This window comes from Cetorhinus maximus, unplaced genomic scaffold, assembly GCF_964194155.1.
Source record: "Cetorhinus maximus unplaced genomic scaffold, sCetMax3.hap1.1 HAP1_SCAFFOLD_1921, whole genome shotgun sequence".
Lineage (NCBI taxonomy): Eukaryota > Metazoa > Chordata > Chondrichthyes > Lamniformes > Cetorhinidae > Cetorhinus > Cetorhinus maximus.
In genome coordinates, this window is record NW_027597861.1 from 1 (window position 1) to 62,966 (window position 62,966).

Consider the following 62,966-nt stretch of genomic DNA (forward strand, 5'->3'; position numbering starts at 1 on the left):
GGAGGGAGGGGAGGAGAAGGAGGGAGAGAGGGGAGGAGAGGGAGGGGAGGAGAAGGGGGAGGGGGTGTGGAGCAGGTGAAGCTGGATAGAAGGCCAGTACTAAGTGGAGGTAAAGAAGAGATTGCCAGAGATGTCATGGAGGTGCTAGTGGTGGCATTAAGGTCACATCAGAATGTGATAAAGGCAGGACAAGAGTAAGCACACTGGAAAGAACAAGTGACAGATGGCCCAGGTGGGGGGGGAGGGGACAGTGGTGGGGGAAAAAGGATTGAAAATAGGGTAAAACAATGAATTAAATAAAAGTGGATTTAAAAAAAACTATTTCCTGCACCTCCACCCTCACTTTCCTCTTCCTCCCAGAACCACAATAGGGTCCCTTGACTTCACTTTTCACCCCACATGCCTCTGCATTCGAAGGATCATCCTCCACCATTTCTGCCAACTCCAGCATGATATCACCACCAAACACCACCTCCCCCTGTTGGCATTCTGTAGGGACCATTCCCTCTGGGTCACCCTAGTCCACTCCTCCATCACCCCCCAAACAGCTCATCTCCCCCCCATGGCACTGACCCATGCAATTGCAGATGGTGCAACACCTGCCCCTTTACCTATTCCCTCACCATCCAAGGCCTCCACCTATCACTGGCCTTCTATCCAGCTTCACCTGTTCCAACCCCTCCCCCCTTAAACAGTATAAATTTCATTACATTTTTACTTCTCTTTAGCTCTGAAGAAGAGTCCTTAAAGGACTCAATGTTAACTCTTTTTCTCTCCTAAGATGCTTTTAGACTTGGTGAGATTTTCCAGCATTTTCTGTTTTGTTTCAGGGCACCAATCAATGTATTTAAAAGGCCAATTAACTCAAATTTTACAGGGCATTTTGGATTTTATGAATAGCACATCGAACTATGGTGTTTCAGAAAGCTGCCTGCTGAAACAAGGAAGTGGGGAAGAAAGTACTGGCTCTCAAATGGGAGAGCCAGCATGCTCTCAAACAGTTACCAGAATTCAATAAAAAGAAGATCCCAGGAGTGTGGGGCATGTGGCCAGGGTATCATGGGGGTAGTGGCAGTTTCCCCAAGGAGAGGACTGAGGTTCAGGTGTGGGGAGGGTGGAGGGAGAATCCTGGTAGAAAGCCAAGAAATCGGAGACCGTCCACCAAGGGCCTCATGACCATACCCACTTGAGGAACATATGAATTAGGAGCAGGCCATGAGGCCCCTCGAGCCTCCTCTGTTATTCAATATGATCATGGCTGATTTAATTATAACCTCAACTCCACATTCCTGCCTACCCCCAATATCATCCCCTTGCTTAACAAGGATCTACCTCTGCCTTAAAAAATATTCAAAGACTCTACTTCCACTGCCTAATTTGAGGATAGAATTCCAAAGACTCATTATCCTTTAAGAAGAAAATTCTTCTCATGCCTGTCTTAAATGTGCAATACATTTTTAAACAGTGACCCCTAGTTCTAGATTCTCCCACAAGGGGAAACATCCGTTACATTTCCACCCTGTCAAGACCCCTCAGGATCTAATGTTTCAATCAAATTGCCTCTATTCTTAATTCCAGCAGATACAACCCTAACCTGTTCAATCTTTCTTCATAAGGCAACCCTCCCATTCCAGGTATTAGTCTAGTAAACCTTCTGCTTCCAATGCCTTTACATCTTGCCTTAAATAAGGAGACCAATACTGTACACAGTACTCCAGATATGGTCTCACCAATGCCCTGTATGACTAAAGCATAGCCTCTCTACTTTTGTATTCAATTACCCTCATAATGAACAACATTCTATTAGCTTTCCTAATTATTTGCTATATCTGCACACTAGCCTTTTGAGATTCATGCACTAGGACACCCAGATCCCTCTGAATCTCAGAGCTCTGCAATCTCTCACCATTTAGATAATGTTTCTTTTTTATTCTTCCTGCCAAAATGGACAATTTCATATTTTGCCATGTTATACTCCATTTGCCAGAACTTTGCCCACTCACTTAACCAATCTATATCTTTTTAGCCGCCTTATGTCCTCTTCACAACTTACTTTCCTACCTAACTTTTTGTCATCAGCAAACTTAGCAACCATACCTTCAGTCCCTTCATCTAAGTCAGTTATATAAATTGTAAAAAGTTGAGGCCCCAAACACTGAATCCCTGTGGCACATCACTTGTTACATCCGCCAATCAGAAAATGACCCATTTATGCCTACTGTGTCCTATTAGCTAGCCAATCTTCTAACTATGCCAATATGTTACCCCCTACACCATGAGCTTTTATTTTCCGCAATAACCTTTAATGTGGCGCCTTATCAAATGCCTTCTAGAAATCTAAGTACAGTACATCCACTGGTTCCCCTTTATCCACAGCACATATATTACTTCTTCAAAGAACTCCAATAAATTGGTTAAACATGATTTGCCTTTAACAAAACCATGTTGACTTTGCCTGATTGACTTGAATTTTTCTAAGTGCCCTGCTATAATGTCCCTATGACAGATGTTAAGCTAACTGGCCTATAGTTTCCTGCTTTGTCTCCCTCCCTTTTTGAATAAAAGAGTTAAATTTGCTATTTTCCAATCTAATGGAACCTTCCCCAAATCTAGCGAATTTTGGAAAATTAAAACCAATGCATTAACTATCTCACTAGCCACTTCTTTTAAGGCCCAAGGATGAAGTCTACCAGGACTCAGGGACTTGTCAGCCCACAGTTCTAACAATTTGCTCAGTACCACTTCCCTAGTGATGGTAATTTTCTTGAGTTCCTCCATCCCTTCCATTTTCCGATTTCCAGCTATTTCTGGAATGTTACTTTTATCCTCTATAGTGAAGACCGATGCAAAAGTACCCGTTCAATTCATCTGCCATCTCCTTATTTTCCATTATTAATTCCCCAGAATCACATTCTATGGGACCAATGCTCATTTTGTTAACTTTTTAAAATATCCATAAGAACTAATATTATCTGTCTTTATATTTCTAGCTAGCTTTCTCAAGAAGGAGGAGGAGGGGCAGTTCAGAGGGGGAGAGGTTTAGGCATATCACCAACCTCATACCTAGCAAGAGGAATAGCCTCCAGGTTGGCACAGTGTGGGAGGGTGCAGAGGGGAGCACCAATAGCCATGAGTGCAGAAGAGTCTTTCCCCAAGAGAAAGTCTACTGCTTGAGGCTGAACTTTTTCAAAACGTTCAAGTGGTAGTATCAACAAAGACTGCAGCTCTCTCGGAGTCTGTCACTGATCCCTGTGCCAAGGATGAACTGAAACCCATGGGTGTACACCCAGTGGCACTGAAGATCACCAGGGCTCTCAACATCAATGCATCCAGCTCTTTCCAGGGAGCCACTTGGGACATGTGTAGGGTCTCCAGCCCATCAGTCCAAAGGGGAAATGAGGTATGCCATACTCATGTTGGCAGACCAAATGAGGTCACTACTGTACTTGTGACAATGGATCCAGATTCTGGGGGTGACTTTATGGCTGTTGGCCTCCTCTGCAATCTCTGTCCAGGCTTCCTTGGTCAGGCAGGACCCTCTCCACGTGTCCCCAGGGAAGAGGACCTCCTGCCTTGCCCTTTCAGCCTTGGGAGAAGGCATCGCTGAAACATGGGCCACCTGGGGTCATCCGTCTGCCATTATTGGTGTTCCCTTCCAGTGAGCTCCTTGGTTGCTTTGAGTCCTCTTGAGGAGAGTAGTAGCAATATGTCTCAAAGCAGCAGGAACAGATGGGAGTCCTTTGCTCAGGCAGTAATGAATGCAGGACCGGCAGCCCTCTAAATATGGCACCAGCACCTGTTGCAGCCTCAGTTTATACTAACACTTTACTGTCCGCGTTGCCGATTTGGGCCCAATATTGTACAACCCCCATGCCTCATGGTTTAATTGGATGACCCCGTGCCAGGCATTACTTAATTGGCCAGCCACCATGAAATTGCATGGGGCCAGCCACCTTACGTACAAACGGAAACGGCACTCACTTCTGGTGGCTGCTGCCATGACCTGCGCCATGATGATAAAATTCATCCCTACACTTCAAAAATATTTAATTGCCTAAAAAGCGTTTTGGGACATTCTGAGGTCATGAAAGGTGCCACATAGATGCAAGTCTTTCTTCCCTTCAACTTACATTTAAATTTGCCATCAGAAGATTCACTGATATGGAGAAACAAGGGCTTTTCTATCATTGGGCACATCAATAAAAGGGGAAAGGGAAAAGCAATATGTTATATTTTGTTCTAGGCTAATGAATTATGTACTCAAGTTACCAATAAACTTCAAACCTAGTTAATGAGCTTTTCCTGTCAGCCAATAATAGAGTGAAAATCAGACTTGCTTGAATTTAATCCGCTCTTGGCATAACTGGGAGAATTTGCTTGAAGTCCCCTGAGAGAATCAAGGGAATGCCTCCCATAATTTTCTTTGAAATCTTGAAGTCCATTGTGGAAAGCCTTAACTTTTCTTGTGTGACATTGTGCATTCATCCCAGACAATAACTTTTTCATCTCTTACCACGTTGGCCTTTGTTGAACCTTTCTCAATATTGTGTCTTGGTATCTCCGCATTTTGTATGTTAAGTGGTAATTGAAGACAGTGAGCTGCCCTACCTCCAGGCAAGGGTGTAGATGTAATTCCTGCAGCTACTGCTAGAGCATTATGTTCGTGATCAAATTCTGGCTATGATTAAAGAAATGATGAAAGTTTTTCCTGCACCATCAGGATCATCTATGAAGATCATACTGCTGTTATTATCATTAATAACCTCCATAATCCTGTATACAGCTGCCTGACTCAGTAAGCTTTGCCTTGTTCTCCTGAACAAACTCTGCAAGTTTTTCTCTGTTACAATTAATTTATCTGAGGAGTTCTCAAACGCTACTGGTTGGGGTGGTTATATGTCAATCCTCTATCATGCTCCTTGGTCTAAGGTATCATCCTACCAAGTTTGGTTGAGATTGGCCCAAGGACCTCAGAGGAATTCACAAATAGACAGATTCGTCCCGAGTATGACATTTTGGAACCCAGATGGCAATAATCTGCTCGGAAACCATTTCTAACTGGCTTGGTAATCCTTTATCTGAGAATGATTACATCTCCAGCTCTCTACCTGATCTGCCCCTCAACTGAAACAAGCATTCTTCCCTGTGGATTCATACTGAGAGGCAAGCCTTCAGCAAAGTGTTACTTAAGTGATTTGGTTATTGTGTTGTCAGCAATTAAGTTCCCCAATTGGCACTGAAGTCAACTCTTTTAACCCATGACAGTGTCAAATTCTTGTAATTTTTTCATACTGGGCTCTCTGGCACATAAGGCCAACACTGGGTTCAGGCTCAGGATATAACCTGCACATCAAATACTATAAAAGAAAAACATGTAATTAATTGTTTCACTGACCATTTGGGATGCCAACAACTCAGATGACATTGTACAAATAATCTCTGTGGAAACAACATAACATTACTCAGAGGAGCTCAATGCACAAGCCACTTGCAGAGGACTGTTAATTATGGAAGGGTTAAAAACTAACTGAGGCAGATTCACAAAACACCTTTGTCCAATGTTGGTAATCCCTGCTCGGCACTTGTGTAAGAGAGACACAGCATTCGCTGTCTGAGAGCAGTGTGAGATATGAAGAGACAGAATGTCAGGAGCAGCCCAAGGACACCTTGCTGACAAACGTCCCGGGCACTGAGAGCTGAGGTTTGTCTGCGGCAGCTCCGCACATTCCAGCCTGACAACATGAGCTGTGTTCTTCTGCAGCTTGCTGCCCTACATTTAGCTCATGCTCCCACATTCACTTCTTCCATTACTTACACTGTGCTGCAGACAGAACTAGGTTTGTATAACACATGCAGGGGCTAATCTTTCCAATATGATGCCAGTGACAGAGTTTAGCCATTTATCCGAATGCCCTGTTATGCTACTGTTTTAGTATAATGTGATGCAGCTTCTATATTGACATACAAAAAACCAGCAGGATAATTTGGGAAGAATTTCGCATTGTATTTTGGCAAATTGTGTGAGGCCATATCAAGCAGACCCTCTCAGCTTGTGATGGTTTTTCACCAGTTACAGTGCAACTACTGAAAAAGTTTGAAAAGATCCAAAGGGGGATTTTTCTCGCCCTGTCCTCGTGCAGGACAGGAGGAAACACAGTTTGCTGGTCTTGGGCAGGCCTGTAAGAAGCCATTTACAGAGAATGAAAAGAGCACTGGGATGATCCAGACCTAAAAATAGATCCATCCTGAAACTCTTTTTTTTAAAAGAGGTATTTTCACGTTAGGAATTGTTAAGCCCAGTGTTGCTGTCTCTATCAATGTTGTAAAAGGGTGATAATTAGATGACTTAATTTATGTATGTCTAAATGAATAAAATCTTAACATTTCCCCACTTATAGTTGTCTTGTTGAATATGGCAAAGATATTGCAGTCAATTTCCACACAGCAAGATCCCACAAACAGCGATGTGATAAATGACCAATCAATTTTCTGAGGTGTTCTTTGTTGAGGGTGAAATGTTTGCATCACAAGATCAATTCTACTCTTCTTTGAACAGTGCCTTGTGACCACTGAGGGCAGGCTTGGTTTACAGTCTCATCCTAAAGATGGCACTTCTGAATATTTCGGCACTCCAGTACTACAATGAAGTGTCAGCCGAAGGTACTGCAACTAGAAGATGACATGCTATAAATCCCCAAAAAGCAGGGAGATAGCAGGAACACTGAACATTCCAAAATGTTTCAAAAAGAGGCAATTACTCTAAAGGATTGCATGGTCCCAAGTATGACATGGCTGCTCAAGAAAGGGGAAAGGGATTAGCTAAGAAATGTTGGTCTGTTAGCCTTCGCTCCATTACAAGAAAACTGATTGCTTTTCCATAAGTGGCTATTGAGCCAGGGACATTAACATCATTGAAAAGGTAATTCGGTAAGTATTTAGAGGGTTAAGTTATGCATACTGCATAAAGTTGCTTTGTATTTCCTTGAGTACAAAAGATCTGTGCGAGGTGTTTAAAATGTTGAAATGATTTAATGCGGTAAATATGGAGAAACTCTTTCCTCTGGTGGAAGGATCAAGAGCAAAGGGGCATAATCTTAAAATTATCAGAGCAGTCAGAAGTGAGCTCCGCAGAAGCGCTTTTTCCACACAATGGGTGATGGAAATCTGGAACTGTCTTTCCAAAAAACTGAATAATGGGTCAAAGAAGCTTTCCAGACAAAGATAGTTTTTTTTATTAGATACGGGGGATATGAAGCAAAGTCAGATAAATAGAGTTGAAGAACAGATCAGCCATAATTTGAATGGCAGAACAGGCTAAAACAGCTAAATAACCTACTCCTGTTTTTAACATTCCTATCTAAAGAAATTTGTAAATGAACACAGGGAAAGAAGGCACAGAAGTAGAATTAGACAGTTCCACTTGAAGAGCTGGCACTGGCACAGTGGGCTGAATGGCCACTTTCTGCAGTGTAATTTCAATGATTCTGTTGATTTGATACAGAAAACAAATCAAATACAACACAGCAGAAATTTGTTACAACAAAGCCCTGAGTTTCATTACATAAAAGAATTTACTTTGCCCACAGAGAAGGGTGCGCCTTGTCCACAGGTCAAGCATTGCAGTAACTGATCTATGATAGTGCAACAGAGCCAGGAACAAGGGGAAGAAAAGGCACAGGTCCCTGTTAGTGTAATCTGAGTCAAAGGTACAGGCTGAATGAGCCTATTTACATGGCATCGCTAGGCACTGATTTAAGTAGCTGCAGAGACACACAAATGCCTGTGCGGTTTGCAAAAACAATGGCATGTGTGTGTTCACATGAAGCAGCACAAAGCCACGTGTAATTGTACACAAATACTGGTTGGGATGCTGTGTTGTGCAGCGATGGCAGCACAACAAGCAAAGGAGACATTTCTCTGACTACAGGATTAGCTTCTTTGGCACACTGGTGGATGTGGCTTCAGACTCGGCCTTTTCTATATGTCAATTTCCCAATTCGAACCAATCTCTCCCTGCCCCGCTCCGCATTCAGAGACAGGTTCTGAAGACTCGCCAAGAGATTTTGACTGATTTGCCAAGTTAAGTGGGAAGGATGTGGGCAAGACAAGGAGTAGCCTTGCAGCTCAAGTTCACAATCATTCTTTAAGTTGATGGGAACTAACATTCATTGAAAGTTTCTATGATTCTGAGTAACTAATCCCTCTATTATAATGTACATAGGCCAGAGCATAAATGGACCTTAGTTTAAAATGAAACATATTTGAAGGTCAGATTTACATTTTTAGAAATTGCACTGAATAAAATCAGACAAATCCAAATTTAGGAAGTCATTGAGAACTATGAGCAAATCCCCCCCCTAGATAAAGAAGAAATAGATCAGAAGAGTGGCTGTGTTCATCCATTCTTAGTAACCAGACATGGAACAGAAAAAAATAAAGCAGACTCTAGAATTCTGAAGCAAAACAGAAAATTCTGAATGAGTCAGTATCTGTGTAGTGAATGGACCAATTGCCATTTGATGTGTGGATCCTTCACCAGAACTGAAAAGCACTACGGATGAACAGCATTTAAAAAGGAAAATGCACATACACACAAAGTGTAAAGTGCTTAAGTGAAAATCAGATAATTAAAGTATGGAAAGGAAAATAGTAGCAGCAGTAGTAGTAGGCCATTCAGCCCTTGAACCTGTTCCACCATTCATTACGTCATCATGGTGATGTGCATCTTAATGCCATTTACCCACCTTGGGTCTTTAACCCTTAATATCCTTTGCCGAACAAAAATCTATCAATCTCAGTTTGAAATTTTTAATGGACTATCAGCCTCAATAGCTTTTTGGGGGGAGAGTGTTCCAGATTTCCTCTAACCATTGTGTGAAATCCTGTTTCCTGATATCACCCCTGATTACCTAGCTCTAATTATAAGGTTATGCCCCCTTGTTCTGGAATCCCCCACCAAAGAAAATAGTTTCTACCCACCCGTCAACTCCTTTAATTATTCTAAACATTTCAATTAAACACCCTTAACCTTCTGTGCTGAAGGAATTACAAGCTTAGTCTATGCAACCTGTCCTTATAATTTGAACCTTTTAGCCCTGGTATTCTGGAGAATCTGCATTGCACCCCCTCCATGGCAAAAGTATCCTTCCAGAGATAAGATGCCCAGAACTGAACATAGCATTTCAGATATGGTTCACCGAGATTTAATTAGCTCTAACATAACCTCTATTTTTATTGTATTTTATTAGTGTCACCAGTGGCTCAGTTAGTTGTACTGAGTCAGAAGCATGTGAATCAAGCCCCGCCCTAGGACTTAATCTAGACTTACAGTACTGAGGGGGTGCTGCATTGTCGGAGGTGCGGGCTTTCAGATGATGCGTTAAACTGAGGCACTGTCTACCTTCTCAGGTAGATGCAAAAGATCTCATGGCACTATTTTGAAGAAGAGCAGGGGGAGTTAGGAAGTCCGATGGTTATGACAGGTGCTATATAAATGCAAGCTTTTCTTTCATTCAAGGCACCTTGAGATAAATGCCAACATTCAATAAATGAATTTTAAATTATTTTGAGTACATGTACAGGAATTAATAAAAGTTAGTCGAATTGGGCCACCAAATTCCTCTGCTGCTCCACAGTTCTGAGTTTCTCATCATTTTAGATTTCTGAAACTCCCCTCCTATGTTGTAAAAATTCGACCAATACCCTGTAACAAAAGTATTTTTCTGTATAAAAATCAGTTATAAAATTAAACATATATGTTTACTATTTTTGTTTTACTGAATGTTGTCGGTGCTGAGCAACAATTCTGGTCTGTCAACATATGGAGGTATCTTCAGCTAGCATGCAAGGCATGGCCAGTTTTCATTCCAGCTCAGTATTTGAAGCTGAATTTTCAGCAATGACATCAAAGAAAACAGAAGTAGGTTGCATTAAATGGGAGCAGCATTTCTAGTGCTTCCACACAGGAGAAGCAGTGCTGTATTCATCAGAGCATTCACATTGCGCACCTTCACCGTCTCCGGTAGCCGGGAGCCTTCGCCGTCTCCGGTAGCCAGGAATCTTGTTTGTCCTTCGTGGTACAAATCACCATGTTCTTCATCTGGGGTGTTTGGTTGAGTTCTGGTGGGTACATGGGTGACTGCAAAGACCAATTTGTGCCTAGAAGGTTCTGCTGCAAATAAGACAGGATATAACAGATGATTGAGTTTTGGACAAGTTGTTTTCTTTTTTATTCTTTCAGCGTCACTGGCTAGACCAGTATTTATTGCCCGTCCCTAATTGCCTTTGAGAAGGTGCTGGTGAGCTGCCTTCAACCGCTGCAGTCCATGTGATGTAGGTACATCCACAGTGCTGTTAGCAAGGGAGTTCCAGGATTTTGACCCAGCAACAGTGAAGGAACGGCGATATATTTCCAAGTCAGGATGGTGTGTGTCTTTGAAGAGAACTTCCAAGTGGTGGTATTCCAATGCGTTGCTGCCCTTGTCCTTTTAGGTGGTAGAGTTTGTGGATTTGGAAGGTGCTGTCGAAGGAGCCTTGGTGAGTTGCTGCAGTGCATCTCGTAGACAGTACGCACTGCTGCTACTGTTCGTCAGTGGTGGAGGAAGTAAATTTTTAAGGTGGTGGATGTGGTGCCATCAAGCAGACTGCTTTGCCTAGATGGTGTTGAGCTTCTTGAGTGTTGTTGGAACTGCACTCATCCAGGCATGTGGACAGTATTCCACCACATTCTTAAATTGTGCCCTTTGGATGGTGTACAGGCTTTGGGAAGTCAGGAGGTGAGTTACTTGCCTCAGAATTCCTGGCCTCTGACCTGCTCTTGTAGTCACTGTATTTATATGACTGGTCCAGTTCAGTTTCTGGTCAATGGTAACCCCTAAGATGTTGATTGTGAGGGATTCAGCGAGGGTAATGCCATTGAATGTCAAGGGGAGATGCTTAGATTATCTCTTGTTGGAAATGGTCAATGTCTGGCACTCATGTAGCATGATTGTTACTTGCCACTTATCATCCCAAGCCTGATGCTGTCCAGATCTTGCTGCATATGGCATGGACTAATTCTGTATCTGAGAAGTCATAAATGATACTAAACACTGTGCAATCATCAGTGAACATCCCCACTTCTGACCATATGATAGAGGGAAGGTCACTGATGAAGCAACTGAAGATGGTTGGACCTAGCACACAACCCTGAGGAACTCCTGTAGCAATGCCTTGGGACTGAAATGATTGGCCTCCAACAACAACAACCAACTTCCTTTCTGCTAGGTATGATTCAAACCAGTGGAGACATTACCCCTTGATTCCCATTGACTTGAATTTTGCCAGGCCCCCTTGATGCTACGCACAGTCAAATGTTGCCTACATGTCATGGACAGTCACTCTCACCTCCCCGACTGGCTCAGGATTTCCTTTTCTTGCATTTTCTCTGTCACTGATGTGTATTTGGTTTTGATGGGGACCACACCATTTTCTATTTGATTGCACAGGGTGCAGCAAACCTGGGTAAGCTTCTCCCAGGACTTGAAGTCAATATCAAAATTCCTAGTATAGCCTTCAGAGGGTCGTTGTAGTGCTTACTTTGACACCCATGAGAACACATTCCAGACTCGAGCTCTCCTTAGAAGATTCGCTTTAGTAAGCGAGTGTCAGGCATTCTGGCTACGTGACCAGCTCACCTCAGTTGTGACTGTCTCAATAATGTGTGGGTGCTTGGCATGCCAGCTCAGGTGAGCACCTCAGTGTCTGGTATTTTGTCTGCCATCTGATCTTCAGAAGCTTCTGCAGGCAGCTCAAGTGAAAATGGTTGAGCTTCTTGGTATGGCGCTGGTAGACAGTCCAAGTCATGCATGCATGGAGCAGAGTGGGCAGGACTATTGCTCTGTAGACTTTCAGTTTGGTAGGCAGACTCACACCTCTCCATGCCCAGGCTGATGTTCGAAGTCTGCGAAGGCTGCACTTGCTTTGACAATTCTTGCATGTTCTTGTTTTCACTATAGACAGCTCAAAAGAGTGTGCTGCCGAGGTAAGTGAGTTTATCCATTGTTGACAGGTTCTGGTCATGAATTGAAACCTTGTACTCGATAGAGCTTTCTTGGAGCAGGCTGGTACATTACTTTAGTTTTCTACATACTGATTGTAAGGTCAAAGTTGTTGCATGCGAGTGCAATTACTGTGTGTAGTTTTGACCACCTTACTTAAGGACATACCTGCAATGGAAGGAGTTCAGAAAACGTTGACTAGACTGATTCCTGGGATGAAGGGGTTGCTTTATGAGGAAAGGTTGAGCAGATTGGGCCTATATTCATCAGAGTTTAGAAGAATTAGAGGTGATCTTATTGAAACAAAAGATCCTTATATAATTCTTGACAGGGTAGATGCTGAGATGATGTTTCCTGTCCTGGGGGAATCTAGAACTGGTGGGCACTGTTTCAAAACAAGGGGTCTCTGACTTAAGATGGAGATGAGGAGGAATTTCTTCTCTGAGGGTCATGAGTGTTTGTAATTCCCTTCTCCAGCAAGCAGTGGAGGCTGGGTCATTGAATATATTCAAGCCTGAGTTAGACAGATTTTTGATTGACAAAGGAATCACGGTTTATGGGGGACAGGCAAGAAAATGGAATCAAGGCCACAACAGTCAGCAATGATCTTACTGAATGGCAGAGCAGGCTCGAGGGGCCGAATGCCCTACTCTTGCTCCTATTTCTTATGTTCTTATTTTGAACAACTCCATGCCAGATTACATGTCCAATTCTGATCCAACAGCTTGTACAGTCATTGGCAAACAGGAAATCGCCAAGCATGTCCTTGGGGACCTAAGCCTTTGCCTGGCGTCGTCTCAGATTGAGCAGCTTCCTGTCCATGTGCTATCTGATTTCAATGCCAGGATCACCATCATGGAAGACATTGGAAAGCATGACAGAGAAAAGCATACTAAGAGGGTTGGTGCTAGCACACAGCCTGTCTAACTCTGTTAGTGACTGTGAATGGGTCAGAAGACTCAACATCATCCAGGACACCTGCGAGCATGCCATCATGGAACTATCAAACCATCGTGATAAATTTCTCAGGGCAGCTGAATTTCTCCATTACCTTCCAAAGACCCTCACAGCTGACTGACTGTGTCAAAGGACTTGGTGCAGTCAACAAAACTAGTGTCGTGGTCCATGTTCTGTCCTTGGCATTTTTCCTGAAGCTGTCTAACTGCAAACACCATACCAGTGGTTCTGCAATCTTTTCTGAAATTGCACTGACTATCTGGTAACCGATCCTGGTCGAGGTGTTGCACAAAGCGGTTCAGAAGGATTCTGGTGAAGATTTTGCCGGCCATGGAGAGAAACAAGATTCCTCTAGGATTGTTGCAAGATTGGTGAGTTCCTTTCATTTATACAGGTGGACAATGGAGGCATTTTGTATTCTTGCAGGATGGTTCATAAAATCATAGTATAGCATAGAAGGAGGCCATTGGGCCCACTGATTTGAACTGGCTCTTTCAAAGAGCAATCCAGTTAAGCCCACTGCATGGCTTTTGCCCCCACATCGTTGCAAATTTTAATCCTTTTTTATCCAATTCCCTTTTGAAATCTACTATTGAAACTGTTTCCATCATTCTATCAGGCATTATGAAGCTACCTGTCATCTAACACCAGCTGGAACACCATGAACTGCAGGCCCCCGTATGGCAGCTGTCTTCAAACAGCTTCACAGATTCAGTGAACCAACACTCTTACCAACCCTTCAGCACAAGAGCAGGTCTGAAACAACAATCCAACATTTCTCTGCTCTTGCTTGTTTCCCTTCTTTCCATTGGCCTGAATCTTCAGCTCGGTGAGCGGGGGCGGGGCCCGCTCGCCGAGACATAAAATGACGGGCAGGCGTCCCGACGTCACCGTGCATCATTTAGATTTTCAGTTCGGCGGGCGCGCAGCCAAGTTGGCTGCGAGCACGCCGAACTGTCAAAGGCGCCATTTAAATATCAATTAAACTAATAAACTGAGCTGCCCGTCCAACCTTGAGGTTGGCGGGCAGGCGAAGAGCCCAGGCAGCCTTCCCATTTATCATGGAACCTCATCCAGGACGAGATGAGGTTTCGTGAAGGGTTTATAAATTAAATTTTTTTTCATTAATGTTCATTAACATGTGCCAGCTTATGTGACCCTGTCACGAGGGGACATGTCTTAAAATTTTTTCTTTTCCTTTATTAAAATTTTTAAAACTTAAACTAATCTCCCTGAGGCACCTCTGCGCTCTTTTGCACGCACACCTTAATTGGCCTGTCCACATAACATGGCGGTGCAGACATGATCCGGGGCGCCGATTGGGTCCGCGCCCGCCCACCCCTGCACAACCCCCCCTGACAGGGGGAAAATTCTCCCCATAGTTACACAAATGATCAGTGTTTTCTCAGCAACTGACTCTGTGGGCTCTTCTTGCAATGAGTAGGTTTCAAGGGGCTCCACCGAGCTGGACATTCTCAGTGTCTTATAAATGGCTTAAATTTTCCATTCTTTTGTCTCGTTATCTCTCCTATTGTGTCACGCTAATCTCTGCATCACTTCTCCTTGGTGAGGAAATTGCAGATTCTATAGATACAGTACCAATCTCAACATGACCCTAATCTCCTAATTATGTGCCTATGCAACATACAGCAAAACACAATCACAGGCTATGCTGGTGTCATGTTGACTAAGTACCAGGAACCCCGTCAGTTTCGATTTCTAGAAAGTTCTGGTGTGAATACAGGAGCTGCATGATGAATCGCTGCAGTAAATTAAACCACTTACTAAATACAGCAAATTGATGACCCCACATTCACTGTGGTGTGCAGAGAAGGAGTTTTTACATCAAGATAACACTAAGCTATCTCGTCGCTGTCAACAGCATGAAGCAGCACCATCTGCTGGAAACTCCAACTCTATTTCAAAATCATACTCGAAGCTAAATGCTATTCCAAGGTACAGTAGCTAATTCATCTTGTGTTACATGATTCAAGGCATAAAATGTGGCAACAAACCTGAAATACATCAGTAGCTCCCTTAATTAATTCGGATTGTAGGACAAATCAGTAAGCCTGCCCCAATAGAAGCATTAGCTCCAAGTTCAGGTTAAACAAATGACCCGTGACAAGTAAATAAAAAGGGCCAGTGAATAAAGAACAGAATGACTTTCACAAGCAAGATAGACAAACTCTTCTGCCCATAGCACTAAGCCAGCTCTCATCCTCATCTGGAAAGTAAATCATATAACAATCATAGTGCACCCGTACAATCACACGTGAAATTGAAACTTCTTAATCTTGTGCTCCCTACCACTTCTTCTTGGTACTCCCCTGACATCCACAGCAGGGGTGCAGGCAGCCTGCTGACCAGCTTGCCCCGTTGTCTTGGATGACCTTGGCGGGATGACCTGGTGACTCGAGGCCTGGAAGGCCCCAGCTTACTTCGACTGTCCAGCTGCAGGGCAGCTGTTCCCTCTGCAGTTGAAAAGGACTGTAATAATTATAGTTCTGATAAACATAGGACTGTAGCTTTAAGAATAATCCTGTGTTGTAAGATTACATGATCTGTGTAAACCAAAGGGTTAACAGAGCGGGGAACCTCTAGGAGAGAGTTCTTCTTTAGTTTGATGCATCCATGTAGTTGCTGCTGCTGTCTTGTAAATAAAATTAAATGTGTCCACCCAGAAAAGTTGCCCGGAAGATCAACTGTATAACAAACTGGCGACGAGGATAAATCAGATCCGGTGCTGTACCTCACCCAGCGATTGTTAGTATCTAAGATAATTAAAAAGAAAGGAATACATACTCATCCGAGATGCCACAGTTTGGCAGAATCAATCCCTTTGAACCAGTGACAGACAACTGGTCTCAATATGTAGACATCTTGTGTTCTTCTTTCAAGCCAATGAAATCATGGGTGAAGAAAAGAGAATGATTCTCCTGAGTATTTGTGGGACCAAGACCTACAGTTTAATTCAAAGCTTGACGGCCCCCAGTGCCCTAGATTCAAAGGCTTTCAGTGAATTAGTAGACTTCGTTAAGGGACATTTTCAACCCAAGCCCTCAGTCACAATGCAGAGGTTCAGGTTCAATTCATGGAATAGAGCCCCAGGGGATACCATTACTACGTATGTGGCGAAATTAAAACAACTACCGGAATATCATGATTTCGGTGAAACCCTGAATGACATGTTCAGGGTTCGTTTGGTATGTGGTGTGCAGGAGGATGCTATTCAGCAAAGATTGCTGGCTGAAGAGAATCTTGATTTTAAGAAAACGTTAGAAATAGCGCTTATAATGGAAAGCACTGTAAGGGCTACAAGCGATTCAAGGGGCGCAAAATGGCGCAGTCCTCCTAGTTGGGTGGGAACATTCAGCCAAAAGCGGTGCGAAAAGCCGGGACTCCGCCGCGAAGTAGGAAACAGCCTCCGCTAACCGAAAATTTAGAGGAAACAGCTTAGCAGCTAAGTCGAAAACTAATTTTTATCAACGTGGAAACGATTATTCTCCTAACGATTGGCAATTTAAAAAGGTAGAGTGTTATTTTTGTCACAGAAGCGGACACATATTAAAACATTGCAAAGTGAGATTAAAACAGGCTTCCAGGCAACAATCGAAGTCCAATGAAGTCTATAGCGTGGTTGAGCCAGAAACAACCAATTCTGACATTTATCAATTATTCAACATGAAAGTTGGGAAGCCAGATCCAATTATTGTCACATTGCAAGTGAATGGTAAGCCATTAAAAATGTAAGTAGACTGGGTGCTTCTACCACTGTAATAGCAGAACACACTTTCAGATATTTAAATAAATGTGATCAACAATTAAATTTGGAACAAACATCTGCCAAGTTGAAAATATACACAGGCAAAGAAATCCAGGTAAAAGGTATCACCAGAGTAACTGTCCATTATAGACACCAAACGGCACAACTACCTGTGATGGTATTGGAAGGTGGTGGACCAAGCCTTCTAGGTCGAAGTTGGTTGAGGGAAATTAACCTTGATTGGCCTGTGAGATTTCAAAAGGAAGTTGGAAGTGTTCCTGAGTTGAAAAAGGAACAAGGCAAGGTACTTCAGAAAGAGCATGGAGAGTCCAAGGACCACAACTGGATGAAAAAGGAGTGTGTAGCCATTCAACAACCTGAAGAAATGAAGACTATCTTAAAAAATGGCATAGAAGAACAGCAGAAGAATCCCAAGGAGACTCTGCTGAATGACAGAACTCCAGAGGAAGCGAGTGAGCTTCGCAAAGAAAAACAAAACCTTTTGAAAGACCTTCACACACTACCAGGATCCCTCAGGACAAAGTTTGTACCTGTGAAAAATTACAAAAAGAAACAGGGAGAATTTAACATCACTCTGAATAAACTGAAGAACCAGTTGGCAGAGAAGATGCAGCAATTTTCAAGGTTCAAGAAGGAGGCCAACAGATGCAAGAAGGAGACAGGAGAGCTGAAGAATCAGCTGAATGAAACTAAAAAGGCCTTAGAAACAACAGTCATAGAACTTTCCAAGATGCGAGTAGGTAATGAAATCATGGGTAGCTCAACTACCAAACTAAGACAGGTTGAGATTTCACCTGAGAGAAGTCTAGCCGACAATGAAGTCAAAGAGGCGGCCGAGACTAAACTCTGTGGTAGAAAGATGAAGACAAAAAGCAAGAAGGTTCTGAAAAGACAATAAAAGGTGAGAATGACAAAGTTTACAGGTGAATCATTGGAAACTAAAATTTATCATTTCCTATTTAACTACAGGACAACCCCCCACACTACAACAGGAGCAACACCTGCAGAGTTACTGATGAGGCGCCATCTTCAAACAAGACTGAGCCTGATACTTCCCAATTTGGAGGGGAAGGTGGAGAAAAGTCAAGTGAACCAAAAAGCAACTCAAGATTTGCATAGTTGGAGAAGCAGTATAAGTAAAGAACTTTGGCGGACGACCGAAGTGGTTACCTGGTAAAGTAAGCTCTGTGGCCAGACCATTGTCGTACCACGTGGAAGTGGAGGGCCAGATCAGCCATAAGCATGTGGATCATTTAAGAAAAAGGGATATACCTCAACAAAATGATGTCCCACCTGTAACCATGGCTGAACCAGTGGTTCCTGTTGAAGTTGCTCAACCAAGGATAGACATGCCCGATGTCTCTGTCGGAGTGGAAGACACTGAACTGTGTCTAATAAGGTACCTGATGTTAATGCGGTTCCAGAGAATGTGTTTCCTACAAAAGAATCTGAAGTTGTGGAAGCTGCGACGTTCCACACGGATCAGAAAACCACCTGAAAGACTGAACTTGTAATTTCATGACCTGTGTAAATATTGTAATGTCATGAGATAAATATACTGGTAAATACAAAATGTACAGAAAAGTTAAAGGGGGAGGAATGTAGTAATTATAGCTGTGATAAACATAGGACTGTAGCTTTAAGAATAATCCTGTGTTGTAAGATCACATGATCTGTGTAAACCAACGTGTTAGCAGAGCAGGGAACTCTAGGAGGGAGTTCTTTAGTTAAAGAGTTTGATGCACACATGTAGTTGCTGCTGCAGTCTTGTAAATAAAGTTAAATGTGTCCACCCAAAAAAGTTGCCTGGAAAATCAACTCAACAACTGGACGAAGCTAAAGGATTCACAGGCAAGAGGGATTCATAAGGGCCGGACACCCTCAGAGTCCTGAGTAGAAGTTCCAGGGGTGTCCAACAGCTGCTTCTCCTCCCTTTGGGTGCCTTTGTACCCCTGACTGACTCTGAGGAGAAGGAGCACCTGGAGGGAGGTCGAGGTGTCCCGTTCCTTCTCGCGTAGCCACAGCGAAAGCTCACCCATGGCTATAGTGATGGAGTGCGGGCAGAAACTGGACATTCTGCTGGACCGAGTTCTACATGGCATCCACCACCATGGAGACCTCCATGTGTGCACAAGTCAGAACTACTTAATCAGCTAGCAGGCTGACGGACTCCTCCGCCTCATGTGCCGCTCTGTTGAGGGCCTCCGACACCTCTGCCTGATGTTCCCCAGCCTCTTGCAGCTTCCCCAGCATCTCATTGATAGTCCATCCCAGAGACCCATCATCCAATTTGGACATCGCAGATGCCCCTTCCCAGCAGTCCTCCAAGTGCTGGTGAGCTTGGTTGACCCTGCTTCCTCCTGCTTCAGACACATGTCCATGTGGTGACCACTAGTATGCGAGACCTGGCCTGAACTACATCTAGTACCCATCAAGGTGTGTGTCTCTGCGCTGGTGGAGGGCGCAGGTGACTGCTGTGACGCCTCAACAGGTGCACTTTCTTCCTCCTTCCAATGTCCTGGGTCGTCTGTGGGCTGGATGAACCGCTAGATAGAGTCTCCTCTTGTTCCCTTGCCTTCTTCCTGCTGGCCCCTGTAAGTGAGAGAGGAGAGAACGAGTGACTGTATAGCTGCCTCCGCCAAGGAGGAACACATGACCCTTAGGTTTCTATGTGACATGCTTGGATCCTTATTGGACGGAGGCCACCCGCCGACCTCACCATTACCACAGGCTCGATTCGGTTCCTCCGCAGCCATCTGGGCTGCCCACTCTTCAAAGTCACTGAGGCTCTTAATGTCAGGCCAGCCCCATCCAGTCTTCTCTCTCGCTCTCCCATTGTGCCTCAATTTTAACTACGCAAAGAGAAAATATGGGGTTGAAGGCAATTGGGTTTCATGTATCTTTCTCATGTTTCCAATCTTACAAATAACCCACTGGATTGTGTGCCCTGTGCTTGATTCACTGCAGGTTGTCCACAAGGGTTCTGGGGCAGCACCACCCTTGAGTGGTGAGCCCATGCAGATAGAAGGGTAGGGCTCACAGAGGCATGTCATTAGCATTGGTTTCAGGTGCCCTCATCGCCTAAATCCCTTCCTCCCCACCCGAACCCCCGCCCCAGACAGCATCTGAGCTGTGTGTGTGGAAGGGTCAGGGACCCACAGCGGCCTTTCCACCTGCAGACTAGATGGACTACAGTGAGGCTATGAGCAATTATCACCATATAATGTTGAGTAGCTCTTTTATGCATGGGCTGCACAGATGGTGCCCTTGCCACTGAGGCCCATGTCCCCTCTACCATTCATTGAAGTGAATGTGAGCAGTTGAGGGTTCACTTACCCTGGCAGAGCAGTTGAGGTCATTCATTCGTTTGGGGCTTTGCAGGGCAGTCCTCTGGTGCAGGCCCTGGGCACTGACCTCCTTGGAGACTTCCTCCCATGCTGGGTTGGTGACTGGCTTAGCCTCCTCTTTCCATCCTCTGAGTACAGGATGACCCTCCTGGCCTCCACCGCATTGAGAAGGGCTTCCAAGGAAGCAACACTGAATCTGGGGGCCTGAGGTCCCTGTGATCAGCAGGCCATCTCCTCCATCAAAGGTGGGTAAGTGATTTCAGGGCGCCTTTTAAATATGGCGCCCAGATAAGAGGGCGTGCTATCCAGTCCGCCCTGCTGTGAAAAAAGTCAGGAAACCTCTGACTGCACAATCAATGAGACCAGCCTCACGTGATATGGCGCGAATTCCCACCGGCCTCTGCAGCGGGAAACACTCCCAGTTTCTGCTCCCGCCACGGGACTTACTCCTGGACTGGAAAATTCTGCTCTATAATTTACATTAAGAAATGTAAATGTATGTTCTCTGACCATAATTGGCTTCAGGTTGCAATTTTAAATGATGTCTTTGTCTTGATTTCTGGGATAAGCTGTTTTGAAACATCTGAATCTCCAATCACTTGAGCTGTATACTTTTGGTGCCATCATTGCAAGTGATGCTAATTTATTGGAGACTACAACATGCCTTAAAATTCCTTATCTGAGACCCACTGATCTGGTTTGCACTCACCCAGAGCATTGAGACCACACCTGGTCAAAGTTGTGAATGACATTCTGTGACTGCAATCATGGCTCTCTGTCACTGCTCATCCTTCAATTCTCAACTATTCCACTTCATTCAAGGTTTCTCCTCTGCAATCAATCACCATTCATAGCCATTAAAATACAGGCACCATGTCATCTTCAGTAGTTTTTTTCACTTCACCATGATACTCTCATCCATAAGCATAGGACATCTTCCACCAGCCAAATACTACTTATCTAACTAGTGCATCAATCTAAAGGCACTACGCTCTCTAATAGTCTGTTCATCATCAACACCTGAATGAGCCAAAATTTTCACCAGCAAAATGCAGAAAAAAACAAAGTTACCTTCATTGGTTCCCGCCTGCAATTTATACCTTAGGCTTAATTTCAATGTCAATCTCACCAACTGCCACTTCAAGTTGAACAAGATGCAGAACATTTCTTAGCTGTTTCATCCAAAAAAACATTCCTCACCCCATCTGCTTCCCACTCACATGTACTGTTACTTAAACTGTGTTTGTCTATCTCTAAATATCGTCTGTTTCCACTCTCCCACTCCCACAGAACCATTAGTCTATGTCTTCATTACACAGAAAAGTAAGTACTCCATAGGTCTTTTAGCTAATGTCACTGTCACAATGCTTCATAAACCTAAACTCTTCTAAAATACTACATCGCATGTTTTCACCTGCACAGGGCCCAAGCATCTCATCGCCCCATCTTCCTCAATCCCCATTGGCTCTACATGCCCAGCAAGATGGCTTCAAAATTTTCATCAATGCTTTCAAATACCCTGTCTTCTTCCCACTCAATTCTACTCCTGCTTATGACCTTGCACCAACTCTTTGCTACTCTTAAAATGGAACTTCTTCCTGTCCCTTTCTCCCACTACTCATCAATGAGAATTGATTGGCACCATGCTCCTGCTTTTTGGACTTCTTGTTAAGCTCCCCACACCTTGCCCTTACTTCCTTTCCACGCAAAGAATGTGTCAGATGCCTGGTCTTTAATTTTGCTTATCGTCACCCATATTATCACTCTCCAATTTGTTTCCTCTCCCAGCAGCTAGTTTTTTCCTCCTTACTGTTGTTTACTTTATGTGAGAAGTGCTATAGAGATGAAAGTTAGTGAAATGTTGATTTATGTGGGTAGCTAGCCGAGTTATCTTTTATTGCTGAATCACCAAAGTAATCTTGCACCAGAATTCCAATTTGTGCTGTTTCAGGCCTCGCGAGGTGCCCCGAGCAACTACCTCAAGCAGCAATGAAGAAACTGTTGTTCACAACAGATCTACACAACTGAGGGAAATTAATATCCAGATATTGTGACACTTGAGAAGGAATGGGCAGAATATTAACTGCCAAGGGAAGCTGGGCAAGGGTGTGGGTGCAGGATTAAATCTCCAAAAAGTGGTGTTGGGTTGGGAATCCTCCCGTCCACTCCTGGTTTTAACTCAGGTGGGTTTGCAGGTGGGCAGGGAAACCCCTTACAGCTACTGAGAAATTTATTAAAATATGCAAACAGGTAATTAATTTTGAATTTAACCTTTCATTCTGGCTTTAACATCCAACACATGGGTTCCCCAAGCTCTCTGAATCTCACCAGGGTCACCAGGGCAAGAGCACAGCAGGGAGTGATTCTTTAATGAAACTGGGAAGACTTCAAATAGCAAAATTGAAGGCATGCAGTCATGCCAATGAGAGGCTACTGCCCACAGCACTTCTTCTGAGAGTCTGCTCTTGATGCTTGACAGGTGACTTCCCATTTCTTGGAAGTCAGTTCACCTGTTTTGAATTTCACTCACATTGATCTGCGCTACCTTGTGTTAGCCTTCACTGTGGCATGCAAGCAGTTTGGAAACAGTCTATGCAGCTCCACCTTGCACCTCTGACGAGGAACAAGAGCAGCAACACCAACAGCAGCATCCGCTGCCTTCTCCTCAACAACATGCTGCTCCGCATGTCAGAGGAGGTGGACACAGAGATCACCAATACAGGGTCCATAGACAGAGAATCTGACATGTGTGAGCACCTGTGCCTCAGGGGGCTCAGGCTTTCACGACAGGTCATTGCTGACATCTGTTAACTTAACTGGAAATAAACTTAATTGGACATACTGTGGCTACAAGAGCATGTCAGAGGGTAGGAAGCCTGCGGCGAGTAACTCATCTCCTGACCCCCCAAAGGCCGTCAACCAGCCACAAAGCACAAGTCAGGAGTGTGATGGAATGATCTCCACTTGACTGGATGAGTGCAGCTCCAACAACTCTTGAGAAGCCCAAGACAATCCAGAACAAAGCAGACCGATTGACACCCATCCATCACCTCAGTTTACCGCTGAGCTTGAAATTGTTAAGCCACTCACCTCCCGTCTCCTTGTACTTCTGCTGTACTGTCTCCAGGTTCAGGAGACCACATTCCTGTTGCTGACTTCCTCAGTTGCTTCCATCCATATCCGCCTGGTCAAACAGGCCGGTCCTCTTCCTCTTGTCCTTGGCAAACATCACCTCACTTCAGTCCCTCAGATCCCACAGCAGGACCTCCAAGTAAGTCCTAGACCTGGCAGGCTTAGGAGGGGTACAGTCTTCCCAGGTCTCCTTTCCATTCCTGTGGCTTCAGCAGCCATGTACAGTTCAGCCACTCCAAGTAGAAATCCTTCCACAGATTCAGTGCATCATCCAGCCCACCACCAAATGCTTGGGAAGTTTGGAAGCAGAATGCCAAACAGCCATGGCAAAGCCCTATTCAACTGACAACAGGTTTGCAACCCGCTACTGGCCACCCCGTTACATATGCTTTCTTGTATTAATGTAACAATATGTTTGTTCTTCAAAGGAAGACAGGCCTATAACTGGACAGTAGTTCTGAGGTCTTTGGTTCCCTGTTCATTTCTTCTTTGGGATGAAGGAAAGGAGTCTCTGGACGGTCGCTGCCACATATCAGGAACTTGGTTTAATTATTCTGGGAAAATGTTGCTAAGATTGTAGGCCCTTATCTCTTCAGAATGGTTTAAGCATTAGTTTAAGTATTATATATATGAACTATTATACTGCTGGTTTAACTATTATATTCAGAATGGTTAAAGTCAGACTTGTCCAACCTGTGGCCCGCAGGCCACTATACAGCCCACCAGGCCTTTCGATCTGGCCAGCAGACTCCATGTTTAAAATGACAAGTCGGTAAATTTGACGATTCTGCGAGTTTCTGCTCCTCCAATCACAGGCTGTTTTTGTCCCGCGTTTGCTAGTGAGCCTTTCAGCAGCAAAGATGGCAGAAAACCAGTCTCTGGAGGAGCAGCATCCTTCAGTCTGAGGCCTGAAAAAATGGCACGATGCCAGCGGTATGTTGGGGAGGGGGAAAGGTTTTCAGGGTGTGGGGAAGAGTCAAGAGTGGCTGCCGATAGAGGAGAGAGCAACTACCGAGCAGGGGGAGAGAGTGACTGTTGGTGGTGTGGGGGTGAAGAGTGTCAGCTGGTGGGTTGGGGAAAGGGAGAGTGGCTGCTGGTAGAGAGTGTGTCTGGTGCTGGGGTGAGAGATAAGAATGTCTGCTGGTGGGGGAGGGTAGTTGCTGGTAGGGAGGCGAGTGGCTCCTAGTGGGGTGTGTGCGTGCGTGCATCTGAGAGTGCGCGAGCGGCGCGTTGTGCGAGCGTGCGAGCGGCGCGTTGTGCGAGCGCGCGAGTGGCGCGTTGTGCGAGTGCGCAAGTTTGAATGTGTCTGGTTCATTCCCAGTCTCAGGGTTCGCACTCACCCTCACACACCAACACACTCGCACCAACTCACATATTGGCTGAGGGTAAGGATGAGAGAGTAAGCACCCTGAGACTGGAAGTGAGCCAAACAAACACAATTTGACACTCTCGCACGCAAATGGTCATTATTACTTTTTTAAAAATCAATTTATTGCTCTGACATTGCTTTATTATTTGCTTAGCAAGCTGTCTCTTTTCCTCATGCCTCAACATTTTATTGAGATTCATGTTTAATGTTGTGCCAAACCTTATTTTTCTGAAATTTACTCATTGGCCCCTTCAGTGAGAAAAAAATTGAAATGTGGCCCCTCGCATGAAAAGGCTGGACAAGCCTGGTTTAAGTATTATACAAGTGAAGTATTATATTGCTGGGTGTTTACGATTTCTTCTGCTTCTGAGCAATAATTTCCTATTGTAAATAAATTTGTCTACTTGGTTTAACTAAGTCCAACAGCATAATGTTTTCTGCCTTTTGAAGTAGTCTCTTGGCACCCCATCCTACTTAAAGGAGACACAAGTCTGCTCATGGAATTTTTTTTAAATTGTCAACAAGAGATAAGAGTGGGGAGATAGCTCCAAAGTATAATGGAGCCTGAATTCAACCCAGACTAATGGGATACAAGTCTGCCCTCTGTGTCAGCTCCAAAAGGTCCTAATTCAAATTAGTTTGGACATAGCTGTGGGTCCACAGTACAAAAGCATCCCTTTTGTAGCACAAATGACAACCTCTCTCTCAGATAGCCAGTGGGAGAAACTGAAAAAATGCTAGCACAGGATGTTTGAATTAAATTACATTGAAGCAAAGTACAGGAAACTTAACGCTGCACCTATCACGTTTTGCTTGACCTAGAAATGGCTCATGCTCAAAGTAGATGTGCTCCATTCCCCAACATAGGCATAACTAGCAGAGTAGGAAAAAAATAAATTAGAAAAAAGCATTTGGAAGTTTGTTTGAAGGTGTGAAGGAATTGCTGAATGAACTCGTGATATCTATAACCTACTCAAACTTTAGACATTTTATCTACAACGTTAACTCATTCCCCTTCAACCTCAAACTCCCAGTGCACTGTTATCCTCTCACTTAAAGACTCCACGAAGTGTTATTGTCTGAACTGCTGCAAGAGGAAATTGCTCTGGCTTTATTAACATCGCATAATGAAATAGGAGCTTGAGAATTAGACTTTTAGGAGCACATTCTTTTCACATTATTCTGAATGTTTGAATACAGTTCATGTAGCTAGAAATGAAGGATATCAATAAACTGAACACTAAAACTGCCTGACACAAATACAAACTCTAACCAGGCAGCATGGTCGCAAAGTCACAAAGAGAATGTGGACAGTTTAGATTTAATTACTTGGGAGAATGGGGAGCAGACTGCCTGGAGAGACAGTGGAGTAAGATTGCCAGCAAGTGCAAGAGGAAGCTGGATAATTTCTGGCTAAATAATTGATTAAGCAGTTTAGTATTTGAGTATTGCTGAAAGAAGAGACATGTTGAAGCTTTATTAGTTTTGCTCACGAGCCATCTGAGAGAGGTTGTCATTAGTGCTAAAAAAAAGAGAGGTTCTCTACCACCATTTACCGCAAGCCTGCCTTCACTGGTCAATATACACATTGGGATTCTTACAGTTCCACACGCTATAAGATTGGTCTTATCAGCAAACTTGTAAATAGGGCCCGAGCCATTTGCTCACCATGCAAGCTTGATGCTGAAATAGGGAGCATCATACGCATCCTGCAGAATAATGGCTACCCTGGTCAGATCATTTTGTGCTGTATATCACACAAACTCATGAATGGGCCTAAGACCATCATTTTCAGCCCTGTAACATGCCAGGCTACCTCAGATTACCCTGGAAGAGCAAGGTATCTCAAAACTTTGAGCAACAGATGAAGTTTCATGCTGCTCCTATGCCATAGCAACACGAGCAGTATTCACTACTAACAGGATGCTGCCCACAAGCCAAAGGCATTCTGCCTATAACACAAATGAATAATGTGGTTTATGAATTTCCATGTCAGTGTGATGATAGGTACGTAGGCATACATCCCAAAGACTGGTGGATTGTATCAAACAGCATGTCCCAGCCACTGTTCGCAATGGGCAAGATACAGACCGTACCCAACCAGCCTGTGCTTGCAAAACTCAAAACACCAATTTAAGATTGTCAGTCGGGCTCGCAATGTGGCCCATGTAGCTGGAAGCTACATATATTAATACACAGGGCCCTGTTCCTTGCAGACAAAAAGAACATGTGCACACATTGCACCTATTTTGGTTAAACAAAATAAGTAACAGCCATTCGCTGATTCATTCCTCAAGGCAATGTCTTGACCAATCAGGGTCAAGCTACCTGGTTTAAATTTCAAACAATGCTTGGCAGTTAACTGTCAGTCAGCATGAATTGATGCATTCTCAATGGCAATGCCTCCACTTGCCAACCAACCAGTACTCTTTTCTCATATAGTATAAATGGTTATTTTCCCCTTATATTGGTATTCTTGCGAAGTGTCCTGATGAGTGCAAGGCAAAAAAGGTTTGACATGTCTCTTTTTTCAGCAAAACTCAAATTCTGTACTACCAAACAACTAGTAGTTTAGTATTTCCTGATTTTTGGGAGCAGTCAAATATATGACAGCAGCCTGTATATATTTCAATAAAAAAATTTTCCAGTTTGAAAACATAAATCTTTAATTTAGTTACTAAAGAAATTTTAAGTATTTGCAAATATAGAATCATTCCAATAAATACATTTATCAGATGGGTGAGGGGGGAATAACAGAGGGTATATCTGGCATAACATCTACAACTGAAAATACTCCAGTTAATTAGCAAAATCTTGTGCTTATTAAAGTGCAAAATGCTACGAATGCAATCACTGTTGGCATCACACATTCCCAGTGAAGAAGTATCACCTCCTAGGGTACCAATCTGATATAAGGAAGATCTTCTAGCAATATTAGAAACTTAACTCACACATGCGCTCCCGGTCCATTAAACAGGATAGCTGTCACGTTTCATATCACACGAATACTTAAAAGGAAATATAAATAAAGACAGTGATTTGCAAGATTCAGAAAATATTCTCCAGGAGTAAAACTATATCAGAAGATTTGCAGGTTCTTAATACATGATGCTACCAACAAGGGTGCTCATTCCAGTCTGAATAGAAATTAACTTTTGAATGAAGTCACCCAATGCTTACTTAACGTTAAATATACTTTGTAGGTGTACTCAATTATACTTGGGATAATACACCACTCTCCCCCACTTTCTTATAAAATCCCTGACCATTTGACATACACTATATCCCAGAAGATTGTGCATTCGAAAACAGCATAGGCTCTAACTTACCATAAACTACTCCTTGGAATAACAACTTGTTTTCAGAAAAGCTCAATGACTACCTTGTTTGTTTAGAACTCCAATAACTTGGCCAAACTCTAGATTCACTGACGACATGAGCTGCTTTCTTTAAGCTGAACTCTGATCTGCTTAAGATTTGCAATATTTTCTGTTCTCACTTTAGATTTACAGCATTCACCATTCTTCTTCCTACTTCTGCTGGCTGGGCTCTCTTCAGTTTAGATTTTGAAGCCTTTGGTTTACAATTTCCATGTAAAACTGGTTTACTGGCTGAGCTGATGTATAGTTTATTATAGTTTTCAATAAAATATTTTTTTTAAAAATTGTTAAATGTTATAGAAACATTTTACACATCAAAATGATTTAGTGCACAGTATCTAATCTATCTAGACTCCTAAAATATACATTTCTAGAACAATTCAGATTATGGGCATTAATGTTAAAGGCTATTGCTACAATTTATGAACTTGACCGAATCCAGAAGTTAAATCTTTTTAATCTTTAGAGCACTTCCTCCAATGTAAATTTGTAAACAGTCAACGGCGATAAACTAGCGCTATATATTACAGTCATTAATGATCTGGTAAACCTGTATATTTGCTTGTCCTTATATGATTAAATCATCAATCTTCTTTTTCTTCTCGAGTTCTTTGCCCGAAGACAGGCCCGAACCACAATGCCATGACCTCCAACAAGGGCAAGAAGGCAGGTCCCAAACCCAGCCAGAACGTGGATCGAACCCCATGCTGTTGGCACCAATCTGATCCATACTGGCCTTCCAGCTAACTGAGCCAACCAGACCCGCAAGGAGTCCGAGTTGCTGTGGTAACATACACTTTTACATGCATGTTGTAGCCTGAAGCTATGGATAGTGATAGTAGAGGCTCCAATTTCTTTCCATCACATGGCTGACCAGGAATCTCTCCCACTCTTACCACCTGCTATTGGAGTATGTTGAAAGGATCTACAAGTTGATACTCAACCTATTTGGCCATGTTATGAAGACACATTCCTTGGCCATCAAGTCCTGGAGTGGAACTTGAACACAGAGCTTCTGGTTCAGAGACAGGAATGCTACCCACTGTGCCAAAAGACCAGTTAAATCATAAATAACATTTAATAATTAAATTTGAGAATGATAAGATTCTATTCGAAAATTCATAATTATCATGGAAGATCATGCCTAACTCTAAACACAGGTTTCCATTTTTCTCCTGCCATAGTACTAAGTCCACACCCTTCACAATGTCCAAGGAATAAAATGTATTTATGAACTGCTCCCCTGATGTTCTGGGGTTCCTTGTATTGTTCATTGTAGTTCTAAACCACACAAATAGGAAGGACTCAGTGTGTACTGTGTTAGCTGATCTCAACTAGGATTGCAAGATTGCTGAAACAAGCGTTAGCAGTCTAGCTCGGGCCTTTTGATCATCATTCATGACTCGTGTAAGAAAGGGTGGATGTGTGTAGGCACCAGTACCAATGCCTTTATAGATGAATTTCCTGTCAAGATTCATAAGTGAACAGCCACTTGAATGAGGAATGATACAGGTTAGCACATTTAACAGGAGAGAAAACTGGAAAAATAATTACATCAACACAGTTGAAACTTGCATCGTGTACATCAGCAGTAATTAGCAGACCACACTGCACTGAGTCTGACAGCTGCTGGGGAATATTATAAAAAGTACATTATCAATAAAAGTATGCTCAGATGGGCAGATCTGGTGCCTTCATGCTTCTGGAGAATAAAGTTTAACTAGGTGCTGCAGTTCAGAAGGGTAGCCTGTCACAGGACATCGCTGGTGGCACTTTACATAGCTGTAAGCACATCGGTAACAGTAGACATATCCAGAGGTTGCCAATGCTGTATCATTTGTCCGAATCTTGTTGCACAAAGGACACATGGTCTTCAGTCTAGGTAAAGACTCGTTTGGTAGCTTGTCAAAGTGCACTGGCGGAGGTGGAGTTGGGAGGGAGGAGAGGGATTTAATCGTCTCCTGGTTTTCGGATGAGTACCACCACTCAAGAAACTGCAGGAAAAAGATACCCACGGAAACACCAGTTGATAGGGACACTGCCACACCCCCCAATGCTTTACCAAGGAAGGAGGTCAGCTTTGCAATCACACTACAGAGAAAGAGAAAGAGAAAGAGAGAGAGAGTGAGTAGTTTAGAATATACGCATGTATTGTTCCAATATTCTGCACCATGATGTGACAGGGCTCACACACTCATGCGGCTGCCTGTGATCCAACTCAAATACAATGAGTTCTTAATTTCAGGCTTGGAGCAATCAAGAATCTTCAAACATGTAACTCTCAGCACCAATCTTTTTTTACTCTTATTATCCTCATTTTTAATCTGGTGTTCCCTGGTATTTGAAACCTTTATCACAGTGAACCGTTTGTCGGTATCCATCTTGTCAATTCTCATCACTATTTTGACACCTCCAATATGTTATCTCACTATCTCTGACAAACAAAGAGTGCACTCAACTTCTGTAAACTTTCTTCATTACCTAGATTCCTGATAACCATACCTCACCTCCTCTAAGCTCTCTTTTTTTTTTACCTTTCACTAGGTGAGGGGTCGCTGACAGAGGAGGATCTTTGCTTCAGGTCCAGCAGATCTGCAGGAGTCAGGTTTCCCAAGCGGACCCCTGCCATTCGCAGCAGTGGTGAGTGGAACTGCATTTTTCCGAAGATGTACAAGAGGCGGTAGATGAGGAACCACCCCTCCCAGCCCATGTTCACAAAGGGGTAGGCCGCGAGGAAGGCCTTGTACAGACGCTTCCAAGAGGACGCTGGGAGATGTATTGCATAGTCATCCTCCTCTCGCAGCCTAGCAAACAGTTTGTCCAATTTGACTTTTATATACGGAACAGCTATTATCACCAAGAGGGATCTCCAGTGTTGGGCCCGCGGGAGCCCGTGGCTGGCTAATCGCCATAGTCCACGGCCACCACCCAGTGGAATTCTTTTCAAACCGTAAAAGTTCTCAGAGAAGGAAGCACTGGTCCGGGACAGATAGTGACGCTGAAGCAGGAGGTCCAGCAGCACATAGATTTCATCGAAGCACCGCCACAGAAACCCATAGCGACCAGGGTTGGATTCCGCAAGCACCTGAAGAGAAATATACATTACTGTAAAATCACTATACCCTGCCCCAAAGTCTCAGTCAGCCAGAAGTAAGGTTTGTCCATTCCTAGAAAAGCATCTTCACATATTTCAAAAGGATCACTTGAAAGTTAATGATGAAAGAGCATGGAAATGGGGTTATGTAAAAGCAAAATACTGTGGATGCTGAAGATCTGAAATAAAAACAGAAAGTGCTGGAAAAACTCAATGGGTCTGGCAGCATCTGTGGATAGAGAAACAGAGTTTACGTTTCGGGTCGAATATGGTTCTTCTTTGGAACTCATTTGTTCCCAAGAAGAGTCATGTTGGATTCAAAACTTTAACTCTATTTCTCTCTCCACAGTTGTCAGAGCCCACTGAGTTTTTCCAGCACTTTCCCTTTTTATTATGGAAATGGGGCTGAATGAAAGCCTGCACAGATGTAGTGGCCTGAACAGCAGCTTCTGCATTTTAAAATTCTATTAACATTGATCATCTTCTCTATATCTAACTTCACAGTATAGCTCTCAGGCTCTCCTCGTCAGAAACACCCAGTAGTCTATGGAACCCACATTTACTATTGACTTCAATAGCACTCCCTGGTAACTTACTCCACAACTAAATTTACCCTTTTGGTAAAAATGTCCACACTTTCCCACTTCTCAGTCTTGACTTTCCAATGTGTTATCTTGTGTTCCCTTCTCTACGGTGAACAATTTGTCTGTCTCTGCTTTTCCATTGCCTTCATAATCCTAAAAACATCTTTTGCTTGCAATCAATATAATGATGCACATCACGTTAGAATTCACTACCTTGTACAGCATCAGCATTATAAAAATGACACACATCTCTCATTACTTCCCACCCCAAATGAAACATCGCCAAACACTTTCACTGAGGCCAAACCGCTTTGAAATCTTCTAACTGTGTCATGATTACATTAACATTTAATCTTAGGGTGAAAATGCCATTGTGTATCAACTGAATCGAGCATCCTGGCTTCCAGCATCAACCATGACATTCATTATCAGAAGACAACACTGTCCCTTATCGCCATCTCCTGCCAGGATAACATACAAGCATTAGGTGAGGGCAGGGCTGGCTGGTCTGTGATACTCCCTCCCCAGTTAAAAAGTCCACCAACACTCAGATTTGGCTCATATATGAAGGGTAATTTGTTTGGGAGGAAAAGGGTGAGCTTTGATTCCCAGCACTGCAATTTTCCTTGAAACATTTCTGAGTCTGTTGCAGATTAATTGCAAGAAATTGATTGCTAGCATTAATCAACAATTTCATTATTGTGATATCATGTGACTACGAGGATGGTATAAGGCAAACTTTTTTTTATTCATTCATGGAATGTGGGCTTCACTGGCTAGGCCAGCATTTATTACCCATCCCCCAATTGCCCTTGAGAAGGTGGTGGTGAGCTGCCTTCTTGAGCCGCTGGAATCCATGTGGTAAAGGTACACCCACATTGCTATTAGAGAGGAAGTTCCAGGATTTTGACCTAGCGACAGTGAAGGAACAGCGATATATTTCCAAGTGAGGATGGTGTGTGACTTGGAGGGGAGCTTCCAAGTGGTGGTATTCCCAAGTATCTGCTACCCTTGTCCTTCTAGATGGTAGCAGTCATGGGTTTGGAAGGTGCTGTCGAAGGACCCTTGGTGAGTTCCTGCAGTGCATCTTGTAGATGGTACACACTGTACCACTGTATATCAATGGTGGAGGGAGTGAATGTTTTTGGATGGGGTGCCAAACAAGCGGGTTGCTTTGTCCTGGATGGTGTCAAGTTTCTTGAGTGTTGTTGCAGCTGCACTCATCCAGGCAAGGGGAGAATATTCCATCACACCCCTGGCTTGTGCTTTGTAGATGGTGGACAGGCTTTGGGGAGTCAGGAGGTGAGTTACTTGCCACAGGATTCCTAGCCTCTGACCTGCTTTTGTAGCTACAATATTTCTGTGGTGGTGTAGTCCAGTTCAGTTTCTGGTCAATGGTAACCCCCAGGATGTTGATCGTGGGAGATTCAGTTATGGTAATGCCATTGAATGTCAAGGGGTGATGGTTAGATTCTCTCCTGTTGAAGATGGCCATTGCCTGGGCACTTGTGTGGCGAGAATGTTACTTGTTACTTGTCAGCCAAGGCTGGATATTGTCCAGGTCTTGCTGCATTTGAACATGAACTGCTTCAGTATTTGAGGAGTCACGAATGGTGCTGAACATTGTGCAATCATCAGTGAACATCCCCATTTCTGACCTTATGATGGAAGGAAGGTCATTGATGAAGCAGCTGAAGATGATTGGGTCTAGGACACTACCCTGAGGAACTCCTGCAGTGATGTCCTGGTAATGAGATGGTTGACTTCCAACAACCACAGCCATCTTCCTTGGTGCTACGTATGACTCCAAGCAGTGGAGAGTTTCCCCCCCCCCAATTCCCATTGACTCCACTTTTGCTCGGGCTCCTTGATGCGAAACTCTGTCAAATGCAGCCTTGATGTCAAGGGCAGACACTCTCACCTCACCTCTGGAGTTCAGCTCTTTTGTCCATGTTTGAACCAAGGCTGTAATGAGATCAGGAACTGAATGACCCTGGCGGAATGCAAACTGAGCATCAGTGAACAAATGCCACTTGATAGCACTGTTGATGATCCCTTCCATCACTATTGATGATCGAGAGTAGACTGATGGGGTGGTAATTGGCTGGGTTGGAGTTGCCCTGCTTTTTCTGTAGAGGACATACCTGGACAATTTTCTATATTGTCGGGAAGATGCCAGTGCTGTAGCTGTACTGGAACAACTTGGCTTGGGGTGCTGCAGGTTCTGGAGTACAAGTCTTTAGTACTATTGCTGGAATATTATCAGGACCCATAGCCTTTGCAGTATCCAGTGCCTTCAGCTGTTTCTTGATATCACATGGAGTGAATCTAATTGGTTGAAAACTGGCACCTGTGATAGGGACCTCTGGAGGAGGCCGAGATGGATCATTCACTTGGCATTTACGAGTCAACCACATTACTGTGGAGCTGGAGTCACATGTAGGCCAGACCAGGTAAGGATGGCAGATTTCCTTCCCTGAAGGACATTAGTGAACCAGGTGGGTTTTTACGACAATTGACAATGGCTTCATGGTCATCATTAGACTTTTAATTCCAGCTTTGTATTCACTGAATTTAAATTGCACCATCTGCCTTGGTAGGATTTGAACCCAGGTCCCACAGCATTATCCTGGGTCTTTGGATTACCTGTCCAGTGATATTGGACCATGGTTTTATTTCATCTTGTGTTTTACATGTTCTTATTAAGAATAGTCATTTGGATGATGTATTAGTGCCCATGGGACTACACCCTACCAATCAACACCATTTTATTTCTGTAATAGTGTACAAGATTGTACACTCTAAGATTGTACACAATAAGATTATTCCTGAGAGCACAACCAATTGAGAGCGATTAACTAAAATTTGGATTACATCTGGAGATAACATTTTGAGCTCAGCTCCATAGAAGTATTTATGGTTACTGGTGGGAACATTTAAGATAAGGAATCCAAAAGGATAAACATTACTTTTTACATCATAATTCTGGATTTGCAAAGGTGCTCAGTTTACTCCCCTACCTTCGCATCACCTTGGTCAGCAGAGCTGGAGAATCCAGCAGCAGCTAAAAAAAAAATGCCTCTGCCAGGGAGCAAATTTATACTGTATTCAAACTATAGCCAAAAGCAAGAATTAATTTTCACTTGCGTCATGTGGGCAGGACGTTGCAATGCACCTTCCAAACAATGACGTTACCTTTAAAGTGCATGCACTGTCATTCAGGAAAATACTGCAACAAGAGAACTCAAAAAAAGCAAATTAGACAATCTCCTTTTGGGTAAGTGTTGGTCAGGAAGCCTGGTGATCTTTCTCTTTGTCTACTCTTCATCATTGAAGGGGATTTAAGTTATCAGCAGCTCCCTGAAGAGGGTGATCAGACCCCGACTCCCAGTCCACAGGCGCTACCAACCCATTGGGGAAGGCCTAGCTCGGCCTCTTGCCCTCAGCCCTGACCCGGTGCCCATCCTCCCGCAGGCCGCATTCAAGCCTCACCTTGCATGCGTGTTGCGCTGCCGGTCTGACCGCCGACATCAACGTGTCCTGGGCCACCACCTCGAAGATGGACGGTCGGCTGAGGCTCCCCAACAGCCCGCCTGTCAAATGGGCCCCTCGCTCCGCCATGGCCGCCCAGTCTCCTAGGCCAACGGCCGCAGACACCTCCTCCCGCCGCCGTGAAAGGCCCGCCCCCACTGTAGGCTCCACCCCCGGGAAACCCCACCCACTCATGTAGGCCCCTCCCCGAGAAATCCTGCCCATGGGCAGCAGGCCCCGCCCCTGGAAACCCCGCCCACAACCGGCCCCACCCCTGGGAAACCACGTCCACCGCTGCACGTTCCGCCCGTGGGAAACCCCGCCCCCACTGCAGGCTCCTCCCCTGTGAAGCCCCGCTCTCACTACAGGCTCCTCCCCTTGGAAACCCCGCCCCCCGACGCAGGCTCCTCCCCTTGGAAACCCCGCCCACCACTGCAGTCTCCTCCCCGGGAAACCCTGCCCACCACCGTCCCCACTCCTGGGAAACCCCCGTCCACCACTGCTCGCTCCGCCCGTGGGAAACCCCGCCCCCATTGCAGGTTCCACCCCCGTCAGGAAACCCCGCCCACTACTTCAGACCCCTCCCCCTGAAAAACCCCCACCCACCACTGGAAGTCCCACCCACTGGAAGCCCCGCCCACTGAGAAAGACTATCTCAGTGCAGGGTCAGGCTGGAGCAGCCTCTTCTAAAGCCCTGGCGGAAGTGAGTGGAAGAATAACATGCTGCTGATACTATCATCGCACCCCAGCTCCAGGAAGCCGAGAACAGCAACACCCCCGAGGGGGTGAGTTTTGGAGAAGCTTCTCCAGCAAAGGTCATCTCAAAACCCGCTCTCTACGTGAACCTCCAGATGCCACCGGAGCAGAACACGGCCAAGGAGATCTACCTCAGCCCATCCAAAGTGAAGGAATTTGAGCTCACTACGGGTATGAAGGAGCAGACTAAAGGTCTGGGACTCTCAGAGACAGTGGGTTTGGTAGGAGAATAAATGCTTTAAAATGGGTTTAAAGATTGTATCCATAAATGTGCGTAGCATTAAATCTACTACGCGATGTGTTGCGACCTTGGACTACCTAGCCAAGGTCAAAGCTGACCTGTTGTTTCTGCAGGAGTGTGCGATACCGCACCTCAGCTCCTACAGGCAATGGTCACGATGGTGGTCCCACGGGCCATCGATCTGGTCGGGCGGAAACGACTCTCGTTCCTCCGGCCTGGGTATTCTGCTGCGGGGAGGCAACTTCACCGTCTCCGAGGTCAAGGAGGTGGTGGGCGGGCGACTCCTCGTAGCAGACGTAATGTACAAGAACGCTCCACTCCGGTTAATTAACGTGTATGGCCCGGCACAAGGGGCTGAGCGGCTGGAGGTTTTTCAGCAGCTCCCACTGCTGCTGGCGACCTCCAGGCCGGTCATTCTGGGCGGGGACTTCAACTGCATCATCGATGCGGCTGGACGATCCGGCAGGGCCGGAAGCAGATTGGACGCTACGTCCAGATCCCTGATGGAAACAGTTAAGGATGCCAAGCTGCACGACGTCTTCAGCAACCCTGCAGACGGAGCGCAGCGTAGATACACCTGGTCGCGGCCAGACGGGTCCATTCGTTCCAGGATAGACTTCCTGTTTGTGTCCCGTGCATTCACAGTCAGATCCACCGACGTCAAGCCGGTGTTCTTCTCTGACCACTGCCTCCTACTGGTGGACTGCCACTTGGAGAAGGACCTGAGGGTGGGCAGGGGGGCATGGAAGCTAAATGTGCAACTGCTGACCCCAGAGAACATTGAGGAGCTCAAGAGGGATTACAAAGGTTGGAGAACCGTGAAACCCCTCTTTGAGTCCCTGACACACTGGTGGGAAGCGATCAAGGGAAGCATCAAGAGGTTTTTCATCCTCAAAGGCACCCAGAAAGCTAGAAAGGAACAGAGGGAAATGTCCCGACTCCAGAAAAAGATGCAGAATCTGCTGCGGCTGCAGTCGATGGGGGTCGATGTCAAGGAGGAGCTCCAAGAGGTGAAGGGCCAGCAAGCCTCGCACTTTGCCTCGGAGGCCTCCAAGATCATCTTCCGTTCCAGAGTCCGCTCCGTGGAGCAGGATGAGACGTGCTCACGTTTCTTCTTCCAAAAGGTACACAGAGAGCGCCCTGTGATCAGCAGCCTGAAGGAAGAAGACGGCTCAGTAAAGTCATCACGGTCCGACATTCTGAGGATCAGCAAATCCTTTTATGCCGGATTGTATGACGTGAAGCCCACGGACAGCACGGCCTCCCAGTCCTTCCTGTCCTCTATCACGGAGGTCTTAGACCACAGTACGCGGGAGAGCCTGGACAAACCGCTAACTCCTGATGAACTGACTAAGGCCCTCGAGTCCTTCGAGAAGAGTAAAACTCCCGGAAGCGACGGCTTGCCGGCGGAGTTGTATTCGGCTCTGTGGGACTTGATCGGCCCAGACCTGCTAGGAGTGTACGAGAGTATGCTCCTGGCCGGTAGTATGTCAGAATCCATGAGGAAAGGCATCATCACCCTCATCTACAAGCACAAGGGGGAAAGGGAGGAAATTAGAAATTGGCGACCCATTTCACTGTTGAACGTGGACTATAAGATTCTGTCCAAGGTCATCGCCAACCGGGTCAAATCCGCTCTGGAATTGGTGATTCACCCTGACCAGACCTGCTCTGTGCCAGGCAGGAAGATCTCTGACAGCCTGGCGCTGCTCAGGGATACGATTGCCTATGTACAGGACAGGGGTGTGGATACCTGCCTCATCAGCTTGGATCAGGAGAAGGCCTTTGACAGAATATCGCACACCTACATGGGGGATGTGCTCTCCAAAATGGGGTTTGGGGAGGGAATTCGAAATTGGATCCAACTGCTCTACACTAACATCAGTAGCGCAGTCTCAATCAATGGGTGGGAAACAGATAGCTTTCCGATTAAATCTGGAGTCAGGCAGGGCTGTCCTCTCTCGCCTGTCCTTTTCGTGTGTTGCATAGAACCCTTTGCCGAGTCCATCAGGAAGGATCCGGGCATAAGAGGAGTGACGATCCCAGGCAGTGGAGGCACTCAGGTAAAAGCCTCCCTGTACATGGACGACGTCGCCGTCTTCTGCTCGGATCCGCTGTCGGTGCGCAGACTGATGCACATCTGCGACCAGTTCGAACTGGCCTCGGGAGCCAAGGTAAATCGTGGGAAGAGCGAGGCCATGTTCTTTGGGAACTGGGCTGACCGATCCTTTGTCCCCTTCACTGTCAGGGCTGACGGCCTGAAGGTGCTGGGGATATGGTTCGGAGGGACCGGGGCATGCGTTAGAAACTGGAAGGAGCGAGTGGCTATGGTGAAAAGGAAACTGGGCATGTGGGAGCGACGCTCCCTCTCCATTGCGGGAAAGAACCTGGTCATCAGGTGTGAGGTACTCTCGCTGTTGCTGTACGTGGCGCAGGTCTGGCCCATTCCAGACTCCTGCGCGACGGCGATCACTCGAGCCATCTTCCGCTTTATCTGGAGGTCGAAAATGGATCGTGTCCGCAGGGACGCGATGTACAAGCCTCTAGATAAAGGGGGAAAAAACGTGCCCAACATCGCCCTCATACTGATGGCCACCTTTGTGTGTGGCTGCATCAAGCGGTGCGTAGACCCTCAGTACGCAAACACCAAGTGTCACTACGTGCTGAGGTTCTACCTGTCCCCGGTGTTGCGAAGGATGGGTCTGGCCACGCTGCCGCGGAACGCTCCAAGTAGTTGGACCGTGCCGTACCACCTGTCCCTGGTGGAAAAATTTATGCAGAAAAACACCTTTGACCACAAGTCCATCAGGCAGTGGTCAGCACGTAACGTCCTAGAGGCCCTGAGGGAAAAGGAGAGGGTGGACCCTGTGGGATGGTTCCCCGAGCAGACTGTCAAAGTCATTTGGCAGAATGCCTCATCGCCAGAACTTTCCAACAAGCACCAAGACGTAGCTTGGCTGGTGGTGAGAAAGGCCCTCCCCGTCAGATCCTTCCTACACGCCAGGAGGCTCACCCCCTCTGCACGTTGCCCTCGAGGTGGCTGTGGTGGGGAAGAGACCGTTGTTCACCTCCTTGTGGATTGTGCCTTTGCAAAGAAAGTCTGGAGAGAGATGCAGTGGTTGCTGTCGAGGTTCATCCCGAGCAGTTCTGTGACACAGGACTCTGTGCTCTACGGGCTGTTCCCAGGGACACACACCGAGACAAACATCGACTGCAGCTGGAGGATCATCAACTCGGTGAAAGACGCGCTTTGGTCTGCCCGAAACTTGTTGGTCTTCCAGCGCAAAGAGTTGTCCCCGACCGATTGTTGCGGACTGGCACAATCCAAAGTCCAGGACTACGTGCTGAGGGACGCACTAAAGCTTGGGGCAGCTGCCGCAAAGGCGCAATGGGGAAGGGTCGCTGTCTAAGACCTTTCTACCACAGCGCACCGAGAGACTGGGAACTGTTTAGAGCCCCTCGGGCTGTACAGATCAAAATGAAAGGCTGTAAATGACTGTAATAATGTTTGTACTGATGCACCTGGTGATACATTTTGTAAAAGTTTAACCTGGATTGTACCCTTGTAATGTTGTTTTTGAAATGGTTTTGAATGTGATTGAAGATATTTTATGAATAAAGTATATTTTTACAAAAAAAAAACATGCTGCTGATACTGAAGCTCTGCAATAAAAACAGAAAATGCTGGGAAAAAAGTGAAAAAGTCCTTTCAAGTGAAGCAGCATTTCACTTGCATTTCCCCTAACTTAGTCTACTGCATTCGTTGCTCCCAATGCGGTCTCCTCTACATTGGAGAGACCAAATGCAAACTGGGCGACTGCTTTGCAGAACACCTGTGGTCTGTCCGCAAGAAAGACCCAAACCTCCCTGTCGCTTGCCATTTTAACACTCCACCCTGCTCTCATGCCAACATGTCTGTCCTTGGCTTGCTGCAATGTTCCAGTGAAGCCCAACGCAAACTGGAGGAACAGCACCTCATCTTCTGACTAGGCACTTTACAGCCTTCCGTGCTGAATATTGAATTCAACAACTTTAGATCTTAAACTCCCCCTCCTCCATCCCCACCCCGTTTCTTCCCCCCTCCCTTTTGTTTTTTCCAATAATTTATATAGATTTTTCTTTTCCCACCTATTTCCATTATTTTTAAATCTATACCTTTAATGCCCTGTTAGTCTTTCCACCCCACCCCCACTAGAGCTGTACCTTGTGTGTCCTGCCATCCATTCTTAATTAGCACATTCTCTTAGATAATATCACCACCTTCAACACCTCTTTGTTCCTTTGTCTGTGACATCTTTTGATTATCTGCCCCTATCACTGCTTGCTTGTCCCTACAACCACCCACCCCAAAACTTCTCTCCCCCCACCCCCCCCCCCCCCCCACCTTAAACCAGCTTATCTCCTAATATTACTCAGTTTTGCTGAAGGGTCATGAGGACTCGAAACGTCAACTCTTTTCTTCTCTGCCGATGCTGCCAGACCTGCTGAGTTTTTCCAGGTAATTCTGTTTTTGTTTTGGATTTCCAGCATCTGCAGTTTTTTGTTTTTATAAATGCTGGGAAAACTCAGCTGGGCTGCCAGCATCTGTGGTGAGGGAAGCAAAGTTAACGATTCAGGTTGATGATCTTAGAGATGCCATAGGTTTGAAGCATGTGGAAGGGCCCAGATCCACAGAGATGATCTGTGATTGTGGATGATCAGAAAGATTAAACAATGAGTAAGTCATTCAGGGCCAACGGGAATGGTAATGGGTAAAAAGAGGAGAACAGATGTGTCCAGAGGAGGTGTGAATGGCAGAATAACTGCCACCCGAAAGCAAAGTGAGAAATGATAGAGAATAAAAAATGAAACCAGCAAAGACAAACAAAACAAAATGAGGGCAGAGGTTTTGATCAAAAATTGTTGAACTCAGCATTGAGTCCAGAAGGCTGCCGAGTGCTGAGTCCAAGAATGAGGTGCTGTTCCTTGAGCTTCACTGGAACACTGCAGGAGGCCAGGTACAGAAAGGGTAGAGTGGGAGCAAGGTGGAGACAAGCTATAGGAAGCTCAGGGTCATGTTTATGGACTTGCTGGCTCATAGAGCATAGAATCTTACAGTACAGAAGGAGGCCATTTAGTTCATCATGCTTCTTTGCAAGAGCTATTAAATTACTGTCATGTTCTCACAGTCAGCTAAATTCTTTTTCGCCCTAAAGCTACATTTTTTCTCTCATGTAAGTGCTGGCTCAGAACAGATATTGTTCCATGGGTACTGACTGGAGAGTGAACGGTTCGAAGTTGTGCAACCATGGGGAGAATCAATGACAAGCCTGTCCTCAGACCATGTCCATACATGAGACTTTCAAGTGTCACGAAAATGCCTCTTTATTTTTGAAAAACAATTTTTAAAGACTTTCAACTGACTGGTACTTTAAAATATGAAACAGCAAACTGCTTTAAAATGTAAGGCCACTTTCCAAGGTGAAGGTGAGAAAAGCAAACAAGAACCCCCTCTGAAAAGCAATGTGAAGAGAGAGACATTTCAAAGGTAATCTGCAGACATCTAACTAAGGAAGAGTTTAAAAATGCAAAGTGATGAATTTTAATCAATAGTAAAGAACTGCTAACTAGCCAGATACACCCAACAGACACACAAACTCCACGGTGGAGGATGAAATAACCCCATCTCCTGCTGGTTTCTACCATCTTGAAATGTGTCAAAAGTTTCTGAGATGAAAGATCAAAATGTGATTACTTGTTCTACAACAATGTCTACAAAACATGTTCATCAAATTACTTTTGGAAATATGCAGACAGGAGGTTTTTAAAAACTGGTTTTGCCAAGCCAGATGAAGAGAGAAGTCTTCAAAGTCACCTGGAAAAACTGCTGAAGGGAACAGTAAGGAGTCTCCTCTCTCTTAAATGAAGAGAAGCTCTACCTCTACAGTATAAAAATCCAACCCAAGAGATATTGACTGTCCATTGGAAAGAACCTCAGGAAAAACCCATCGATTTCAGGGAGATGGATCACAAATTAAAAAGAAGGAAATTGTCTCCAGCAAAGTACAGTCACCAGGACTTCAATTCCAGGATTTTAAAGAAACCAGCTAACTTCAAAAGGCTGCAATGTTCAACAATCCACGCCTCAAGGAAAGCAAAGGACTTAATCATATATTCTTTTAACTTTTATTTGGACTCTAGTTTTCTTACTTATAATATGTGTCGTTGTGTCTTTTATTATTTTTCCTTAAGTTTAATAGCTAATAAAATTGCACTTTGACTCAAGAAAGCCTGGTTTGTTTGGTTCCTTATTAAAAAGTAAACACATTTGGATTGGAAAAGACATCTATGAGGAAAAGAAATGTAATAATCTTAATTGCGACCAACCATGGAGGCTGAATAGAGAGGAGCCAGTTTGTCCCTCCTCACTTGGTCATACCACAAGCAAGGGATAACTAAATGTGTAGGACTCCAGGCTAATATTCATGCACCCCAACACCTTCATCAAGCCCAACAATACTGAGGCAAATTGTATCACCATTTACTAAATGACAATGGAATAAAATGCTAAATGCTGAGTAATGGTGACCATGAAAACATTAGATTGTTGTAAAAACCCATCAGATTCACTAATGTCCTTTAGGGAAGGAAATCTGCTGTCCTTATCCAGACAGTCTATGTTTAGCTCTAGACCCACAGTAATATGGTTGACTCTTAACTGCTCTTTGAAATGGCCTAGCAAGCCACTCAATGCTATGAATCCGCTACACAAAACCATAATATGGATGAAACTAGACAGACTGCCCATCATCAACCTAGGCACCAGACATGACAAAGACACCTACCCAGTTGACCTTGCAAAGTCCTCATCATCAACATGCCAAAATTAGGTGAGCTGTCCCACAGACTTGTCAGCGACAATGACTTACAACAAACATATCAATGTCAATTCAACCAATGTCTCAAACCCCTCCATCATCATATGCTGTGTGACCAGCCAGACAGTGTCACTAGATATACAACACAGTGAAGAGGGAGTGGACTTGAACAATGACTCTGAATCCCAAGAAGCCTCATTGAAGCAGGCCAAATTTAGGCAAGGAAACCTCCTGCTGATTAGTACCTACTGCCCTCTCTCAGCTGGTGAATCTGTACCCTCCATGTTAAACACCACTTAGGAGAAGTAATGGGATTGGCTAGGGCACAGAATGTACTCTGGGTGGGGGACTTCAATGTCTATTACCAAGAGTGACTTGGCAGCACCACTACCATCCGAGCTAGCCTAGTCTGGAAAGACTTATCTGCCAGATTGGGCTTGCAGCGTATGGTAAGAGAATCACCACAAGGGAAAAATCTATTTGGCCTCATCCTCACCAAGCTTCCTGTCACTGATGCATCTGTCCATGATGGTATTGATAGGATTGACCACTGCACTGTCCTTGTAGAGCTGTTCTCTTGTCTTCGCATTGAGGATAACATCATTATGTTGTGTGACACTACGTTAAATAGATAGATTCAGAAAAGATCTAGCAGCTCAAAACTGGGCATCTATGAACAATAGCAGAATTGTATTCCACCACAATCTGTAAATTTCTGGCCCAACATAACCCTCACACTAATATTACCTTGAAGCCCTCCTCCAATCAAGTATTTTACTCTAGATTTCTCCTGTCCTTTTCCATAGCTAATCTAAACTTTGTGATATAATGATCACTCTTCTCTAACTACTCCCCTACTTGACCCACCTCATACTCCACCAAATCCAACAATGCTTCCTTCCTTATTGAGTCAGGAACACACTGATTAAGAAAATTCTCCTGAACCCGCTTCAAAAATACTCTGCCCTTTACAGTATAACTATCCCAGCTAACAAGAACGTTGCCAGGGCTTGAAAATTGCCGCTATGAGGAGAGATTAGATAGGCTAGAGATGTTTTCCTTAGAACAGAGGAGGCTGTGGTGAGCTAATTGAGGTGTACAAAATTATGAGATGCCCAGATAAAGTGTTTGCCCTAGATGAGGGGTCAATTACCAGGGGGCAAAGATTTAGGGTGATTGGTAGAAGGATTAGGGGGGACATGAGGAAAAACATTTTCACCCAGAGGGTGGTGGACATATGGAATTCACTGCCTAAGCTGGTGGTTGAGGCTGAAATGCTCAACTCATTTAATAGGATCTGCATCGGAAGTGCTGTAACCTGCAAGGCTACAGACCAGGTGTTGGAAATTAGGATTAAAATGAGCGACTAGTTTCTTTTTTCTCTTGTTGGCTGATGGGCTGAATGGCCTCTTTCTGTGCTGTATTTCAATGGTTGACAGTTCTTTGACAGCTCCAATGAGTTTATGCATTTTTTACGCACAATCATGTTTACTTTTAACAATCCCAAAGGGTGCTTTACCTCTCCCAAAGGGTGCCTTACCTCTCACAAAGGTATCCTGGGACCATATCCAAAGGGGTACCTTACCTGTCCAGCAGGGTACCCTGGCTATCTAAATGAATCCACCAAGTTCAGACCAGCTCTTACTTGGTCTAATCTGCAGACTCCAGGTTTCACAATCGTGGTCTACCAAGATTCCATTTCAGTGGAGGCAGCTGATGATTTAAATGGCCAGCTGCCTCTTTAAACCATGTATGTGTGTAACCTGGCCTGACTCCAGTCCTGCCTCCACGAAAATAGGAAGTGCCATGTTCAGCGGCAGGACTTAGGATTTCCAGGCTTGTCCACCATTTTTGCTGTGACAGAGAGGCTCTCAGTTGTGGTGAAAACATGGGCCCTTATATTAGAAATATTTAGTACCCAATCCTGCCCTTTTTTGAACCAGATCTCCATTATCACCACATATACTCCTGTATGGTTATCTTCACCTGAAGATCACCAACCTTAATTACCACAATCCATGCAATCACATGTGTGCACAGTAAATCTTATTCATTGCTTTTCCCCTTACTCAGACCCCAGCTATTATCTTACTATTTCTTATTCTATTGCTCTCCCAATCTTCTGTGCTCCTTATTTCTCCTTTCTATTGCTACAAACGTGTTCCCATCCCCATGTCTAGTTAGTTTAACCACCCAGCAACACTAGCACTAGGATAGGAACACAGGAACAGGAATAGGCTATTCAGCCTGTCGAGCCCGCTCCACCATTCAATAGATCACGGCTGATCATCTACCTCAAAGCCACCTTCCTGCACTATCTCCATATCCCTTGATGTCATTACTCTCCAGAAATCTATCGATTTCTGTCTTGAACATGCTCAATGATTGAGCTTCCACAGCCCTCTGGGGTAGACAATTCCAAAGATTCACCACCCTCTGAGTGAAGAAATTCCTCCTCATCTCAGTCTTACCCCTTATTCTGTCATGATGTCCCCTGGTTTTAGACTCATCGGCCAGGGGAAACACCTTATCTACAGCCACCTTGTCACACCCTGTAAGAATTTTGTAAGTTTCAATGAGTTCACCCATAATTCTTCAAAACTCTAGGGAATACAGGCCCAATCTCCTCAATCTTTCTCGTAAGACAATCCTGCCATCCCAGGGATAAATCTGGTGAACCTCCATTTCACTCTTTCTATGGCAAGTGTATTCTTCCTTAGATAGGTGGACCAAAACTGTACACTCCAGGTGAGGTCTCACCAAGGCTCTATATAACTGCAGCAAGACATCTTATCCTACTATTCCTATACTCACTAGTGCATGGTGCTGGGAGAAATCCAGAGATTGCTACCTTTGAAGTCCTGCTTACTCATCTTCCTAGCTCCCAAAAATCTGCTTGCAGGACCTCATCCTCTTTTCTAACAGCACCAGGTGTATCTAAAAATGAGGTGACAACCAAGTGAAGCTACAAATCATGACTACATGCACACTAAACAGCGAATGCAATGATATTGGCAGAGCAAAGCAATCCCTGAACCAATGGATCGGATCAAAGCTCTGCAGTCCTGCCATATCCAGTCTCAAATGATGGTGGACAATTATACAACTAATGGTGGGAGGAGGCTCCATGAGCATCCCCATCCTCAATGATGGCAGAGCCCAGCACACCAGTGCAAAAAACAAGGCTGAAGCATTTGCAACCACTTTAAGCCAAAAGTGCTAAGTGGATGATCTATTTTGGCCTCCTCCTGAGGTCCCCAGCATCACTGAAACCAGTCTCCAGCCAATTTGATTCAGTCCACATGATTTAAGCAAATGGCTGAAGGCACTGGACACAGCAAAGGTTATGTGCCCCTACAACATTCCAGCTGTACTGTTGAAGACCTGTGCTCCAGAACTAGTCATGCCCTTAGCAAAGCAGTTCCAGTACAACTACAACATTGGCAGCTACCAAACAAGGTGGAAAATTGCCTCGGTCCATCAAAAGAAGGACAAATCTAAATTTTGACATTTACCAGCCCATCAGTCCACTCTCAATCATCAGCAAAGTGATGGAAGATGCCATCGACAGTGCTATCAACCAGCACTTACTCACCAATAGCCTACTCACCAATGCTCAATTTTGGTTCTACCAGGACCGCTTGGCTCCAGACCTCATTGCCACCTTGGTCTAAACATGGACAAATAAGCTGAATTCCCGATGTGAGATGGGAATGACCGCCCTTGACATCAAGGCAGCATTTGACCGAGTGTGGCATCAAGGAGCTGAGCAAAATTGAAGTCTGTGATGATCAGGGGGTAAATTAGCCACTGGCTGCTTCATCAATGACCTTCTTCCATCATAAAGTCAGAAGTAGCAATGTTCACTGATGATTGCACAGTGTTCAGTACCATTTGCAACTCTTCAGATACTGAAGCAGACTGTGTCCATATGCAGCAAGACTTGGACAACATTCAGCCTTGGGCTAATAAGTGGCAAGTAACAATGGCACCACACAACTGCGAGGCAATGAACATCATCAATAAGAGAGAAGCTAACCACCTTCCCTTGACTTTTAATGGCATTACTGTCACTGAAAGCCCAGCATCAACTGGTAATCCTGTGGGTTGACACTGAACAGAAACGTAATGGGACCCATAAAATCTGTGGCTACAAGACAGGGCCAAAGGCTGGGAATTCTGCATTGAGTAACTCATCTCCTGATTCCCCAAATCCTGTTCACAGAATCATAACGTCATAGCACCATAGAACTGTTACAGAACAGAAGGAAGCCATTCAGTCCATTGCATCTGTGCCAGTTTTCTGTAAGAGCTACCCAGCTAGTTCCACACCCTGCCTTTTCCATGTAACCCTGCAATTTTTTTCTCTCTTCATATAATTATCCAATTCCTCTTTGAAAGCCGGATTGAATCTTCCTCCACCACAATCTCTAGGAGTGAATTCCAGATCACATTCTTTGTGTTAGAAAGATTTTCCATCTAGAAGGCACAGTCAGGGACATGATGGAATACTGACAACTTGCCTGAATGAGTAAGACCATAATAATAAAAGAAATAAGAATAGGATTAGGCCATTTTGCCCCTCGAGCCTCCTCTGGCATTCAGTAAGATCATGGCTGATCTGATTGTGATTTGAAATCTATTTTCCTGTCTACCTCCAAAACCTTTGACTCGCTTGTAGATCAAGAGTGCAAACAGCACAAACTTCGATACCATTCAGGACAAAAAAACCTGCTTGATTGGCACTGCATCCACCATTTTAAACATTCACTTTCTCCATCACTAGCATACAATGGCTGCTGTGTTTGCCTTCTAGAAAGCAATATGAGGATACCTCCAAGAATATGTCCAGCCAGAGTTGGCAACACTGGTCAGGATGTAGGACAGGACATAGACATCCTCTTTGTGGCTCTGACCATTTCAGTCAAGAACTATTCTATCTACCCTGTTAGCTGCACAGGTTGAACAAAATGGGAATGGGCACCCCAGAGACTGGGCTATTTTGTTGACAAACCTAATATAATTTTTATTTAATTTCATAAGCTTTCTTTGGTTTCATGGTTTGGTTTACTCTTAGATGTTCCCCTTTAAAAAGGGGCACACTTGTTAGATTATTGCTTGATTGAAATGATGGCACTGTGGCAATCGATTGTCTCCTTACTGGTCAATTAAAAGATAAAACTAAATGGGAAGGTGCTACTAATTGCACAAGAGTGAAAGAATGCATGGGAGGAGAATGGGGCTCAGCTTGTAAGACAGTGAGTGCTGCAGGGAGTGTTCACTCTCTATTGAGGGCAGAGGCAGATTTACAGTTAGTGGAACCCTGTGTTCAGCTTCATTTCTGGACCACCCCAATCCCCGGGAACCCTCCCCCCCCCCCCCCCACTGCAGGGACCCTCCACCCCCCAGACACAACCCAAAACTACGGGCATTGGTTATTTCTCTGGCTTTTGCACAGTCACATAACTACTTCTGCACACAATCATATAATTATCTTGCCACTCAATTAAGAAAACTTAATGCCTCTAATGAGATGACACCAACTTAAAACGTGTATGCAACTGAGCACTGCTTTGCTCTCATGGCGTAATTGGTTAGCACGTGATACATTAATGACAGGATTGAGGTGTGTGCAGTGCCGAGGATGTGAGTTCAAGCCAAACCTAGAGAAACTTCTGTTGAGCAGCTTACGTTATGATAAACATGAGCTTTCGGCTGGCTGTAGAATGGGACAAAGTGCAATCTCGAGCAATAAAACAATTTAATTGGAAGGGACCAATTTCTGCAGATTGAGAATGGATCTATCCTGGTTAAATGTCTCAAGTATCAACATAAATGCTGGAAATACTCAGCAGATAAAGCAGCTTCTGTGGATAGAGAAATGAAGGCGATGTTCCTTCTGATATCACTGATCTTGCACTTGTTTCTTCTCAGTATTGACTCTTTAGTTCAACTCCTCAGATTGAAAAAAGTCACAGCGATGATTACTATAATCTTAACCATCCGATGTTTATCGGGTTGTCAGATACTCATATTTCACCTCCTGCCCTCACTTTAGGAATTTTCAAACTCCCACTGATACGGTGATAGCAGTGGGTAAATTAATATGTTAGAACTATGTATTGTACTTTTGGATGAGATGTCGTGGGATTAAATTTGGTGAGGCAGGGAGAAATTATTCGCTAATGCAAAGACACATGTATATGCTTGTGCCGGTATAGTTCCAGACACCTGCTAGTGTCCAGTGCTATCTGATTCCAGCAAAATGTAACAATATTCAGAGATTCATTTTCCAGTTATGTGGATATATACATACATATGTTTGTACTCATATGTACATATTAGAATAAAAATAAGGTAATATGTTTATTATATAAGTGCTTCCACATTCTCCCTTTGCTCAAATGTCCTTTATATTGCTCTCAACAGGAGCTTGTATCTATTGTATACAATCACACATAGTTATAAAACCTGTATATGAATATTTTATTTCCCATTTCTTGATTTTTCGTAAATTAATGCCTTACCTTAAAGCTGTCATCAATAATATGTTAAAATTTTCTAAAATAACTTGAAATCATTACATTTTTACTACAATGTAATTTATCATTTGGGGTTTTGTCCTTTCATTCTTAAAATGTAGGAAAATGCTAGAATAAAAATTGAATAAGTTACAATAAAATCACCCTTCATTCAATCTGCAGCAGTGTTACAGACTGGGGGTTCCTGTGTGTGACTTGCACATTTACTCATATTTCGACCTGCAACTCAGAATCATGAATCGATAACAAGTTTGTAACTTTGTTAAAATGCGCGATGCTGATTCAATTCAAATGCAAAAATGTACTTCCAATCTACCTTTTCTTTCTGTGGGTCATCATGCAGTTAGATATTAAATGCAAAATATTGTGTATTTAAATCCATCTGTGCTTATCATGAAATTGTACTAGTGCCCTATTGCTTTGGCGATGAGGTTACATATTTGGATCACAAATTTTACAGGTTTTTATTTTGGAGTTTGGAAAATGTTTCTACAGAATGTAACCTTAAACTATGTAGATGCATTATCTAGCTGACAATGGCATGGACGAGTATCAGGAAATAAAAATGCATTATTTTTGTTTCCCAAACTTTTAAGACAACTATATTTTCACTATGCTTAGTAAAAGTTGTTTTGACAGTGACAATATAAGAGTGAGCCAGATACGTGGGTACAACTCCTAGTGACTTGACAGTCTTTCATTGAGAATGAACAGATAACCTGACACCACTTCTCCTGAAGATGAATGAGTCCCATTTCATGAAATCTCCGTACCTTCATGAAGAACAGAAGATTGGCTAACTTCACAATTTAGAATTTTTAAAGCAATGGTCAAGAGTAAAATATCCTCGTCAATGGGTCAGATAACTAACCTTCTGATGGCCTTGGATTTTAAAGCTAAAAAAAACCTTAAAAAAACAATGCTTCCAATAAAATTAATGGCCTGAATTTCACATTTGGCGTGTGCGCCAAGTTGGCAGGAGCGGAAGCGGGTGTGGAATCCACGCCTGGCTGTGGCCGTGTTGCGAACTTGATTTCACGCTGGATGGCCATTTAATGTCTGCCCAGCGTGAAACACGTCTTCTGAAAGGTCAGGAAGGGCCGGGCGGGGCTAGGGGGCCTGTCGGGCGCTGGGTTCAATGGCGACCCGACTGGCGCTTTAAAACCAGCAAAGGCAGCTCCCTGAAGGTTGCCAGGGGAGAAGCTTCAGAGTCGGTCCAGAGACTGGAACAATGGCCTCACCAGCGGCAGGAAACATTAGGAAGGAGGGCAAGTCGGGCGGGCACTTGGTCCCCCATTTCAAGGATGAGTGCCTCGTGGTCCTTGTGAAGGAGGTCGGCGTCAGGCAGGAAACTCTCGTACCTAAGGATGGCAAGAGGAGGCCACCGCACCACGCCAAAAATGCCCGGGGAAGGTGGCAGCTGAGATCAGCGTACACGACGTTGTGTGACGCACATGGGTGCAGTGCCGCAAAAGGTTCAACGACCTACTGTGCTCAGCAAGGCTGAGTACGGAGTTAGCAAGGATCAGTGTGGAGAAGCGTTAAGGGCTGGCCATCCACCCATGGAGCTCAGGCGTGTTAGAGTCTGAGTGCCAACTGTCAATGATACCGGAGCTGACCAGGGGTTGAGCCCTGGCTGCTTGGCCTGAACGCCTTGCAGAACGAGGGCCACGACTTAGATGTGCCCTGCAAGGTGTTCCTCAGTTGAGGTAGGTCAGACTGCAAAGGCGCTTCAGGTAGACAGTGGACTAATCAATGCTCCTCTGTCCTTTCAAGAGAAGAGGAGCCATAACACCATTAAGAGGTCAAGGACAGGCGAAGGCCTCACAAATCTTGATGAGGTGCAAAATAGATGCATTGGAGCTGGAGATCCGCCACCCACCTTGGTCAACCAGCGGTGGAGAGGCAGGGGTCTCTGACGAAGGTAAGAGTGCAGTGCACAGAGGTGAGACTGTCAAATTGTGCAACCATTCTTGTGTAGTTTCATCATTAATGGGAGCCTCAAACCTGGAGTCCCCATTGATCATTGAAAGATGATGGCACCATGTTGCAGATCTCCATTGTCTCACCAGGGTGCCTGGCATGCACAGTGACAGTATGACAACTTAAGGTAATGACATGTTGTTATTCTCCCTTAGATTCACCAGCACGCACTTGAACACACGACCCTGAAAAGCCACACTTGATGCAAGAGGACCATGGAACTTTAGATGCACCTGTGTCATGCCCCCTCTCTGACCCAGGCACCAGCACAGATACCAGCACCTCAGTGGGCATTAGATCGGCAGCTAAAATGTCAGTGCACAGCGGTGAGGGCACTTCACACTTGCTTGAGGAGCAGGCAGAGGCAGAGAGTGCCTAGGGCGCCGGCAGTCGGAGGACTGCTGGAAACCAGGACCATGCTGAGTCGAAGGCAAACGAAGAGCCTCTGGAGTTGTTCATTTGGCGGCAGATGCTGGAAGTCCAGCAGGATGTATGAAAGGGTCTGGTGGAGATCCATGAGGGTATGCCTGCCATGGCCTCTGTTGTGGAGGTGTCCATGTGGGACATGAGCGCTGCATTGACCTTCATCACTGAGTGCACTGCCTCCTCCTTTGAGAGAGTGGTGAATCTCGTGGTGAGGCAGCTCCAGGGACAGAATCAGGGGTTCCTGGGGTTGCGCTCGGACCTGCAAGCCCTCACACAGGCAATGACCTCAGGTGGTCAGTGCCAGTGTGGGAGATGGATGAAGCACCCAGTATCCCAGCTAGGTGTCTGTCCATCAATGATGAGCATGGAGGTCCAGACCGACCTCATGTTGGTGCATGATCTGCTTGTTGTCTCTACAGGCTCCTCCCAGGGTGCTCTGGGACATGTAATGCTGGTACAGTATGTAAAACTGGACATGAATGGCTCTAAGCATTATTGCACAGGCACTGAGTGGACTTTGGGTTCAAATGAAAGGGTCATCTCAGACATCTGGGATGGAGGTGGCATGCCTGGCATGAGGTGGAAGCAGATCTTTGGCAGCTTAGCTGAAGAAGCTTTGGATTAAGGCATCCCTGGTGTCCTTGCCACCCTGAAGGATACAGAGGTCTGCATCCATGCCCTTGGCATTCTCTGCGCTGTGCTCGTCTTCTGACTCACCACTGGATTCATCCTCTGTGGCCTGTGGAGCTGCCTCAAGACCCTTTTCCTCCAGTGGGTCCCACCTTGCTATTGCCAGATTGTGGAGAGCGCTATATGCAACCACTATCAGTGGCACCCACTCTGGGGGTTATTGTAGTGCGCCCCCTGAATGGTCCAGGCATCAGAAGCTCATCCTCAGAAGACCTATGGTCCTCTCTATCACCGCCCTTGTGGAGGCATGGCTCCTGTTATAACACAGCTCTGCCTTTGTTCTTGGGTGGCAGAGAGGTATCATAAGCCACCTTTTCAATGGATAGCCCTTGTTACCCAGCAGCCATCCATCCAGTTGAGCTCCTCCACCCATCCACCTTCAGCTGCTTCATCAATGACCTTTCTTCCATCAAATTAGTCAGAAGTGGGGATGTTCACTGATGACTGCACAATGTTCATCAACATTCACAACTCCTCAGACACTGAAGCAGTCCATGTCTAAATGCAGCAAGACCTGGACAATATCCAGGCTCGGGCTGACAAGTGCCAAGTAACATTCACACCGCACAAGTGCCAGGCAATGGCCCATCTCCAACAAGAGAGAATCAAACCATCGCCCCTTGACATTCAGTTCTAATACCATCGCTGAATCCCCCGCTATCAACATCCTGGGGGTTACCGTTGACCAGAAATTGAACTGGACTAGCCATATAAATACTGTGGCTACAAGAGCAGGTCAGAGGCTAGGAATCCTGCAGTGAGTAACTCACTTCCTGACTTCCCAAAGCCTGTCCACCATCTATAGGCACAAGTCAAGTGTGTGATGGAATACTCTTCATTTGCTTGGATGAGTGCAGTTTAAACAACACTCAAGAAGCTTGACACCATCCAGGACAAAGCAATCTGCTTGACTGGCACCCCTTCCACAAACATTCACTCCCTCCACCACCGATGCACAGCAGCAGCAATGTGTACATTCTACAAGATGCACTGCAGAAACTCACCAAGAAACTCACTTAGACAGCACCTTCCAAACACACGACTGCTATCATTTAGAAGGACAAGGGCAGCAGATACATGAAAACATCACCACCTGGAAGTTCCCCTCCAAGCCACTCACCATTGTGAGTGGAAATATATTGCTTTTCCTTCACTGTCGCTGGGTCAAAATCCTGTAACTCCCTTCCTAATAGCACTGTGGGTGTAGCTACACCACAGGGACTGCAGCGGTTCAAGAAGGCAGTTCACCAACACCTTCTTAAGGGCAATTAGGGATGGGCAATAAATGCTGGCCTAGCCAGCAATACCCACATCCCGTAAAATGAATTTTAAAAATTGTTTCCCACTTTTACTTATAAATTGAGGTCAGATAGCTGACAAGATTCTTCTCTTAAATATATTACATGGTACCAGTAAAACGAGTTTTCAAATGTGCTTAACTTGCTAGTATTTTTTAAATATAAAGGATGAATATAATGCTGTGTTCACAGATAGCAATGTAAGAATTATGGTTAGAAGCCACTGAGAGATGAGATAATGCTTTTTTCAAGCCTGCTGCAAGATCTACTACAAATGTATTGAGACTTGATATTAGCAATTCCCAGCACAACATGTTGCCAGTTTTAATAAAACACATTCCGTTTTGATTGACGTGCTGAGAAACGTTAAACAAAATGCACGCAAGCCGAGCAGAGAGTTTAACAACTGAGCTGAACGATGGCTCTTCCAACAGTCCGGCACTCACTCATCATCTTGGGGGTCCTCTGTTGTTTGGGTGCCATGTGCCATGGCACAGTGTATTTTGTTGTAAAACGCCCCAGATTGAGGGGATTGTAAGACAGTGAGAGCTGCAGGGAGAATAGTCACTCTGAGGGGATTGTAAAACAGTGATAGTTGCAGGGTGAGGGTTCACTTTCTGAAGGGATTGAAAGACAGTGAGAGCCGGAGGGAGAATGTTCAATCTGAGGGGATTGAAAGACAGTGAGAGTTGAAGGGAGAGTGTTCACTCTCTGAGGGGATTGTAAGTCAATGAGAGATGCATGGAGAGGGTTCACTCTGAGGGGACTGTGTGACAGTGAGATTGCAGAGAGAGGGTTCACTCTCTGAGGGGAGTGTCAGACAGTGAGAGCTGCAAGGAAATGGTTCAGTCTCTGAGGGGATTGTAAGACAATGAGAGCTGCAGCGTGAGGGTTTAATCTCTGAGAGGATTGTGAGACAGCGAGAGCTGCAGGGAGAGTGGTCGCTTAAAGGGGATTGTCAGACAGTGAGAGGTGCAGGGAGAAGGTTCACTCTCTGAAAGTATTGGGAGATTGTGAGAGCTGCAGTGAGGGGGTTCACTCACTGAGGGGATTGTGAGATAGTGAGAGCTGCAGCTCGAGGGTTCACTCTCTGAGGGGATTGTAGGACGGGTAGAGCAGCAGGGAAATGGTTCACTCTCTGAGGGGACTGTAAGACAGTGAGAGGTGCAGGGAGAGGGTTCACTCTCTGAGGGGATTGTAAGACAGTGAGAGCTGCAGGGAGAGTGTTCACTCTGAGGTGATTGTGAGACAGTGAGATTGCAGAGAGAGGGTTCACTCTCTGAGGGGAGTGTCAAACAGTGAGAGCTGCAAGGAAATGGTTCAGTCTCTGAGGGGATTGTAAGACAATGAGAGCTGCAGGGAGAATGGTCGCTCAAAGGGGATTGTCAGACAGTGAGAGCTGCAAGGAGAAGGTTCACTCTCTGAAAGTATTGTGAGATAGTGAGAGCTGCAGCTCGAGGGTTCTGTCTCTGAGGGGATTGTAGGACAGGTAGAGCAGCAGGGAGGGGGTTCACTATCTGAGGGGATTGTAAGACAGTGAGAGGTGCAGGGAGGGGGTTCACTATCTGAGGGGATTGTAAGACAGTGAGAGCTGCAGGGAGAATATTCACTCTGAGGGGATTGTAAGACAGTGAGAGCTGTAAGGAGACGGTTCACGCTCTGGGCGGATTGTGAAATAGCGAGGGCTGCAGGGAGAGTGTTCCTCTGAGGGGATTGTAAGACAATGACAGTTGCAGGGAGGTGGTTCACTCTCTGAGGGGATTGCAAGGCAATGAGAGTTGATGGGATAGGTTTACTCTCAGTGGGGATTTTAAGACAGTGAGAGCTGCAGGGAGATGCTTCACTCTCTGAGGGGATTGTGAGACAGCGAGAGCTGCAGGGAGAGTTTTCACTCTCGGAGCCGATTGTAAAACAATGAGATTTGCAGGGAGAGGGATTACTCTTTGTGGGAATTGTAAGACAATGAGAGCTGCAGGGAGAGGGTTTACTCTCTGAAAGGATTGTGAGACAGTGAGAGCTGCAGGGAGAGTGGTTGCTCAAAGAGGATTGTCAGACAGTGAGAGGTGCAGGGAGAGTTTTCACTCTGAGGGGATTGTGAGACAGTGAGATTGCAGCTCGAGGGTTCACTCTCTGAAAGTATTGTGAGATTGTGAGAGCTGCAGGGTGGGGGTTCACTCTCTGAGGGGATTGTGAGATAGTGAGAGCTGCAGCTCGAGGGTTCACTCTCTGAGGGGATTGTAGGACAGGTAGAGCAGCAGGGAGAGGGTTCACTATCTGAGGGGATTGTAAGACAGTGAGAGCTGCAGGGAGAATAGTCACTCTGAGGGGATTGTAAGACAGTGATAGTTGCAGGGAGAGGGTTCACTCTCTGAAGGGATTGAAAGACAGTGAGAGCTGGAGGGAGAATGTTCAATCTGAGGGGATTGAAAGACAGTGAGAGTTGCATGGAGAGGGTTCACTCTCTGAGGGGCTTGTAAGACAGGTCGAGATGAAAGTAGATGTTTCACTCTCCGAGGGGATTGTAAAACAGTGAGAGATGCAGCTCGAGGGTTCACTCTCTGAGGGGATTGTAGGACAGGTAGAGCAGCAGGGATATGGTTCACTCTCTGAGGGGATTGTAAGACAGTGAGAGATGCAGGGAGAGGGTTCACTCTCTGTGGGGAGTGTAAGACAGTGAGAGCTGCAGGGAGAATAGTCACTCTGAGGGGATTGTAAGACAGTGATAGTTGCAGGGAGAGGGTTCACTTTCTGAGGGAATTGTGAGAAAGGGAGAGCTGCAGGGAGAAGGTTCACTCTCTGAGCGGACTGCAGACAGCGAGAGCTGCAGGAAGAGTTTTCACTCTCGGCGCCGATTGTAAAACCATGAGATTTGCAGGGAGAGGGATTACTCTCTGTGGGAATTGTAAGACAGCGAGAGCTGCAGGGAGAGTGTTCACTCACTGAGGGGATTGTGAGATAGTGAGAGATGCAGCTCGAGGGTTCACTCTCTGAGGAGATTGTAAGACTGTGAGAGCTGCAGGGAGAATGTTCACTCTGAGGGGATGGTAAGACATTGTGAGCTGCAGGGAGAGGTGTCACTCTGAGGGGCTGTATAATGGCGAAAGCTGCTGGGAAAGGGTTCACTCTCTGAGGGGATTGTAAGACAGTGAGAGGTGCAGGGAGAGTGTTCACTCTGAGGGGACTGTGAGACAGTGAGATTGCAGAGAGAGGGTTCACTCTCTGAAAGTATTGTGAGATTGTGAGAGCTGCAGGGTGGGGGTTCACTCTCTGAGGGGATTGTGAGATAGTGAGAGCTGCAGCTCGAGGGTTCACTCTCTGAGGAGATTGTAAGACTGTGAGAGCTGCAGGGAGAATGTTCACTCTGAGGGGATGGTAAGACATTGTGAGCTGCAGGGAGAGGTGTCACTCTGAGGGGCTGTATAATGGCGAAAGCTGCTGGGAAAGGGTTCACTCTCTGAGGGGATTGTAAGACAGTGAGAGGTGCAGGGAGAGTGTTCACTCTGAGGGGACTGTGAGACAGTGAGATTGCAGAGAGAGGGTTCACTCTCTGAAAGTATTGTGAGATTGTGAGAGCTGCAGGGTGGGGGTTCACTCTCTGAGGGGATTGTGAGATAGTGAGAGCTGCAGCTCGAGGGTTCACTCTCTGAGGGGATTGTAGGACAGGTAGAGCAGAAGGGAGAGGGTTCACTATCTGAGGGGATTGTAAGACAGTGAGAGCTGCAGGGAGAATAGTCACTCTGAGGGGATTGTAAGACAGTGATAGTTGCAGGGAGAGGGTTCACTCTCTGAAGGGATTGAAAGACAGTGAGAGCTGGAGGGAGAATGTTCAATCTGAGGGGATTGAAAGACAGTGAGAGTTGCATGGAGAGGGTTCACTCTCTGAGGGGCTTGTAAGACAGGTCGAGATGAAAGTAGATGTTTCACTCTCCGAGGGGATTGTAAAACAGTGAGAGATGCAGCTCGAGGGTTCACTCTCTGAGGGGATTGTAGGACAGGTAGAGCAGCAGGGATATGGTTCACTCTCTGAGGGGATTGTAAGACAGTGAGAGATGCAGCTCGAGGGTTCACTCTCTGAGGGGATTGTAGGACAGGTAGAGCAGCAGGGATATGGTTCACTCTCTGAGGGGATTGTAAGACAGTGAGAGATGCAGGGAGAGGGTTCACTCTCTGTGGGGAGTGTAAGACAGTGAGAGCTGCAGGGAGAATAGTCACTCTGAGGGGATTGTAAGACAGTGATAGTTGCAGGGAGAGGGTTCACTTTCTGAGGGAATTGTGAGAAAGGGAGAGCTGCAGGGAGAAGGTTCACTCTCTGAGCGGACTGCAGACAGCGAGAGCTGCAGGAAGAGTTTTCACTCTCGGCGCCGATTGTAAAACCATGAGATTTGCAGGGAGAGGGATTACTCTCTGTGGGAATTGTAAGACAGCGAGAGCTGCAGGGAGAGTGTTCACTCACTGAGGGGATTGTGAGATAGTGAGAGATACAGCTCGAGGGTTCACTCTCTGAGGAGATTGTAAGACTGTGAGAGCTGCAGGGAGAATGTTCACTCTGAGGGGATGGTAAGACATTGTGAGCTGCAGGGAGAGGTGTCACTCTGAGGGGCTGTATAATGGCGAAAGCTGCTGGGAAAGGGTTCACTCTCTGAGGGGATTGTAAGACAGTGAGAGGTGCAGGGAGAGTGTTCACTCTGAGGGGACTGTGAGACAGTGAGATTGCAGAGAGAGGGTTCACTCTCTGAGGGGAGTGTCAGACAGTGAGAGCTGCAAGGAAATGGTTCAGTCTCTGAGGGGATTGTAAGACAATGAGAGCTGCAGGGAGAGTGGTCGCTCAAAGGGGATTGTCAGACCGTGAGAGCTGCAGGGAGAAGGTTCACTCTCTGAAAGTATTGTGAGATAGTGAGAGCTGCAGCTCGAGGGTTCTGTCTCTGAGGGGATTGTAGGACAGGTAGAGCAGCAGGGAGGGGGTTCACTCTCTGAGGGGATTGTAAGACAGTGAGAGCTGTAAGGAGACGGTTCACGCTCTGGGCGGATTGTGAAATAGCGAGGGCTGCAGGGAGAGTGTTCCTCTGAGGGGATTGTAAGACAATGACAGTTGCAGGGAGGTGGTTCACTCACTGAGGGGATTGCAAGGCAGTGAGCGTTGATGGGATAGGTTTACTCTCAGTGGGGATTGTAAGACAGTGAGAGCTGCAGGGAGGTGGTTCACTCTCTGTGAGGTTGTTAGAGAGTGAGAGCTGCAAGGAGAGGGTTCACTCTCTGAGGGGATTGTGAGACAGCGAGAGCTGCAGGGAGAGTTTTCACTCTCGGAGCCGATTGTAAAACAATGAGATTTGCAGGGAGAGGGATTACCCTCTGTGGGAATTGTAAGACAATGAGAGCTGCAGGGAGAGGGTTTACTCTCTGAGGGGATTGTCAGACAGTGAGTGCTGCAGGGAGAGGGTTCACTCTCTGAGGGGATTGTAGGACAGGTAGAGCAGCAGGGAAATGGTTCACTGTCTGAGGGGATTGTAAGACAATGAGAGTTGCAGGGAGGGGGTTCACTGTCTGAAGGGATTGTAAGACAGTGATAGTTGCAGGGAGAGGGTTCACTCTCTGAAGGGATTGAAAGACAGTGAGAGCCGGAGGGAGAATGTTCAATCTGAGGGGATTGAAAGACAGTGAGAGTTGAAGGGAGAGGGTTCACTCTCTGAGGGGATTGTAAGTCAATGAAAGTTGCATGGAGAGGGTTCACTCTCTGAGGGGCTTGTAAGACAGGTCGAGATGAAAGTAGACGTTTGACTCTCCGAGGGGATTGTAAGACAGCGAGAGCTGTGGGGAGAGTATTCACGCTGAGGGGATTGAAAAACAGTGAGAGCTGTAAGTAGAGGGTTCACTCTCTGAGGGAATTGTGAGAAAGGGAGAGCTGCATGGAGAAGGTTCACACTCTGAGGGGACTGTAAGACAGTGAGAGCTGCAGGAAGAGTTTTCACTCTTGGAGCCGATTGTAAAACAATGAGATTTGCAGGGAGAGGGATTACTCTCTGTGGGAATTGTAAGACAGTGAGAGGTGCAGGGAGAGGGTTTATTCTCTGAGGGGATTGTCAGACAGTGAGAGGTGCAAGGAAATGGTTCAGTCTCTGAGGGGATTGTAAGACAATGAGAGCTGCAACGTGAGGGTTTAATCTCTGAGAGGATTGTGAGACAGTGAGAGCGGCAGGGAGAAGGTTCACTCTCTGAAAGTATTGGGAGATTGTGAGAGCTGCAGGGTGGGGGTTCACTCTCTGAGGGGATTGTGAGATAGTGAGAGCTGCAGCTCGAGGGTTCAGTCTCTGAGGGGATTGTAGGACAGGTAGAGCAGCAGGGATATGGTTCACTCTCTGAGGGGATTGTAGGACAGGTAGAGCAGCAGGGTGAGTGTTCACTCTGAGGGGACTGTAAGATAGCGAGAGCTGCAGGAAGAGTTTTCATTCTCGGCGCCAATTGTAAAACAATGAGATTTGCAGGGAGAGGGATTACTCTCTGTGGGAATTATAAGACAGCGAGAGCTGCAGGGAGAGGGTTTACTCTCTGAAAGGATTGTGAGATAGTGACAGCTGCAGGGTGAGTGTTCACTCTGAGGGGATTGTGAGACAGTGAGATTGCAGAGGTGGGTTCACTCTCTGAGGGGATTGTCAGACAGTGAGAGATGCAGCTCGAGTGTTCACTCTCTGAGGAGATTGTAAGACTGTGAGAGCTGCAGGGAGAATGTTCACTCTGAGGGGATTGTAAGACAAGAAGAGATGCAGGGAGAGTATTCACTCTGAGGGGATTGTAAGACAATTAGAGTTGCAGGGAGAGGTTTCACTCTCTGAGGGGATTGTGAAACAGTGAGAGCTGCAAGGTGGGGGTTCACTCTGAGGGGATTGTAAGACAGCGAGAATATTCACTCTGAGGGGATTGTAAGACAGCGAGAGCTGCAGGGAGAGTTTTCACTCTCGGAGCCGATTGTAAGACAATGAGATTTGCAGGGTGAGGGTTCACTCTCTGAGGGGATTGTAAGACAGTGAGAGCTGCAGGGAGAGGGTTTACTCACTGAAAGGATTGTGAGACAGTGAGAGCTGCAGGGAGAGTGGTCGCTCAAAGGGGATTGTCAGACAGTGAGAGGTGCAGGGAGCGTTTTCACTCTCTGAGGGGATTGTAAGTCAATGAGAGTTGCAGGGAGAGGGTTCACTCTCTGAGGGGATTGTAAGACAGGTCGAGATGAAAGTAGACATTTCACTCTCCGAGGGGATTGTAAGACAATGAGAGCTGCAGGGAGAGGGTTCACTCTCTGAGGGGATTGTAAGACAGTGAGAGCTGCAGGGAGAGTGTTCACTCTGAGGGGATTGTGAAACAGTGAGAGCTGCAAGGAGGGGGTTCACTGCCTGAGGGGCTTGTAAGGCAGGTCGAGATGAAAGTAGATGTTTCACTCTCCGAGGGGATTGTTAGACAGTGAGAGCTGCAGGGAGAGTGTTTACTCTGAGGGGATTGTGAGACAGTGAGAGTGCAGACAGAGGGTTCACTCTCTGAGGGGATTGAAAGACAGTGAGAGCTGAAGGGAGAGTGTTCACTCTCTGAGGGGATTGTAAGTCAATGAGAGTTGCATGGAGAGGGTTCACTCTCTGAGGGGCTTGTAAGACAGGTCGAGATGAAAGTAGACGTTTCACTCTCTGAGGGGATTGTAAGACAATGAGAGCTGTAGGGAGAGGGTTTACTCACTGAGAGGATTGTGAGACAGTGATAACTGCAGGGAGATGGTTCCCTCTCAGTGGGGATTGAAAGACAGTGAGAGCTGCAGGGAGAATGTTCACTCTGAGGGGATTGAAAGACAGTGTGAGCTGCAGGGAGAGGTGTCACTCTGAGGGGCTGTATAATGGCGAAAGCTGCCGGGAAAGAGTTCACTCTCTGAGGGGTTTGTGAGACAAAGAGAGATGCAGGGAGAGTATTCACTCTGAGGGGATTGTAAGACAATGAGAGCTGCAGCGTGAGGGTTTACTCTCTGAGGGGCTTGTAAGACAGGTCGAGATGAAAGTAGTTGTTTCACTCTCCGAGGGGATTGTAAGACAATGAGAGCTGCAGGGAGAGGGTTTACTCACTGAGGAGATTGTGAGACCGCGAGAGCTGCAGGGAGAGTGGTCGCTCAGAGGGGATTGTCAGAAAGTCAGAGCTGCAGGGAGAGTGTTCACTCTCTGAGAGGATAGCTGCAGGGAGATGGTTCATTCTCAGTGGGGATTGAAAGACTGTCAGAGCTGCAGGGAGAATGTTCACTCTGATGGGATTATAAAACAGTGATAGTTGCAGCGAAAGGGATCACTCTCTGCAGGGATTGAAAGACAGTGAAAACTGCAGGGAGAATGTTCAATCTGAGGAGATTGTAAGACAGTGTGAGCTGCAGGGAGAATGTTCACTCTGAGGGGATTGTGAGACATGTGAGAGCTGCAGCAAGAGGGTTCACTCTCTGAGGGGCTTGTAAAACAGGTCGAGATGAAAGTAGACGTTTCACTCTCCGTGGGGATTGTAAGATAATGAGAGCTGCAGGGAGAAGGTTCACGCTCTGACGTGATTTAAAGACAGCAAGAGCTGCAGGGAGAGTGGTCGCTCAGAGGGGATTGTCAGAAAATCAGAGCTGCAGGGACAGGGTTCACTCTCTGAGGGGATTGTGAGACAGTGAGAGCTGCAGAGAGAGTGTTCACTCTGAGGGGATTGTATGACAGGATGAGCTGCAGGGACAGGGTTCACTCTCTGAGGGGATTGTATCACAGGTAGAGATGAAGGGAGAGGATTCACTCTCTGACTAGATTGTATGACAATGAGAGCTGCAGGGAGAGGGTTCAGTCTCTACGGGGATTGTGAGACAGGGAGAGCTGCAGGGTTAGTATTTACTCAGAGGGGATTGTAAGACAGTGAGAGTTGCAGGGAGAGTGTTCACTCTCTGAGGGGATTGTAAAACAGGGACAGGG

The 62,966-nt window shown here is 45.6% G+C and overlaps 1 protein-coding gene across 1 annotated transcript; it reads right to left on the reverse strand.

Annotated features, from left to right (window-relative positions):
* Window positions 1-27,761: 27,761 nt before the first annotated feature.
* On the reverse strand, window positions 27,762-35,363 carry pex12 (peroxisomal biogenesis factor 12). Its single transcript, XM_078537115.1, has 3 exons — window positions 35,181-35,363; window positions 30,545-31,095; window positions 27,762-30,101 (listed from the first exon to the last, which is right to left on the reverse strand). Exons 1-3 carry the CDS (start codon window positions 35,307-35,309, stop codon window positions 29,705-29,707), a joined length of 1,077 nt encoding a protein of 358 aa, XP_078393241.1. The 5' UTR covers window positions 35,310-35,363; the 3' UTR covers window positions 27,762-29,704.
* Window positions 35,364-62,966: the final 27,603 nt, after the last annotated feature.

What these genes read in the sequence shown, in the direction of transcription:
- pex12 (XM_078537115.1), bottom strand. Translation starts at nt 35,309, where the DNA reads ATGGCGGAGCGAGGGGCCCATTTGACAGGCGGGCTGTTGGGGAGCCTC. An exon ending in CAGCGCAACACGCATGCAAG is followed by an intron (nt 31,096 to 35,180) that starts GTGAGGCTTGAA and finishes ATTTCTCTTCAG; the next exon opens with GTGCTTGCGGAATCCAACCC. An exon ending in GACCCCTCACCTAGTGAAAG is followed by an intron (nt 30,102 to 30,544) that starts GTAAAAAAAAAA and finishes CTTTCTCTGTAG; the next exon opens with TGTGATTGCAAAGCTGACCT.